The sequence below is a fragment of the Procambarus clarkii genome, chromosome 11 (assembly GCF_040958095.1).
Source record: "Procambarus clarkii isolate CNS0578487 chromosome 11, FALCON_Pclarkii_2.0, whole genome shotgun sequence".
Classification (NCBI taxonomy): domain Eukaryota; kingdom Metazoa; phylum Arthropoda; class Malacostraca; order Decapoda; family Cambaridae; genus Procambarus; species Procambarus clarkii.
This window is the reverse complement of record NC_091160.1, coordinates 16188423-16260511: the sequence shown is the minus strand read 5'-3', so window position 1 is coordinate 16260511 and position 72089 is coordinate 16188423. Positions and strand designations below refer to the sequence as shown.

General features: G+C 43.6%; 1 protein-coding gene across 1 annotated transcript; it reads left to right on the top strand.

Moving 5' to 3' along the window:
• Positions 1-42281: 42281 nt before the first annotated feature.
• On the top strand, positions 42282-44813 carry LOC138363565 (uncharacterized). Its single transcript, XM_069322919.1, has 3 exons — positions 42282-42760; positions 43871-44247; positions 44716-44813. Exons 1-3 carry the CDS (start codon positions 42282-42284, stop codon positions 44811-44813), a joined length of 954 nt encoding a protein of 317 aa, XP_069179020.1.
• Positions 44814-72089: the final 27276 nt, after the last annotated feature.

The window sequence follows — 72089 nt, the reverse complement described above, 5'->3', positions numbered from 1 at the left end:
TCGGGGAAGTGGCTCAAATAGCCTCGGCTATCACTTCCTTTTGACGGCCGTGATGGTCAAGCGGATTAAGGCGCCCTGTAGTTACCAGTTGCGTTGCTTCTGGGAGTATGGGTTCGAGTCACTTCTGGGGTGTGAGTTTTCATTCGCATATAGTCCTGGGGACCATTCAGGCTTGTTCGCATTTGTGTTCCTCACGTGTGCCCCAAAGAATGAGGTGATTTGGTGAAATGCTATGCCCAAGATTACCATCCGAGTTGCCGTCGGGGAAGTGGCTCAAATAGCCTCGGCTATCACTTCCTTTTGACGGCCGTGATGGTCAAGCGGATTAAGGCGCCCTGTAGTTACCAGTTGCGTTGCTTCTGGGAGTATGGGTTCGAGTCACTTCTGGGGTGTGAGTTTTCATTCGCATATAGTCCTGGGGACCATTCAGGCTTGTTCGCATTTGTGTTCCTCACGTGTGCCCCAAAGAATGAGGTGATTTGGTGAAATGCTATGCCCAAGATTACCATCCGAGTTGCCGTCGGGGAAGTGGCTCAAATAGCCTCGGCTATCACTTCCTTTTGACGGCCGTGATGGTCAAGCGGATTAAGGCGCCCTGTAGTTACCAGTTGCGTTGCTTCTGGGAGTATGGGTTCGAGTCACTTCTGGGGTGTGAGTTTTCATTCGCATATAGTCCTGGGGACCATTCAGGCTTGTTCGCATTTGTGTTCCTCACGTGTGCCCCAAAGAATGAGGTGATTTGGTGAAATGCTATGCCCAAGATTACCATCCGAGTTGCCGTCGGGGAAGTGGCTCAAATAGCCTCGGCTATCACTTCCTTTTGACGGCCGTGATGGTCAAGCGGATTAAGGCGCCCTGTAGTTACCAGTTGCGTTGCTTCTGGGAGTATGGGTTCGAGTCACTTCTGGGGTGTGAGTTTTCATTCATATATATATATATATATATATATATGTCGTACCTAGTAGCCAGAACTCACTTCTCAGCCTACTATTCAAGGCTCGATTTGCCTAATAAGCCAAGTTTTCCTGAATTAATATATTTACTATAATTTTTTTCTTATGAAATGATAAAGCAACCCTTTTCTCTATGTATGAGGTCAATTTTTTTTTATTGGAGTTAAAATTAACGTAGATATATGACCGAACCTAACCAACCCTACCTAACCTAACCTAACCTATATTTATAGGTAAGGTTAGGTTAGGTAGCCAAAAAAAGCTAGGTTAGGTTAGGTTAGGTAGGTTAGGTAGACGAAAAAACATTAATTCATGAAAACTTGGCTTATTAGGCAAATCGGGCCTTGAATAGTAGGCTGAGAAGTGCGTTCTGGCTATTAGGTACGACATATATATATATATATATATATATATATATATATATATATATATATATATATATATATATATATATATATATATATATATATATCGTACCTAGTAGCCAGAACGCACTTCTCAGCCTACTATGCAAGGCCCGATTTGCCTAATAAGCCAAGTTTTCATGAATTAATTGTTTTTCGACTACCTAACCTACCTAACCTAACCTAACCTAACATTTTCGGCTACCTAACCTAACCTAACCTATAAATATAGGTTAGGTTAGGTTAGGTAGGGTTGGTTAGGTTCGGTCATATATCTACGTTAATTTTAACTCCAATAAAAAAAAATTGACCTCATACATAATGAAATGGGTAGCTTTATCATTTCATAAGAAAAAAAGTAGAGAAAATATATTATTTCAGGAAAACTTGGCTTATTAGGCAAATCGGGCCTTGCATAGTAGGCTGAGAAGTGAGTTCTGGCTACTAGGTACGATATATATATATATATATATATATATATATATATATATATATATATATATATATATATATATATATATATATATATATATATATATGTCGTACCTAATAGCCAGAACGCACTTCTCTGCCTACTATGCAAGGCCCGATTTGCCTAATAAGCCAAGTTTTCATGAATTAATTGTTTTTCGACTACCTAACCTACCTAACCAAACCTAACCTAACTTTTTCGGCTACCTAACCTAACCTAACCTAAAAAGATAGGTTAGGTTAGGTTAGGTAGGGTTGGTTAGGTTTGGTCATATATCTACGTTAATTTTAACTCCAATAAAAATATATTGACCTCATACATAATGAAATGGGTAGCTTTATCATCTCATAAGAAAAAAAATTGAGAAAATATAATCATTCAGGAAAACTTGGCTTATTAGGCAAATCGGGCCTTGCATAGTAGGCCGAGAAGTGCGTTCTGGCTACTAGGTACGACATATATATATATATATATATTTATATATATGTCGTACCTAGTAGCCAGAACACACTTCTCAGCCCACTATGCAAGGCCCGGTTTGCCTAATAAGCCAAGTTTTCCTGAATTAATATATTTTCTCTAATTTTTTTCTTATGAAATGATAAAGCTACCCATTTCATTATGTAAGAGTCATTTTTTTTATTGGAGTTAAAATTAACGTAGATATATGTCCGAACCTAACCAACCCTACCTAACCTAACCAAACCTATCTTTATAGGTTAGGTTAGGCTAGATAGCCAAAAAAGTAAGGTTAGGTTAGGTTAGGTAGTCGAAAAAACATTATTTCATGAAAATTTAGCTTATTAGGCAAATCGGGCCATGCATAGTAGGCTGAGAAGTGCGTTCTGGCTACTAGGTACGACATATATATATATATATATATATATATATATATATATATATATATATATATATATATATATATATATATATATATATATATATATATATATATATATATATGTCGTACCTAGTAGCCAGAACGCACTTCTCAGCCTACTATGCAAGGCCCGATTTGCCTAATAAGCCAAGTTTTCATGAATTAATATATTTTCTCTAATTTTTTTCTTATGAGATGATATAGCTACCCATTTCATTATGTATGAGGGCAATTTTATTTTATTGGAGTTAAAATTAACGTAGATATATGACCGAACCTAACCAACCCTACCTAACCTAACCTAACCTATCTCTATAGGTTAGGTTAGGTTAGGTAGCAGAAAAAAGTTAAGTTAGGTTAGGTTAGGTAGGTTAGGTAGTCGAAAAACAATTAATTCACGAAAATTTGGCTTAATAGGCAAATTGGGCCTTGCATAGTAGGCTGAGAAGTGCGTTCTGGCTACTAGGTACGACATATATATATATATATATATATGTCGTACCTAGTAGCTAGAACGCACTTCTCAGCCTACTATGCAAGGCCCGATTTGCCTAATAAGCCAAGTTTTCATGAATTAATTGTTTTTCGACTACCTAACCTAACCTAACTTAGCTTTTTCGGCTACCTAACCTAACCTAACCCATAAAGATAGGTTAGGTTAGGTTAGGTAGGGTTGGTTAAGTTCGGTCATATATCTACGTTAATTTTAACTCCAATAAAAAATAATTGACCTCATACATAATGAAATGGGTAGCTTTATCATTTCATAAGAAAAAAAATTGAGAAAATATATTAATTCAGGAAAACTTGGCTTATTAGGCAAATCGGGCCCTGAATTGTAGGCTGAGAAGTGCGTTCTGGCTACTAGGTACGACATATATATATATATATATATATATATATATATATATATATATATATATATATATATATATATATATATATATATATATATATATATATATACAGAAAATATTTGTGAAATTGTGCTCCAAGTTTTTTTAATGTTGCTCTTTATTTGGGTAAATTTATCTTCATAGTATTTAGTTTTGGCTCGCCTAATTATTTTAGATAGCAATAACGAGTAATTCTTTGAGAATTCTTTGGGGACGGTTCCTAACCTATACTTCTTCTCAAGGTTGTGTTTTTTGTTAATGGATTTAAGTATTCCCTTTGTAAGCCAAGGATTGTTAAGCCTTTTGTTTGTGACTTGTTTTGTAAGCATAGGACAGTGGGTGTTATAAAAGCTAAGAGTTGTTTGAAGAAAAGATTGCACTGCTAGGTTGATGTCCCCTATGTTACCTAACTCAGTCTCCCAGTTGACATTATCAGCAGCAGTTATAAAATTGTTTATAGCAGTTTCATTGTGCAGCCTAAAGCTTAACTCCCTTGACTCAAGAGGTGGTTTGATAATGTTAGTTAAGAGAAATGTGGGGTAATGGTCTGTAGTGCTATCGGTGATTATACCTGAAGTAAGTGGAGAGGTTATGTTGGTTCAGATGTGATCTAGAGTCGTAGCAGTACTATCAGTGATTCTAGTAGGTCTAGTGATTAAGTGTATGAGGAAGCAGGAATTCTTTCAGTTGAGGAAGCTAACAGCAGTAGGGTGTTCAGGCTCGCAGAGGTCAATATTAAAGTCCCCTGCGATAATTAGATGGTTTTTGTTCAGTCTGTTATCTAGTATTAGATTTCTAAGGTTTGAATTGAATTCGGACATTGAATATATATATATATATATATATATATATATATATATATATATATATATATATTTGTTTATATATATATATATATATATATATATATATATATATATATATATATATATATATATATATATATGTTTATATATATATATATATATATATATATATATATATATATATATATATATATATATATATATATATATATATATATATATATATATATATGCAAACAAGCCTGAATGGTCCCCAGGACTATATACAACTGAAAACTCACACCCCAGAAGTGACTCGAACCCATACTCCCACAACTGGTATGTACAGGGACGCCTTAATCCGCTTGACCATCACGACCGGACAAAAGGAAGTGATAGCCGAGGCTATTTGAACCACTTCCCCGCCGGCACTCGGATGGTAATCTTGGGCATAGCATTTTATCAAATCACCTCATTCTTTGGGGCACACGTGAGGAACACAAATGCAAACAAGCCTGAATGGTCCCCAGGACTATATACAACTGAAAACTCACACCCCAGAAGTGACTCGAACCCATACTCCCACAACTGGTATGTACAGGGACGCCTTAATCCGCTTGACCATCACGACCGGACTTCCTTTTGTCCGGTCGTGATGGTCAAGCGGATTAAGGCGTCCCTGTACATACCAGTTGTGGGAGTATGGGTTCGAGTCACTTCTGGGGTGTGAGTTTTCAGTTGTATATAGTCCTGGGGACCATTCAGGCTTGTTTGCATTTGTGTTCCTCACGTGTGCCCCAAAGAATGAGGTGATTTGATAAAATGCTATGCCCAAGATTACCATCCGAGTGCCGGCGGGGAAGTGGTTCAAATAGCCTCGGCTATCACTTCCTTTTGTCCGGTCGTGATGGTCAAGCGGATTAAGGCGTCCCTGTACATACCAGTTGTGGGAGTATGGGTTCGAGTCACTTCTGGGGTGTGAGTTTTCAGTTATATATATATATATATATATATATATATATATATATATATATATATATATATATATATATATATATATATATATACATATGTCGTACCTAGTAGCCAGAACGTCGTACTCGGCCTGCTATGCAAGGCCCGATTTGCCTAATAAGCCAAGTTTTCCTGAATTATTATATTTTTTCTAATTTTTTTCTTATGAAATGATAAAGCTACCCATTTCATTATGTATGAGGTCAATTTTTTTTTATTGGATTTAAAATTAACGTAGATATATGGCCGAACCTAACCAACCCTACCTAACCTAACCTAACCTATCTTTATAGGTTAGGTTAGGTTAGGTAGCCGAAAAAGTTAGGTTAGGTTAGGTTAGGTAGGTTAGGTAGTCGAAAAACAATTAATTCATGAAAACTTGGCTTATTAGGCAAATCGGGACTTGCATAGTAGGCTGACAAGTGCGTTCTGGCTACTAGGTACGACATATATATATATATATATATATATATATATATATATATATATATATATATATATATATATATATATATATATATATATATACATATATATATATATATATATATATATATATATATATATATATATATATATATATATATATATATATATATATATATATATATATATATATATATATTTTATTAAATATGACCGAAAAAGTAAGATTAATAATTCTTACACGAATTTTCTCAATCTTTCGTACATTATGCTTCACTGTTGGAGGTAAATCAAAAATCACTTCTCCAAAATTCATTTTTATTTCTAGTCTGACGCGACACGGGCGCGTTTCGTAAAACTTATTACATTTTCAAAGACTTCACAAATACACAACTGATTAGAACTTGCATTTCCCTGATTTTATATCTACATTTGAGTGAGGTGGGAAGGGTGATGTGGCATTACATTTGAGTGAGGTGGGAAGGATGATGTGGCATTAGAGGATATTAATAGGGTATTAAAAGTATCAACACAAGACAGAACACGAAACAATGGATATTGAATAGAAGTGTTTGTAGAAAGCCTATTGGTCCATATTTCTTGATGCTTCTATATTGGAGCGGAGTCTTGAGGTGGGTAGAATATAGTTGTGCAATAATTGGCTGTTGATTGCTGGTGTTGACTTCTTGATGTGTAGTGCCTCGCAAACGTCAAGCCGCCTGCTATCGCTGTATCTATCGATGATTTCTGTGTTGTTTACTAGGATTTCTCTGGCGATGGTTTGGTTATGGGAAGAGATTATATGTTCCTTAATGGAGCCCTGTTGTTTATGCATCGTTAAACGCCTAGAAAGAGATGTTGTTGTCTTGCCTATATACTGGGTTTTTTGGAGCTTACAGTCCCCAAGTGGGCATTTGAAGGCATAGACGACGTTAGTCTCTTTTAAAGCGTTCTGTTTCGTGTCTGGAGAGTTTCTCATGAGTAGGCTGGCCGTTTTTCTGGTTTTATAGTAAATCGTCAGTTGTATCCTCTGATTTTTGTCTGTAGGGATAACGTTTCTATTAACAATATCTTTCAGGACCCTTTCCTCTGTTTTATGAGCTGTGGAAAAGAAGTTCCTGTAAAATAGTCTAATAGGGGGTATAGGTGTTGTGTTAGTTGTCTCTTCGGAGGTTGCATGGCTTTTCACTTTCCTTCTTATGATGTCTTCGATGAAACCATTGGAGAAGCCGTTATTGACTAGAACCTGCCTTACCCTACAGAGTTCTTCGTCGACTTGCTTCCATTCTGAGCTGTGGCTGAGAGCACGGTCGACGTATGCGTTAACAACACTCCTCTTGTACCTGTCAGGGCAGTCGCTGTTGGCATTTAGGCACATTCCTATGTTTGTTTCCTTTGTGTAGACTGCAGTGTGGAAACCTCCGCCCTTTTCCATGACTGTTACATCTAGAAAAGGCAGCTTCCCATCCTTTTCCGTCTCGTAAGTGAAACGCAGCACGGAACTCTGCTCAAATGCCTCCTTCAGCTCCTGCAGATGTCTGACATCAGGTACCTGTGTAAAAATGTCGTCAACATACCTGCAGTATATGGCCGGTTTCAAGTTCATGTCGACTAAGACTTTTTGCTCGATGGTACCCATGTAGAAGTTTGCAAACAGGACACCTAGGGGAGAACCCATAGCGACCCCATCTACTTGCTTATACATATGCCCATCCGGGCTCAAGAAGGGTGCCTCTTTAGTACAAGCTTGGAGTAGTTTCCTCAGAATACTTTCTGGCATGTCAAGAGGAGTACAGGCTGGATCACGATACACTCTGTCGGCTATCATTCCGATTGTCTCGTCCACAGGTACGTTGGTAAACAGCGATTCTACGTCCAACGAGGCTCTTATCCCTGTGGCCCGTGCGCCCCGCAGTAAGTCCACAAATTCCTTTGGAGACTTCAGGCTGAAGGTGCAAGGAACATAACGAGTCAGCAGGCCGTTGAGTCGCTTTGCCAATCTGTACGTGGGTGTGGGTATCTGGCTAATGATTGGCCGAAGTGGGTTTCCAGGCTTGTGCGTCTTGACATTTCCATACGCATATCCAGGTTTATATTCCCCAATGATCTTTGGCAGGTGGAGTCCGGATTTCTTGGCGTTCACAGTTTCGATCAGTTTGTTGACCTTTGCTTTTAATTCGGCTGTAGTGTCCTTCGTTACCCTTTGGAACTTAGTTTGGTCAGAGAGTATGATGTTCATTTTCGCCAGATATTCGTCTTTTTTAAGAATGACATATATTGGCGACTTGTCACCTCTCCTGACAACTATCTCCTTGTTCTCACGAAGGCTTTTAGCTGCCGCTCTAAGCTCGGGGGACAGTATGGTGCTTCACTTACGAGACGGAAAAGGATGGGAAGCTGCCTTTTCTAGATGTAACAGTCATGGAAAAGGGCGGAGGTTTCCACACTGCAGTCTACACAAAGGAAACAAACATAGGAATGTGCCTAAATGCCAACAGCGACTGCCCTGACAGGTACAAGAGGAGTGTTGTTAACGCATACGTCGACCGTGCTCTCAGCCACAGCTCAGAATGGAAGCAAGTCGACGAAGAACTCTGTAGGGTAAGGCAGGTTCTAGTCAATAACGGCTTCTCCAATGGTTTCATCGAAGACATCATAAGAAGGAAAGTGAAAAGCCATGCAACCTCCGAAGAGACAACTAACACAACACCTATACCCCCTATTAGACTATTTTACAGGAACTTCTTTTCCACAGCTCATAAAACAGAGGAAAGGGTCCTGAAAGATATTGTTAATAGAAACGTTATCCCTACAGACAAAAATCAGAGGATACAACTGACGATTTACTATAAAACCAGAAAAACGGCCAGCCTACTCATGAGAAACTCTCCAGACACGAAACAGAACGCTTTAAAAGAGACTAACGTCGTCTATGCCTTCAAATGCCCACTTGGGGACTGTAAGCTCCAAAAAACCCAGTATATAGGCAAGACAACAACATCTCTTTCTAGGCGTTTAACGATGCATAAACAACAGGGCTCCATTAAGGAACATATAATCTCTTCCCATAACCAAACCATCGCCAGAGAAATCCTAGTAAACAACACAGAAATCATCGATAGATACAGCGATAGCAGGCGGCTTGACGTTTGCGAGGCACTACACATCAAGAAGTCAACACCAGCAATCAACAGCCAATTATTGCACAACTATATTCTACCCACCTCAAGACTCCGCTCCAATATAGAAGCATCAAGAAATATGGACCAATAGGCTTTCTACAAACACTTCTATTCAATATCCATTGTTTCGTGTTCTGTCTTGTGTTGATACTTTTAATACCCTATTAATATCCTCTAATGCCACATCATCCTTCCCACCTCACTCAAATGTAATGCCACATCACCCTTCCCACCTCACTCAAATGTAGATATAAAATCAGGGAAATGCAAGTTCTAATCAGTTGTGTATTTGTGAAGTCTTTGAAAATGTAATAAGTTTTACGAAACGCGCCCGTGTCGCGTCAGACTAGAAATAAAAATGAATTTTGGAGAAGTGATTTTTGATTTACCTCCAACAGTGAAGCATAATGTACGAAAGATTGAGAAAATTCGTGTTAGAATTATTAATCTTACTTTTTCGGTCATATTTAATAAAATATGTCTACAGGAAAGACTGCTACCAAAATATACTAATATATATATATATATATATATGTCTTACCTAGTAGCCAGAACGCACTTCTCAGCCTACTATGCAAGACCCGATTTGCCTAATAAGCCAAGTTTTCATGAATTAATGTTTTTTCGACTACCTAACCTACCTAACCTAACCTAACTTAACTTTTTCGGCTACCTAACCTAACCTATAAAGATAGGTTAGGTTAGGTTAGGTAGGGTTGGTTAGGTTCGGTCATATATCTACGTTAATTTTAACTCCAATAAAAAAAAATTGACCTCATACATTATGAAATGGGTAGCTTTATCATTTCATAAGAAAAAAATTAGGGAAAATATATTAATTCAGTAAAACTTGGCTTATTAGGCAAATCGGGCCTTGCATAGTTGGCTGAGAAGTGCGTTCTGGCTACTAGGTACGACATATATATATATATATATATATATATATATATATATATATATATATATATATATATATATATATATATATATATATATATATATATGTGTCGTACCTAGTAGCCAGAACGCACTTCTCAGCCTACTATGCAAGGCCCGATTTGCCTAATAAGCCAAGTTTTACTGAATTAATATATTTTCCCTAATTTTTTTCTTATGAAATGATAAATTTCAAAGCCAAATTTTCATGAATTAATGATTTTTCGACTACCTAACCTAATCTAACCTAACTTTTTCAGCTACCTAACCTAACCTTTAAAGATAGGTTAGGTTCGGTCATATATCTACGTTAATTTTAACTACAATAAAAAAAATTGACCTCATACATAATGAAATGGGTAGCTTTATCATTTCATAAGAAAAAAATTAGAAAAAATATATTAATTCAGGAAAACTTGACTTATTAGGCAAATCGGGCCTTGCATAGTAGGCTGAGAAGTGCGTTCTGGCTACTAGGTACGACATATATATATATATATATATATATATATATATATATATATATATATATATATATATATATATATATATATATATATATATATATATATATATATATATATATATATATATATATATATATATATATATATATATATATATATATATATATATATATATGCAATTGACGATCACAAAACACTGATCATTTTATGCGGAAAATCCACAGAGAAATATGAAATGAGGTGAACGTTTTGGCTTGTTAAAGCCTTTGTCAACACCAGACTGACTAAGGAGAAGGGAGAAAGGGGAGGATATATAGGCCGACACCTGACCAACCCATCCCTAGGGTTGGTCAGGTGTAATTAACCAAAAACAGGTATAACTTAGCTTAGAATGGTCAAAGAGGATTAAGCGGTCAGAGAATAAGGATGAAAAATTCTTAAAAATTTTCATCCTTATTCTCTGACCGCTTAATCCTCTTTGACCATTCTAAGCTAAGTTATACCTGTTTTTGGTTAATTACACCTGACCAACCCTAGGGATGGGTTGGTCATATGTCGGCCTATATATCCTCCCCCTTCTCCCTTCTCCTTAGTCAGTCTGGTGTTGACAAAGGCTGTAACAAGCCTAAACGTTCACCTCATTTCATATTTCTCTGTGGATTTTCCGCATATATATATATATTATTAAATGTGACCGAAAAAGTAAGATTAATAATTCTAACACGAATTTTCTCGATCTTTCTTACGTTTCTTTTCACTGTTGATGGTAATTCAAAAATCAATTCGGCAAAATTCACTTTTATTTCGAGTCTGACGCGACACTTCAGCGCGTTTCGTAAAACTTATTACATTTTCAAAGACTTTAGTTTACACACACACACACACAACTTTAACTGAATAGAGCTTAAACATCTTCGAGTTTTTTATACCTACATTTGGGTGAGGTGACATGTTACAATAGTTTTGGATGAGGTGAAAATAAACTTTTAACACAAGACAGAACACTAAACAATGGGTATTAAAGGTAGGTAACTGCAGAAGACCTATTTTCATTAGCCCATATTTCTTGATGCTTCTATATTGGAGCGGAGTCTTGAAGTGGGTAGAATATAGTTGTGCATTAATTGGCTGTTGATTGCTGGTGTTGACTTCTTGATGTGTAGTGCCTCGCAGACGTCAAGCCTCCTGCTATCGCTGTATCTATCGATGATTTCTGTGTTGTTTGCTAAGATTTCTCTGGTGATGGTTTGGTTGTGGGAAGAGACTATATGTTCCTTAATGGAGACCTGTTGCTTATGCATCGTTAAACGCCTGGAAAGAGATGTTGTTGTCTTGCCTATATACTGAGTTTTTTGAGGCTTACAGTCCCCAAGAGGGCATTTGAAGGCATTGAAGACGTTGGTCTCTTTTAAAGCGTTCTGCTTTGTGTCTGGAGAGTTTCTCATGAGTAGGCTGACCGTTTTTTTGGTTGTATAGTGAATTGTCAGTTGTATCTTCTGATTTTTGTCTCTAGGGATAACGTTTCTACTAACAATATCTTTCAGGACCCTTTCCTCCGTTTTATGGGCTATGGAAAAGAAGTTCCTGTAAAATAGTCCAATAGGGGGTATAGGTGTTGTGTTGGTTGTCTCTTCAGAGGTTGCATGGCATTTCACTTTTCTTCTTATGATGTCTTCCACGAAACCATTGGAGAAGCCGTTGTTGACTAGGACCTGCCTTACCCTACAGAGTTCTTCGTCGACTTGCTGCCATTCTGAGCTGTGGCTGAGACCACGATCGACATAAGCGTTAACAACACTCCTCTTGTACCTGTCTGGGCAGTCACTGTTGGCCTTCAGGCACATTCCTATGTTTGTTTCCTTAGTGTAGACTGCAGTGTGGAACACTCCGCTCCTTTCCATGACTGTTACATCTAGAAAGGGCAGCTTCCCATCCTTCTCCATCTCATAAGTGAAACGCAACACAGAATTCTGCTCAAATGCCTCCTTCAGCTCCTGCAGATGTCTGACATCAGGTACCTGTGTAAAAATGTCGTCAACATACCTGCAGTATATGGCAGGTTTCAAGTTCATGTCGACTAAGACTTTTTGCTCGATGGTACCCATGTAGAAGTTTGCAAACAGGACACCTAGGGGAGAACCCATGGCGACCCCATCTACTTGCTTATACATGTGTCCAGCCGGGCTCAAGAAAGGTGCCTCTTTAGTACAAGCTTGGAGTAGTTTCCTTAGAATATTTTCTGGTATGTCAAGAGGAGTACAGGCTGGATCACGATACACTCTGTCGGCTATCATGCCGATTGTTTCATCCACAGGTACATTGGTAAACAGTGATTCTACGTCCAACGAGGCTCTTATCCCTGTGGCCCAAGTTTCCCCGCAGTAAGTCAACAAATTCCTTTGGAGACTTCAGGCTAAAGGCGCAAGGGACATAAGGAGTCAGCAAGCCGTTTAGTCGTTTCACCAGTCTGTACGTGGGTGTGGGTATCTGGCTGATGATTGGCCGAAGTGGATTTCCAGGCTTGTGTGTCTTGACATTTCCATACGCATATCCAGGTTTATATTCCCCAATAATCTTTGGCAGGCGGAGTCCGGATTTCTTGGCGTTCACAGTTTCAATAAATTTGTTGACCTTTGCTTTCAATTCGGCTGTAGTGTCCTTCGTTTCCCTTTGGAATTTAGTTTGGTCAGAGAGTATGAGGTTCATTTTCGCCAGATATTCGTCTTTTTTAAGAATGACGTATATTGGCGACTTGTCACCTCTCCTGACAACTATCTCCTTGTTCTCACAAAGGCTCTTAGCTGCCGCTTTGAGCTCGGGGGACAGTATGGTGCTTCTGTAGTTGCCTCGATTCTTTCCTCCTTCCGCAATAAGTTCTGCTTGTAAGGTATCTTTGGTGGTGACCTTCTTTTGTGTCTCGATGTCGAATATAACGGTCTGGGCATAACGTGACACGTTATGTCCAGACCGAGTGAGATGGCCCGGAAAGTGGAGTTGGAGATTCTGTTGGACCACATATTCGACCTCGAGACATCAACAGGTGAAGCTCCTCGAGGTAGCAGACTGATCTGTGATGCCATTTTTTGCTTCTCCTGTTTCCCCCTGAAAGTAGCACAGAGCTCAGTTTTTTCTTAGCAATATCATTGTAATGGGGATCTCTGGCTGTCCTAATTGCAAGCGTAGCATTCAGCTCCTGAATTCTGCTTTTAACACTGGGAAGGGACAACTCCTCTCGGTGATTAGACGTTTTGGCAGTTCTTGGAACTCCAAGAATGATTGTCATGGCTTCATTTTGAATGCTTTCAAGCCTTTTCATATCGCTTTGGAAGTAGGTGCACAGAACTGGTGCGGCATAGTCTATGACGGAGCGCACATAGGCTGTGTACATCATTTTATGCATGGCAAATAGAGGCTCCATGTCCATTCCATGTCATAGCTTTCAGTGCCCTGAGTCGACTTTTGCATGTTCCTATGAGTTGATTGAGCTCCTCTTTCTTTCCCTTGTTAGAGCCGACAGGGACGCCAAGATACCGATAGTGGTCAACCCATTCAAGTGTTACACCATTAATTTGCAGTTCTTCATTTGCTCTCCGCTTGTGATGGGAGTATGCCTCCGTCTTGTTTGTGGAGAGAATGAAACCGAGCTCAATACATTTCCTTCCAAGGAGTTCAATGGACTGTTCAATTTTTCCCAAGATGGGAGCTTGTATTAGAACATCATCTGCATATCCCACTTGTTGTGTTCCTTCCGGAAAATCAATATTTGCAATGGCGTTCATAAGTACATTGAATAGTGTAGGGCTTAAGAATCCGCCTTGGGGGGTCCCGAGTTCCATATTCATGAAAAGTTCCTTTCCAAGCATCTTGCAAGTGCAGTGCTGCATCATCTCCTTTGTGCTCTCGTTTGCAAACACTATCTCTAACACTGTCTTTTTTGAACCAGCCTAACCTGAAAACCTTCTCAATCCTATGCTCACCCCCTTCCAAGTCTAGTGCCTTCAGTATTTCATTCACTGCCGCTTTGTCCTTATCTTTCCACTCTTTCCTATTAGAGCCTTCCTGCTCTTTAATACCCACAGCTACCACTGATCTTTTCCTATCCAGCAGCTGGTTAGTGGAGCGTGCTGCTTCCTGTGAGGTGGCTGCTTTCATGGTTACCTCCATCACTGCAGACATTACTTCAGAGTTGTTGTTTTTGTAACATTTTGTAACAAAAGCAACATATCTGCAAATGTTACTTTTATTGTGGCATTCTCTTCCAAAATACTATTACCACCTTCTCCCTGGGTGGTTATCTGAGTCTCAGCATCGATACTGTTCTCTTTGAGGGTTCTAATCTCCTCCTTTGCTGCTGTCAGCTCTCATTTTAGGTTGCTTATTTCATTCTTCATTTCCTGCATCATTTCGTGCATCTCACTCTTGATGTCCTCCAGAAACTGGGTGAACATTTCCTTCATTTCGTCACCTGGACTTTTTCCTGTTCCCTTGTTGCCTCTGACTGTCATGCTTGACCCTGTTCCTAGTTGTGCCGTGATAGGATTTGTCAGAAGGACAGAGCGGGGTGGAAGGCAGAGAGAGAGAGAGATAGATAGATAGATAGAGAGAGAGAGAGAGAGAGAGAGAGAGAGAGAGAGAGAGAGAGAGAGAGAGAGAGAGAGAGAGAGAGAGAGAGAGAGAGAGAGAGAGAGAGAGAGAGAGAGAGAGAGAGAGAGAGAGAGAGAGAGAGAGAGAGAGAGAGAGAGAGAGAGAGAGAGAGTGGGAGAGAAGGAGAGAGGGGGAGAGTATGTGTTAGGGGGATGGGGGTGTGGGGGGGGGCGATGATGGCGACCAGGTTAGGTGAGGGGTAAGAGAGGGGGTGGAGTATAGTGGGGTCTTACCTCTTTCCACAAAAGGTGTTAATCTTTCTTCTCTGACTGAACGTTTGTATGTGAGTGTGTGTGTTTTTGCGTGTGCGTGCGTGTGAGTGTACATGCATGCGTATGTGTGCGTGCATGTGTGCGTGCGTGTGTCACGAGTTCCTGTAAGCGTTAACCTCTACCCAAAATGAGCCACTTTGAGATTTTAAATATATATGCTATCCTGAGCAAGAATTTGATAATATTTTACCTCACACTGTACACCTAATTAATTGACCAGACAGGCGTACATACCAGTCTGCCTTTCTACTCACACAACTAGATGAGTAATGACGATGTATGGTTGACAATGGTGCCCCGTCGTCGCCTTCCACGTCGTGATTCACTAAGTTCTAGTAGATGATGATGGCGGTTCTTCTCTATCTACATAAGGCTCTGGAGTCAGTCACTGTATCGTTGTGTTACAGTTCACTGATTTACTGTACCACTGATCACAGTCACCACCCAACAAACACAATCAGGCAGTTCCACGGCGGGTTGTCCCACCTGGCCGTCAGGTCAGGTCGCTCCACCAGTTCTCCTCACTGTATATGCACCGGTGATGCCACTAGCTCCACTTTGGTTTCTTTGCACAATCGCTAGTGATATGACTATGCTATGTTACACCCTGTGAGAGATCAAATACTATGATCTAGCCTCTATACTCCTTCAATGTCCCGAGAAATTTATGAATTTTTGCGGACCTCACTAATCGTGTGTCTCCCACCGGCGGCGGCCTACTATCTGGCCACACACACACTATATGTGTGTGTGTGTGAGTGTACTTCTGTGTGCGTGCATGTACGTGTGTGTGTTTTTTGTGTGTGCACGCATTTGTGTACTCACCAAGTTGTACTTACCTAGTTATGGGGGTTGAGCTTTGGCTCTTTGGTCCCGCCTCTCAACTGTCAATCAACCGGTGTACGGATTCCGGAGCCTACTGGGCTCTATCATATCTACATTTGAGACTGTGTATGGAGTCAGCCTCCACCACATCATTGCCTAATGCATTCCTCTTGTTAACTACTCTGACACTGAAAAAGTTCTTTCTAACGTCCCTGTGACTCATTTGGGTACTCAGTTTCCACCTGTGTCCTCTTGTTCGTATACTACCTATGTTAAACAATTTATCCGCATCAACCCTGTCAATTCCCCCTGAGAATTTTGTAGGTAGGGATCATGTCTCCCCTTACTCTTCTGTCTTCCAGTGTCGTGAGGTGCATTTCATGCAGCCTTTCCTCATAACTCATGCCTCTTAGTTCTGGGACTTGCCTAGTGCCATACCTCTGAACTTTTTCCAGCTTCATCTTGTGCTTGACAAGGTACAGGCTCCATGCTGGGGCCGCATAATCCAGGATTGGTCTTACATATGCGGTATACAAGGTTCTGAATGATTCCTTACACAGGGTCCTGAAGGATGCTCTGATGTTAGCCAGCCTCGCATATGCTGCAGATGTAATTCTCTTTATGTGGGCTTCAGGAGACAGGTTTGGTGTGATGTCAACTCCTAGATTTTTCTCTCGGTCCGTTTCATGAAGTACTTCATCTCCTATTCGGTATTCTGTGTCAGCCCTCCTGTTTGCACCACCTATTTTCATTACCTGGCATTTACTCGAGTTGAACTTTAGTAGCCCTTTGTCAGCCCAATCATTCAGTCTGTCTAGGTCATCTTGTAGCTTCCTATTAACTTCCTCTGTTTTAATCCTCCTCATAATTTTTGCATCATCAGCAAACAGTAAGAGGATCGATTCTATACCCTCTGGAAGATCATTCACATATATCAGAAACAGTATAGCTTCAAGGAGTGAACTCTGCGGGACTCCACTGGTGACGTTTCGCCAATCTGAGACCTCACCCCTCCCAGTGACCCATTATCTTCTGTTGTTTAGGTACTCCCTTATCCAAAGGAGTACCTTCTCTTTCATTCCTGCTTGCATCTCCAGCTTTTTCGCTAGCCTCTTGTGTGGTACTGTGTCAAAGGCTTTCTGGCAATTCAAAAATATGCAGTCTGCCCACCCCCTCTCTTTCTTGCCTGATTTTTGTTGCATGTTTGTTGAATTCAATTATTCCTGTGAGGCAGGACTTGCCATCCCTGAACCAATGTTGATGCTTTGTTACAAAGTTCTTTCGCTCCAGATGTTCCATTAGCTTTCTTCACACAATCTTCTTCATCAGCTTGCATGGTATGTAAGTTAGGGATACTGGTCTGTAGTTTAGTGCATCCTGTCTATCCCCCTTCTTGTATATTGGGACTACATTAGCCGACTTCCAAATTTTTGGCAGTTCCCCTGTTACCAGTGATTTGTTATACATCATGGAGAGTGGCAGGCACAGTGCTTCTGGGCCTTCCTTCAGTATGAAAGGGGATTCCATCTGGACCTATAGCCTTCGACACATCCAAATCTAGCAATACTTTCCTTACTTCCCCACTGGTATTCTCAAACTCGTCTAGTGGGTACTGCTTAACTATTCCTTCTCTTATCTCTGGAACTTCTCCTTGCTCTAATGTGAAAACCTCCTGGAATTTCTTATTCAGTTCCTCGCACACTTTCTTGTCATTTGTAGTGAATCTGTTTGCCCCAATTCTCCATTTCATTACCTGTTCCTCTAATGTTGTTTTTCTCCTGATGTGGCTGTGCAGCAATTTAGGCCTTTGCCTTGCTTGCGAAGTCATTTTCATATTGCCTTTCTGCCATTTTTCTCAACCTGACATATTCATTCCTGGTACTCTCGTATCTTTCTCTGCTCTCAAGTGTCTGTTATTTCTCTGTTATTTCTTTAGTTTCTCCACGCCCTTTTACTTTTCTGCTTAGCTAGCCTGCATCTCTGATTAAACCATGGGTTTCTCATCTTCATTTCTTTGTTTTCCTTTTGGACCAGGAAAAACTTGTCTGCGGCCTCCTTACACTTTTGCTTGATTTAGTCCATCATGTCTTGGGCCGTCTTTTCCCTTAGCTCTGTTTCCGTTAGGAATTTTCTAATCTCCTCATAGTTTCTCTTTTGGAATGCCAGCATTTTGTTTTTAGTACCCCTCCTCAAGTTTACTAACCCTTCTTCAACCAGATACTCAAACGTCAGTACACTGTGGTCGCTCATTCCTACTGGGGCCTCGAAACTGATTTCCCTTATGTCGGAGTCGTTTAGAGTGAAGTCTAGGTCGATTCTCACTGGTTCATCGTTTCCTCTCATCCTTGTGGGTTCCCTGACATGCTGGCTTAAAGCGTTTCTTGTCGCCATCTCCAATAGTTTAGCCCTCCATGTATCTTCACCTTCATATGGTTCCTTGTTCTCCCAGTCAATCCTTCCATGATTGAAGTCCTTCATGATGAGCAGACGGGATCTATTTCTATAGGCAGCAGAGGCTGCCCTTTCAATTATAGTGTTAACTGCCATGATGTTGCTGTCAAACTTGTGTCTGGGTCTTCCGTCATTTGGTGAAGGGTTATATATCACTGCTACCACTACTCTTCGTCCTCCCATTGGTATGGTGCCTGTTATGTAGTCTCTGAAACCCTCGCATCCCAGGATAACCATCTTCTTGAAACTCCATTCCTTTCTCATTAGAAAGAGAGCTTGAGGGGGTGGGGAAGAGAGGGAGGCTTGGTGAGGTGAGTGAGAGGGAAGGCTGGGGGCGGGATAAGAGGGGGGAGGCTTGGGGAAGTATGGGAGTAGGGGGGGCTTGGAGGGTATGGAAGGAGGGAGGGCTTGTGGTTGATGGGGGAGAAGGGGGGCTTGGGGGGCCGAAGAGGAGGGAGGGGAATGGAGGTGGGGGTGGTGTGGAAGGGAGGGCTGAGGGGGGTGAGGAAGAGGGGAGGGATTAGGGGAGTGGGGGAGTAGGGAGGGCTTAGGGTGGACGGGGGAGAAAGGAGGGATTAGGGTGGATGGGGGAGAAAAGAGGCATTAGGGGGTAGGGGGAGAATGGAGGGTTTGGGGTGAGGGGAGAAGGGAGGGCATGGGGGAGAAGGGGGGGGCTTGGGTGGGTAGGTGGGGCTTGGGTTGGTAGGGAACAAGGAAGGTCCTGGGGAGAAGGGGGGGGGGGGAGTGGGTGAGGGTGCCCTAGGTGGGCACCTAGTGGGGTGCTGGCAGGGGTTGGGGCAGGTAGGATGTCTATTGGGTGGAAGGTAGGGGTGGTGCTTTTCTCACTGTGGCTGTTGAACTGCTTGTGGAGGGCTCCCCACTCTCCTCTGAGATTGTAGGGCTCGGGGCTGTGGTTCCCTGGTTCCTTTCTTTCTTCCTGCGCTCCCTCCTCGTGTCTGCCACCCTCATTCTTTCATCCCTTGTCATATTCCTCTGCAGGAATACTTTTTGAACTTCAGTACTTATGTGCATCCCTTGTTACAAAGTTCTTTCGCTCTAGAATTTCCACTAGCTTATGTACTAATGTACTCACTTACTCTGCTCTTCCTTACCAACAATTCCTCTTTTGTGTTCTCGCTCATGAATACTACCTCTATCAGTCGGTCTCTGTCCTTGTTGTACTGTCCAAGCCTGAAAACCTTTTTAATATTCTGGCCAGCCCTCTCCATATTTACCTCTTTATGGATCGCATTAACTTTGTTATTGTCCTTGTTTCTCCTCTCTGCTGGACTGGACCCTGTTTGCTCCTAATGTCTACTATTATTACTGCTCTTTTTTGCTCTATCAGCGTGCTAGTATATTTAGCTGCTTCCTGAGAAGAAGCCACTTCCATGGCAATTTCCCTTACTGCGGACCTAACTTCAGGGTTCTTTTTAAACAATTTTACATATGAGGGTTGTTTTGTAAAAGTCCCCCCTAGAGGATAATTACCATCTCCCTAAGGAATAGCTTGTGTCTGATATTGGGGAGGATTCTCTTTCTGGCTTCTTATTTCCTCCTTTACTGTCTTCAGCTCATCCTGCAGGTTGATTATTGTCTCCCTCATTACCCTCAGTCCATCCCTAATTTCCCTCCACATTTCTTCAAATGCTTCCCTAATCCAGTCATCCTGTCCCTTCCCTTCCTGTTAGTTTGCTCCTGCCATGTTAGTCTCCCTGTGTTTGTCTTCCTGTTATCTTTTTTACCTATGAGAGAAAGAGATAGATAGATAGATAGAGAGAGAGAGAGAGAGAGAGAGAGAGAGAGAGAGAGAGAGAGAGAGAGAGAGAGAGAGAGAGAGAGAGAGAGAGAGAGAGAGAGAGAGAGAGAGAGAGAGAGAGAGACAGAGAGACAGAGAGACAGAGACAGAGAGAGAGAGAAGTGTTTGTGTGTGTGAGTATTTATTGTGAGAGGGGTGGCACGGCGTTAAGAGGGGGTTAACCAGTGGAGGGATTGTGTGGGAGAGAGGGAGGGAGTGAGGGAGTGGTGGAGGGAGGGAGAGTGAGGGAGAGCGAGGGCGAGCGGTGGATAGATAGGGGGGTGTAATGATAAGGGGACACGGATGGATAGAGGACTAGGGAGGGAGGGAGAGAGGAGAGCGACGGAGGGAGAAGTTGGAAGGTGAGAGGAAAAGAAGAACTGAAAGAGTGTGTGTGTGTGTGTGTGTGTGTGTGTGTGTGTGTGTGTGTGTGTGTGTGTGTGTGTGTGTGTGTGTGTGTGTGTGTGTGTGTGTGTGTGCGTGCGTGCGTGCGTGTGTGTGTGTGTGTGTGTGTGTGTGTGTGTGTGTGTGTGTGTGTGTGTGTGTGTGTGTGTGTGTGTGTGTGTGTGCGTGCGTGCGTGCGTGCGTGTGTGCGTGCGTGCGTGCGCGTGCCTGCGTGCGTGCGCGTGCGTGCGTGCGTGCGTGTGTGTGTGTGTGTGTGTGTGTGTGTGTGTGTGTGTGTGTGTGTGTGTGTGTGTGTGTGTGTGTGTGTGTGTGTGTGTGTACTCACCTAGTTGTACTCACCCAGTTGTGCTTGCGGGGGTTGAGCTCTGGCTCTTTGGTCCCGCCTCTCAACTGTCAATCAACAGGTGTACAGGTTCCTGAGCCTATTGGGCTCTGTCATATCTACACTTGAAACTGTGTATGGAGTCAGCCTCCACCACATCACTTCCTAATGCATTCCATTTGTCAACCACTCTGACACTAAAAAAGTTCTTTCTAATATCTCTGTGGCTCATTTGGGCACTCAGTTTCCACCTGTGTCCCCTTGTGCGTGTTCCCCTTGTGTTAAATAGACTGTCTTTATCTACCCTATCAATTCCCTTCAGAATCTTGAATGTGGTGATCATGTCCCCCCTAACTCTTCTGTCTTCCAGCGAAGTGAGGTTTAATTCCCGTAGTCTCTCCTCGTAACTCATACCTCTCAGCTCGGGTACTAGTCTGGTGGCAAACCTTTGAACCTTTTCCAGTTTAGTCTTATCCTTGACTAGATATGGACTCCATGCTGGGGCTGCATACTCCAGGATTGGCCTGACATATGTGGTATACAAAGTTCTGAATGATTCTTTACACAAGTTTCTGAATGCCGTTCGTATGCTGGCCAGCCTGGCATATGCCGCTGATGTTATCCGCTTGATATGTGCTGCAGGAGACAGGTCTGGCGTGATATCAACCCCCAAGTCTTTTTCCTTCTCTGACTCCTGAAGAATTTCCTCTCCCAGATGATACCTTGTATCTGGCCTCCTGCTCCCTACACCTATCTTCATTACATTACATTTGGTTGGGTTAAACTCTAACAACCATTTGTTCGACCATTCCTTCAGCTTGTCTAGGTCTTCTTGAAGCCTCAAACAGTCCTCTTCTGTTTTAATCCTTCTCATAATTTTAGCATCGTCCGCAAACATTGAGAGAAATGAATCGATACCCTCCGGTAGATCATTTACATATATCAGAAACAAGATAGGACCGAGTACAGAGCCCTGTGTGTGTGTGCGCGTGCGTGCGTGCGCGTGCGTGCGTGCGTGCGTGTGTGTGTGTGTGTGTGTGTGTGTGTGTGTGTGTGTGTGTGTGTGTGTGTGTGTGTGTTTGTGTACTCACCTAGTTGTACTCACCCAGTTGTGCTTGCGGGGGTTGAGCTCTGGCTCTTTGGTCCCGACTCTCAACCGTCAATCAACAGGTGTACAGGTTCTTGAGCCTATTGGGCACTAATATTTGATGAATTTAATTAATCTAATATTTGATTGAATTTAATTGCCCTTTGTGTTAAATAGCCTATCTTTATCTACCCTATCAATTCCCTTCAGAATCTTGAATGTGGTGATCATGTCCCCCCTAACTCTTCTGTCTTCCAGCGAAGTGAGGTTTAATTCCCGTAGCCTCTCCTAGTAGTTCATACCTCGTTTTCAACGTTGAAAAATGCAAGAAACACAATTCGGGGTTCTTCTCCTCAAAAGTCCATTACTGTGACTACTACTACAACTTCCCTTATAACTCTCCTACACACTTAAACCTCTCTAACTCAACTTGCTTTAGCTGAAGTTCTAATTCCTTTAATTAATTAATAAGACACTTTCTACAAAAATTATTTATTACCAAAATGAGAATATACTAGAATCGCATGCCCCACACTGCACAAAACATAGAGCACTTTCCACTGTTGTGCAGCATTGCAAGTGCAGTAATAACTTGAATCACATAGGACTGCAAGCTGAATCATACACAGAGACACAAGTCATCAAACAAATGATACAGGAACATTCACTTCAAATAGGTACAAACATCTAGAAAATAATCATGGATCAGTCTAACCATAACTCAAGAATTAATCCTGAACACTAGGATTTACAACCATACTTGTCCTGAACACAGGAGATGCATCATAATGATCCTGAACAACTGGAAAACATAGCCTGGCCAAATATCAATCAGTGTCTAGGGAAGTGAAAGAAGTGAAAGTGAACAAAAAATATTCCAGTTTTTACTGGGCATTAAAATAAATCAATATAACATTGAAAAAAATACAGTCTCTAAACTCACACACTATTACTTATCCAGCTTCTCAACAGCTCGGCATGATCACCAAACTTGTCTTAAAACTGCAGACAATCAGCACAAGCTGATACCAAGCTCTATCCTGGTGCAGTGGGACACTAGCACCAATTATGCTGCTAATACCAATACAGGGAGGTGGTGTCACACCCAGTAACAAATGAGATATGAGGAATCAATATCAAATACAGCACAATGACATCATTTAAGTTATTCAGATACCCACCTCACTAAGACATAAAAGCACCAACCACCTGGTATAAATGATGCACAACGGTTGAAATGCTCCATAGTATACATTACTGCAACATGACACATATCCTAGCAGTTAAATGACACAAATAAGGTCCCAATACCTAGAAAGTAATGCCAACACATGCGCTCGACTGAATAAATTAAAGAGAGTGACCACCAAGATCCAAGCTGGCCGGGGGCAACACCGTATCCAAGTCCAAGCGTCAACTGACTATCATCTTTCAAATATCTCAAATTCATATACAGCCATATCTTGATCAAGTACTTCCAAGTACTTATAAAACTAAAAAAAAGATTATTACACAACCTCTCATAATAATACATTTCAATAATTCAATACATAAAATATTATATAATGATATAAAAGTATGTGAACAAAGAATTCATACCAGCACAACATGGTAACACTCGCACAAGTCAGTACTCAATGGGGGGGGGGAGAGGGGAGAAAGGATTAAGGGAGCATTTCAAGATGTCTGCCAGCTGTTATACATGAGTATACAAGAATACAAAATAAAGTATAAATATATACTACATGTGTATCCACAAATACATATCAAGTACAGAAATATAACAAACATAGATATAGGAGCCATACATTGGCAATACATATTTATTTCTAATGTATTGTCGAAAAGTGATTAGCTAGTTTATTTAGTACTAGCAGTACCCGGCCACGCGTTGCTGAGCCACAGCAACTTTCCTTGTCTCCCAGTCATCACCATCAATCCCCCGTCACCCGTCGTCTCCTCGGCCTCCCAACCATTCCCCACTCCCCCGTCCGCTAGTCCTTCCCAACCATTACCCCCTCCCTTGTCCCCCTTGTCCTCCCCACCATCTCTCACTTCCGTCCCCTCGTCATCCCCACCATTCCCCACTCCCTCGTCCAATGACTTCCCAAATGGTCTGATGTTCCCATCGGAAAATTGGGAACATCAAGTGATCTGATGTTCCAATCAATGAAATATAAGAAAAACCGTTAAAAAATGAAATGAAAATATGAAAAAATATAAAAATAAACTATACTAACAAAAAGAATGGTATGGTAAACAACACAGCTCAATTCCAACGCAATTCACACAAAATAATTAAATGAAAATGAAAATAAATCAAAATCTATGAAAATTCCATTTATCAATGCAATCAGAAACACTGAAATGGAATTGTATATCTAGTATAGCATGTGTGTTGCTTTAACATGCAACAGATGGTGCTGTTTTTCAAGAAAAGCATAGTTTTACCTGTCACAGGTATGGCATCTATGCTCATACTTACGAAATGAACGGTATGGTAAACAACACAGCTCAATTCGAACACAATGTCACACAAAAAAATTCACTAAAAAATGAAATAAATCGAAATCTATGAAAATAAAATTCATCAATGGAATTGGAAACATTGAAATGGAATTCGTGACATACTTAGTATAGGGTGCATGTTGCTATTATGTGCAACAGGTTGCGCTGTTTTTCAAAAACACATATTTTTACCTGTCACAGGGGTGGCATCTATATAATAGTATATTAAAAGATGCGCCTATTCGAATGCAACATTGTGTCAAAATTTCAAAGCAATCGGTGAAGAACTTTCGGAGATTACAACATTTGTTGCTCTTACATCCAAGAGATAACGATGTTTAAAAAAAATATATGTTTTTTCCTATCACAGGTGACATATGTATATAGTAGATATATAAAATGACGCTCCTATTCGAATGCAACGTTGGGTTAAAATTTGAAAGCAATCGGTAAAGAAGTTTCGAAGATTTCCCTCACATGAAAAACACATTTTTTTCAGAAAAAAACATGTTTTTTTTTTTACCGTCACTGACGTGACGTCTATATAATATGTATATAAAAACCTGCTCGGATGCGAATGGAACATTGTGTGAAAATTTCAAAGCAATCGGTGAAGAACTTTCGGAGATTAGCAATTTTGAACAAACGAACATTTCAATTTTTATTTATATAGACAGATAACATGTGTGTTCCTCTTACATGCAATAGATGGCGTTGTTTTCAAGAAATGCATAGTTCTACCTGTAACAGGTGTGGCATCTATACTTATACTTATGAAATGAACGGTATGGTACACAACATAATTCCAAAGGACTCCTGGTTCAACCTTGAAGGACGTCTGGACACCTCCTCCGCCTGGGTGCCGCCTGTTCACGTCTTGTTTTCGCGTTTTGGCTTTGCTGCTGCCGTTTGGCATCCCTTTTCAGCGGTCCGATTGTTCGACGCCTGGCGCACATATCGTCTTGGGTCACGGGATTGTTGATAGATTTTTTTTTTGACGTGTTCTGGCTGGTTCTCCCGGCGGGGTGACGGTGTTCGGGGGCCGGCTTGGCCGAGAGGTGCCGGGGGTTGGCGGGTCTTGGTGGGCTCCTGGTATGCCCTCAGACGTGGTGGGCGGCCGGCTTCTGCTCTGCCAGGGGACACCGAATGACTTTTTGCGTTTTAGTTGGGGGCAGAGTTTTGCTTTTGCTACCTGGTGTTCTCTGAGTGGAGCGGGGCCGGTGCTTGTCACCCTGAGGGACTCCTGGGATTTCCCTATCATCTGCCTGACTGCGTTTATTTGCCGTATGGCATATTAGTTTCTAGTGATTGGCATCACTCGTTTTGCGATTAGGCTTGGCGTTCCACCTTTCCAGGCTTCGCGATTCACCCTTAACGGGTACGCCGGGGCGCATCCGATCCCACGATCGTCGTCGCCCCTAAATCAACAACAACAACATAATTCCAACACAATGTCACACAAAATAATTTAATAACAAATAAAATAAATTAAAATCTATGAAAATAAAATTTATCAATGCAATCGGAAACATTCAAATGGAATTTGACATATTTAGTATAGCGTGCATGTTGCCATTATAGGCAACAGATGACGCTGTTTTTCAGAAATGCATCTTTTTACCTGTCCCAGAGGTGGCATCTGTATAGTAGGTATATAAAAAACATGCATGTTCAAATGGAACGTTGTGTCTGAATTTCAAAGCAATTGGTGAAGAACTTATTCTTTATAAGAAGAAGGAGATTGCAGTGTGTGTTGCTCTTACATCCAACAGATGGCGTTGTTTTAAAAATAAAAAATGTTTTCTCCAGTCACAGGTAAGGCATGTATAAAGTAGGTAATAAAAACACGCGCCTATTCGAATGTAACGTAGTGTCCAAATTTCAAAGCAATCGGTAAAGAGGTTTCGAAGATTTCTCTGATATGAAAAACAGTTTAAAAAAAAATAGATTTTTTTTACATCACAGACGTGACATCAATATAATATATATATATATATATATATATATATATATATATATATATATATATATATATATATATATATATATATATATATATAAATGTCGTACCTAGTAGCCAGAACGCAGTTTTTGGCCTACTATGCAAGGCCCGATTTGCCTAATAAGCCAAGTTTTCCTGAATTAACATATTTTCTAATTTTTTTCTTATGAAATGATAAAGCTACCCATTTCATTATGTATGAGGTCAATTTTTTTTTTATTGGAGTTCAAATTAACGTAGATATATGACCGAACCTAACCAACCCTACCTAACCTAACCTAACCTATCTTTATTGGTTAGGTTAGGTTAGGTAGCCGAAAAAGGTAAGGTAGGTTAGGTTAGGTTAGGTAGGTTAGGTAGTCGAAAAACAATTATTTCATGAAAACTTGGCTTATTAGGCAAATCGGGCCTTGCATAGTAGGATGAGAAGTGCGTTCTGGCTACTAGGTACGACATTATATATATATATATATATATATATATATGAATGAAAACTCCCACCCCAGAAGTGACTCGAACCCATACTCCCAGAAGCAACGCAACTGGTAACTACAGGGCGCCTTAATCCGCTTGACCATCACGGCCGTCAAAAGGAAGTGATAGCCGAGGCTATTTGAGCCACTTCCCCGACGGCAACTCGGATGGTAATCTTGGGCATAGCATTTCACCAAATCACCTCATTCTTTGGGGCACACGTGAGGAACACAAATGCGAACAAGCCTGAATGGTCCCCAGGACTATATGCGAATGAAAACTCACACCCCAGAAGTGACTCGAACCCATACTCCCAGAAGCAACGCAACTGGTAACTACAGGGCGCCTTAATCCGCTTGACCATCACGGCCGTCAAAAGGAAGTGATAGCCGAGGCTATTTGAGCCACTTCCCCGACGGCAACTCGGATGGTAATCTTGGGCATAGCATTTCACCAAATCACCTCATTCTTTGGGGCACACGTGAGGAACACAAATGCGAACAAGCCTGAATGGTCCCCAGGACTATATGCGAATGAAAACTCACACCCCAGAAGTGACTCGAACCCATACTCCCAGAAGCAACGCAACTGGTAACTACAGGGCGCCTTAATCCGCTTGACCATCACGGCCGTCAAAAGGAAGTGATAGCCGAGGCTATTTGAGCCACTTCCCCGACGGCAACTCGGATGGTAATCTTGGGCATAGCATTTCACCAAATCACCTCATTCTTTGGGGCACACGTGAGGAACACAAATGCGAACAAGCCTGAATGGTCCCCAGGACTATATGCGAATGAAAACTCACACCCCAGAAGTGACTCGAACCCATACTCCCAGAAGCAACGCAACTGGTAACTACAGGGCGCCTTAATCCGCTTGACCATCACGGCCGTCAAAAGGAAGTGATAGCCGAGGCTATTTGAGCCACTTCCCCGACGGCAACTCGGATGGTAATCTTGGGCATAGCATTTCACCAAATGTTCCTCACGTGTGCCCCAAAGAATGAGGTGATTTGGTGAAATGCTATGCCCAAGATTACCATCCGAGTTGCCGTCGGGGAAGTGGCTCAAATAGCCTCGGCTATCACTTCCTTTTGACGGCCGTGATGGTCAAGCGGATTAAGGCGCCCTGTAGTTACCAGTTGCGTTGCTTCTGGGAGTATGGGTTCGAGTCACTTCTGGGGTGTGAGTTTTCATTCGCATATAGTCCTGGGGACCATTCAGGCTTGTTCGCATTTGTGTTCCTCACGTGTGCCCCAAAGAATGAGGTGATTTGGTGAAATGCTATGCCCAAGATTACCATCCGAGTTGCCGTCGGGGAAGTGGCTCAAATAGCCTCGGCTATCACTTCCTTTTGACGGCCGTGATGGTCAAGCGGATTAAGGCGCCCTGTAGTTACCAGTTGCGTTGCTTCTGGGAGTATGGGTTCGAGTCACTTCTGGGGTGTGAGTTTTCATTCGCATATAGTCCTGGGGACCATTCAGGCTTGTTCGCATTTGTGTTCCTCACGTGTGCCCCAAAGAATGAGGTGATTTGGTGAAATGCTATGCCCAAGATTACCATCCGAGTTGCCGTCGGGGAAGTGGCTCAAATAGCCTCGGCTATCACTTCCTTTTGACGGCCGTGATGGTCAAGCGGATTAAGGCGCCCTGTAGTTACCAGTTGCGTTGCTTCTGGGAGTATGGGTTCGAGTCACTTCTGGGGTGTGAGTTTTCATTCGCATATAGTCCTGGGGACCATTCAGGCTTGTTCGCATTTGTGTTCCTCACGTGTGCCCCAAAGAATGAGGTGATTTGGTGAAATGCTATGCCCAAGATTACCATCCGAGTTGCCGTCGGGGAAGTGGCTCAAATAGCCTCGGCTATCACTTCCTTTTGACGGCCGTGATGGTCAAGCGGATTAAGGCGCCCTGTAGTTACCAGTTGCGTTGCTTCTGGGAGTATGGGTTCGAGTCACTTCTGGGGTGTGAGTTTTCATTCGCATATAGTCCTGGGGACCATTCAGGCTTGTTCGCATATATATATATATATATATATATATATATATATATATATTATATATATATATATATATATATATATATATATATATATATATATTATATATATATATATATATATATTGTGACGGTAACGCGTTGGTGTTCGGCTGTTTAAGGCTAGGGGTATGGCCTCGTCACATGTTATAAAAAAAAATAGAAAAACTGGAACTTCGTCTGTGGTAAGGTAAGGAGAAGACACACAAAACACAAGTAAATTTTAACAATGAAATTTTAATTACGTTAAATAAATCAAAACATGAAAAAATGGACAAACAAATTCTTATAATAAAATCAATCAATCAAAATAATAAGAATATTTAAATGACACAATGAAAAGTTACGTTAAGGCAAAATAACAAGAAGTGCAACACAAAATTAAATGGGAGGTGCTGGAATATTGGCTTTAAGCTATCACCTCTCTCAGTACACACTAACGTCTAGCTGGGAGGAGTGATAACTACGAAAGCACTGAACATTCTGAGGTCTGAGGTCGTGGCGACCCCAGACATCAAGTAGTATGGGGGGGCGAGTGCAGGTGCAGCCAGACCGGCGACCAATCAGCGGGGCCGGTAGCGATCAACGAGTAGTTTGGCGGTTTGAGTCTGAACAGGTGTCTCTGGCTGCAACGTTTTGCGCTCTGGCAAGCCTTGCTGGTGTTGTTGTCGTTGTTGGACATTTCTTCTATAGTAGTTTTATATAATTCCAACGACGTAATTATGGAGGGAAGAGCAGGCTCAATCTCTTGAAGGAGATTATCGTCACAACTCTCCCCCGAAGCCTGCGGTTCTGGAAGAAGTACGTCGTTATGTGGTGGAGTAATGGATGAAGTTGCTTCTACTTCATAAACTCTGGAGAGATCATGGGCTAAGATGTTGTCAGACTCTTGGTATAGCGTGTCTCCAGGTTGAATTTCTGCAGGTAGCAAGCCCATAGTAGAAGACGTTGAGATGGGAAGTGGGCGTGCTGCAGGAGGTGTAGGGTGGTGTGGTCCGTGTTGATGGTGGACCGAGCACTTTTCAGGTGTGGAGTGAAGTGCTGAAGCTTCAGGATGAGGAAGAGTAGCTCCTTGCCAATTGTTCCGTAGATCCTTGTAGCAGTAGTCGCTGACAGGTGTATTCTTCTCGCCTCGTTGTTGCATCACGACACCACCAACGTCGGTACCCCTAGCGTCGACATGGAGGATGAAGGGTTTATCTGACGAGGTGAGAGTGGAATTAGAAGAGGGCAAAGGAGCACGATTATTATCCTGAAAGCATTTGGGAAGATCATTAAGGATTTCGGAATTAGAAAGCGCTGACTCCTTGTCGGTGCTTTCGGGAGGAGAAGCTGGGAAGGTCTCACTGTGGATGTAGGGTTCTGTGAAGGTAGAACAATTAGTCAAGACAGTGGGAGGAGTACCATTATATTGCTTCAGGAGGTTGACGTGGCACAGCTGGGTCTTCCGCCGCCTATCTGGAGTCTCTATGACGTAGTTGTTGTTGCTTCTGCACTCTTTGACGCAGTAGGGTCCTGAAAATCTGTTTTGTAAAGTTGAACCTGGGATAGGGAAATAGGCAAGGACGAAGTCTCCCGGCTTGAATTTTCTTACTTTGCTGGTCTGGTCGTAATGAGTCTTCATTCTCACCTGGGCTTTCAATAGATTATCATGGGCAAAGCGGTGGACTCTCTCTAGAATGTGTTGAAGGTTTTGAAGAAACTGGGGCACATTCTGATGCTCACTGAAGGTGGCATCTCTGAGAGAGTCTTTGAAAGCCTTAAGGGGAGTACGGCACTTACGGCCGTAGAGCATCTCATAAGGAGATACTCCTAGGGACTCATTGGGGAGACTTCTGGAAATACACATTATAAGGTCAATCTGCTTATCCCAATCCTTCGAGGTTTCACTACAAAACTTTTTCAAGAGTGCTTTGATGGTCTGATGACTACGTTCAAGAGAACCCTGTGAAGCAGGATGATAGGGGCTGGACAATACCTGTTTGATGTTGAACTCCTCCAGTGTCCTTTTGAAGAGATCACTGGTGAAGTTGGTACCACAGTCACTTTGAATCTCCCTGGGAAATCCGTATTGAGTGAAGATCTTCAATAGATGTTTTATAACCGTAGCAGCCGTGATGTTCTTCACTGGAACTGCTATGGGAAATCTGGTGGTAGGACACAGGATGGTTAGGATGTAGGCGTTACCTGAACTGGTCCGAGGTAAAGGACCAACACAGTCTATTATGAGTCTGTGGAAAGGTTCCGCAGGCACCTGTATGGGAATCAGTGGTGCTCTGGGAATGGAGACGTTCGGCTTGCCTGCCATCTGACATGTATGACACTGTTTTACGTACTGGTTGACGTTATTTACCATACCTGGCCAGTAGTAGTCTTGACGAATCCCATGGTAAGTCTTGTTGAAGCCGTAGTGGGAGAATGCTCCGTGGGCCAGGTGTAGAATAGTGGGCCGCAGGCTGGTGGGAATTACAAGTTGTTCGATGTTGGCCCAATCGTCCTCCTCCTTCAGTTTACTGGGTCTATATCTGCGGTAGAGTAAGTCGTTCTCTAGGAAGAACCCAGGAATACTGTCGGGTTGAGTCTCAGCCTGGAAAAACAATGGTGTTAAAGTAAGATCTTCCCTCTGTAACTTACGGAACTCCAACTTGGTCAGATGCGGGGGTAGTTTCTGAGGGTCTTGAGGGACAGCGGTAGCAGTAGAGTCAGCTGGCTGTGGACGTGCGGCTTGTGCACGGGTGGTCACGAGAACCGGAGGAGAAACTTCATCACTCTCTTGAACCTCTGCTGGAACATACTCTAGAATAGGGTTTATTGGCACAGAGTTACACACCTGGGGTTTGTCCATGACGATCAGGTTGGTCGGTTGCAGGTCTTCTGCCAAGTCGTTGCCTAGGAGAAGTTGCACTCCAGGCATGGGAAAAGGCTTTTCCCTGACGGCGACTTGGACTTCCCCGTTCACGTAGGGACAATCCAGGTGGACTCTGGCGAGAGGGTATGGAGTGGTAGCAGTGAGGTCAGTGATGAAGACGGTTTCTCCGGTGTAGACGATGTTGGGCACAGCCGACTTCAAGATGATCGATTGTAGAGCCGCTGTGTCCCTCAAGATCTTCAATTTGAAACGTCCCTCCGGATTTGAACCGTTGGCAGAGACAGTTCCAGTATACAGGTGGTTACTGAAAAGAGAAAGATCATTAACATCAACACCAACATTCATCACAGGCTTACCGGACTTAGGAGGAGTTGGTTTGGGTCTTTGTTGGTCAGTGGTTCCCTTGTATTGAGACTTACCACACTTGTCTATGGTATGTCCATAGAGTCTACAATACTTGCAGTACAGTTGTGAACCAGCTTGATCGGGGCTCACCTTCTCGTAACTGTACCACGACTTCTTACTGGAGGATGGTTCGGGTGTCAGCCAGTGGATGAGGCTGTAAGTGTCAGCCGACTTAGCACACTTCAGGTAGTCGGTTTCTTCTTTATCTGCTAAGTAGAGGCGGACAGGAGGTGGCACACGTCTCAAGAATTCTTCAACAAGCATCAGGTTGACGAGTTCTGTAAAAGTAGAGACATGTGCTGCTTCCAGCCATTTCACGAAATACCTCCGTTTCGTGTTAGCAAACTCGAGGAAGGTAGTGGTACTTGCCTTCAGGTGGTCACGGAATTTCCTTCTATAACTTTCAGTAGAGAGGAGGTAGGCGTCCAACACTGCTTGTTTCAGAGTGTAGTAGTCATTCTCAGACGCCAAAGTACTGAGTGTGACTGCAGCTCTACCTGTAAGATGGACTCTGAGAAGTGTGGCCCATTGGTCGACAGGCCAACTGAGTTGATTAGCAAGGGTTTCAAAGGTGGTGAAAAACACATCAACTTCTGCTTCTACAAAGGATGGCATTAACTTACTTGCATGTGATATATTAAAACTGACGGGAAGATTGGCAGTAGCTTGCTGGCGTTGAGTGAAGTGTGAAGTTTCCAAGGCGATTTCACGTTGACGACACTCTAGAGCCAGAGTTGCTTGTTGCTTGTCATGTTCGCGTTGCATCTCCAACTCGCGTTGTTTGGTTTCAAGCCGTACGCGTTCCCGCTCCTGGAGTAAGGCAATCTCACGTTCTTGTTCTTCCCTTCGTATGGCAGCTGCTTCCCTTTGCTGTTCGCGGGCTTCCCTTTGCTGCTCACGTTCAATCTTGGCCAGTTCCAATTGGAGTTTCATCGTTGCCAAATCAGTTTTTCCTGCAATATAGTAAGTTTCATGAGTTTCAGAGTCTATCTTACCTTGCTCTAAATAGTAATCCAGCAACAGGTTGTGTAGGTCATTTTTGTTGGCTTGGTAGGGAACTTCTAGTTGATACTCATGTGCAAGAGTTTGTAATTCAGTCCTCTTGGCACGACTTAAAGTCCCTATTTCACCTGCTGGATTTGTACGGAAAGCTTGGAGACGAAACATGGTGAAATTAGCAAATAAAGGTACACGAATATTCAATAGTGAATGTCAGAAACAGGACAACGTGGCAACTGGTACCTATCCTGTGAGATCTTTAACAATTAAAGTTAAGTAAAAGATGTTAAATGATTAAATTAAATCAAGGGCGCAGGAAATCTTGTACCCGGTACTCATGTAAGAGGATAAGGGCAAGAAAATTCTACTAACAAATGAAACAGAGTTTCGAAAACAAATGAAACAATTAAATGCTTCAAAAGTAAAATTGGTAGTCCAAGGATGTAGGCATACCTTGCCGAGTCTCTATAGGACATAAAGCAAGTTTTTCCTACTGAATTTAATATGATACTTACAGAATTAGCGAACTTTTGTGCTCTGAAAAAATAAGCTAATTCCCTACCGTTGTATGTATCATCATCTCTGACTGACGTGTAGGGGTGCGAGGTGTCAACTGGTGACGAGAACTGCTGCTGAGGTCCCAATTCAGCAACTAAAGTTCGAGCTAGAGGAACTATGGCCCTCTTTGTCCTCCTACAGTCATATTGCAGAAGATTGGGTACTCTTGACCCGGGGCAGACCACAGTACCAGGGTACCAATATGATGATCTGTCAGAATGAGAAATATTCAAGGGACATAGATGGTAAACACGAGTAATAACACGGAGGGAGAGATGACCAATTAAGAGTATGACTGAGGCCTACAGTCACCACGTAATCCAAAGTTGTCTCACCTTCACTATATGTTACTCTCGTAATGCACAATACACCGCACCTTATAAAAAATGAAATTGAATATGAAAAATAGTAAAGCTACGTTAACAAAGTTAAATACGCTTACCATAAATTACCACTTGGCACCAGTACCTGAGTGAAGCTCCTAGGACAGGCCCCCATATAACTTGTGACGGTAACGCGTTGGTGTTCGGCTGTTTAAGGCTAGGGGTATGGCCTCGTCACATAGTTATAAAAAAAAAAGAAAAAACTGGAACTTCGTCTGTGGTAAGGTAAGGAGAAGACACACAAAACACAAGTAAATTTTAACAATGAAATTTTAATTACGTTAAATAAATCAAAACATGAAAAAATGGACAAACAAATTCTTATAATAAAATCAATCAATCAAAATAATAAGAATATTTAAATGACACAATGAAAAGTTACGTTAAGGCAAAATAACAAGAAGTGCAACACAAAATTAAATGGGAGGTGCTGGAATATTGGCTTTAAGCTATCACCTCTCTCAGTACACGCTAACGTCTAGCTGGGAGGAGTGATAACTACGAAAGCACTGAACATTCTGAGGTCTGAGGTCGTGGCGACCCCAGACATCAAGTAGTATGGGGGGGCGAGTGCAGGTGCAGCCAGACCGGCGACCAATCAGCGGGGCCGGTAGCGATCAACGAGTAGTTTGGCAGTTTGAGTCTGAACAGGTGTCTCTGGCTGCAACGTTTTGCGCTCTGGCAAGCCTTGCTGGTGTTGTTGTCGTTGTTGGACATTTCTTCCATAGTAGTTTTATATAATTCCAACGACGTAATTATGGAGGGAAGAGCAGGCTCAATCTCTTGAAGGAGATTATCGTCACAATATATATATATTTATATATATATATATATATATATATATATATATATATATATATATATATATATATATATATATATATATATATATATATATATATATATATATATATATATATATGACAATGTCAGACCACGAAGGAAAAATGAAACAGGAAATTTCCTTAAGTACTTTCGTATATTAAATACATCTTCAGAAGGTCCATAATATAAGAAAGTACTTAAGGAAATTTCCTGTTTCATTTTCCTTCGTGGTCTGACATTGTCACATTCTTAATCACGTGTTTATTTTCGTGATATACACACACACATATATATATATATATATATATATATATATATATATATATATATATATATATATATATATATGTATATATATATATATATATATATATATATATATATATATATATATACATATATATATATATATATATATATATATATATATATATATATATATATATATATATATATATATATATATATATATATTTATATATATATGTATATATATATATATATATATATATATATATATATATATTTATATATATATATATATATATATATATATATATATATATATATATATATATATATATATATATATATATATATATATATATAATCCTGCTTGGATTCGAATGGAACATTGTGTGAAAATTTCAAAGCAATCGGTAAAGTACTTTCAGAGATTAGCGATTTTGAACAAATGAACATTTCCATTTTTTTATATAGATTTATGATGCAAGACTAATCAGCCCAGATATCACTATACATCCCGTTCTCGCACTTGCTTATAGTTAATATTGGTTTATTTTATATGTGCATATGTGGCATACTAATTGATTGTAAATATTTTAGTTTACCTTGAAAATCTTCATAGAAAACACCAACCTCACCTAATCTTCTTAGTATGTTAAGATAAGCATCTTATTGCTTCTTAATTACAATTATTACTTTACCTATACCATTGATAGGTTAGGTAATAATTGTTAATAAGAAGCAATAAGATGCTTATCTTAACATACTAAGAAGGTTAGGTGAGGTCGGTGTTTTCTATGAAGATTTTCAAGGTAAACTAAAATATTCACAATCACTTAGTATGTCTGTCACATATGCACTTATTAAATAAGCCAATATTGACTGTATGCAAGTGCGAGAACGGGTTGCACTATACAGTTTGAGAACATCATACACTAACAACAGTATGATCATACTTGTGTCTGCCTTGTTATAACACAGCCTCCCTCCTGTGTTATAACAACGGGAGGGAGGCATGCTGCTTCCCTCTGTCTTTTCATCCATTGCTTGCTGCCTCCCTCAGCATCTTCCTCCATTGCTTGCTGACTCCATCTGTCTCTTACTCCATTCCTTGCCGACTCTCTCTGTCTCTTCCTCCATTGTTTGCTACCTCCCTCTGTCTCTTCCTCCATTGTTTGCTGCCTCCCTTTGTCTCTTCCTCCATTTATTGCTGACTCCCTCTGTCTTTCACTCGATTCCTAGCCGAATCGCTTTGTCGCTTCCTCCATTGCTTGCTAGCCACCTCTGTCTCTTCCCCTCATTGCTTGAAGCCCCCCTCTGTCTCTTCCTCCATTGCTTGCAGCTTCCATCTGTCTCATCCTCCATTTCATGCGGCTGTGAGATTTTTCTCTACGCCTACCTCCCTTAGGAGGTGGACTATAAGTTTAAATTCTGCTCACGGCAGTTAAGCATGAGTCCAATAGAAAACGGAAAAGCGGGAGCAAACCGCCAGGCCTCCACCACCAAGGGTGAAAACCTGTCCACAATAGGCCGCTGGCTCCTCCTAGTTAAACAGGACGTTAAAACTAATAAAGGGTAACCGACGGGTTCTCACAATCAAATATTTATATTTGATGTGGCGCTATGAATTGGAATTGGAATTCCCAAGAACAGCCGTCATATCAAGATCACATCAACATTTAATAATATGCAGAAATATGGTGGAATAATATGGTTGAAGGTTTGACATCAAAGACCGTTTTCTATAACATAACAATTTATTAATAACAAGAGACTAACTACTACATTACCGAGTTTACGTTACATTAGTGTCCATCCAGTGGCACGATAACAAACAGCTAAATAGCAACCCTTGCTGTGAGGCTGCATACTGAACTAACCTGAACACAGGTGTGCCCACTGATGACGCAAAATTGCAAATCAAAGAAAAATATCACAGACTAAGTTACACCACAGCGAATGGTTACGTTATTGTACATCAAGTGGCATTTGCAACACAGCTATTCAACAGCCCCTCGAGAAGTGACAGCAGGCTCCATCTTGCTGACACTTCGGGCTGACAACATGAACTAACTGAACAAATGAAGGATATCCACTGAAGACAAAGACACAAGCAGGCAATCAATAGTGTCTCGGTTTCCCTGACAGCTACTATAATCACAAACTTAGGGGTCCTCCCGCCCACCAGGAGAGACCCACGTAACTAGGCGGGAGTCCAACAGTGACTCCACCCTATCACAACCCAGAGTGAACACTCTTTGCAACTCCCTACAAGAAGTTGCCCTGTTGTAAACAGTAACAAAGACAGCCAAGGCGGAATTCTGGGACACAGCTCCACAAATCCCTAGATGACTCTACTCTCGTCACCAGACGACAACCAAAAGAAATTGCCTTAAGTGATTAATTACGTTAATTGACTGATCGCAGCAGTCAGCAACAAAGTACTACGGTAATCACAAACAATTGTCTCACACTAGACAACAACATGATGATACTCTACGTTAATCTTTAACACTTGTCTCTCTCTTGTTAACAATAACTCAAACATATATTACATCACACTTGACTCCTTGCAAGTATTCAGTGAGTAATTCTCAATTAAGGTCAAACGGACCACTAATTACATCCCCATTGAGTTACGTTAACTAAGCCTACCCTAACTTGGTAGCTTCTCAACAGTCTGTGTCAAAAAATTACTAGTGAGAGTTAATTACCCTAATTAAGTCCCTAATTACTTCTGAGCAATTAATTAACTGTCACCAGGACCGATAATTAATCATCCATAAATACGTCTCACTCCGCACTGCCTAAGCAGGTCTCATCAAACACTGTGAATTCATGGGAAAGGAGTTAATTACCCTAATTAACAAGATGTGCCACTAATCCACTGTCCTCAGACAGGATATGATTAATACAACGATTTATGCTAGCTCCATGACCTCGCTTTACCGAGTCATCGGAGCTCTCCAATGTTAATTACTCCACTAATTAACCTGAGCCCCTAATTGCTATACCCCAGAAAGGTAATTAGTCTCGAGCATATTACGTTAACACAAATACTGACAGATCCTCTCCCACTACATGAATTCATGATGAGAAGGCTAATTACATAATTAGCTAGAGTGGTCAATTAGTTGTCACATGGACAAATAATTGCTCCCGAGACGTATCTCATTCAAGCTCAACACTGTTCTCTCTTAACAGCCCTCACTCACTCCACAATACTAAGTGTGCACCCCTTATCCAGTTAATTACCCCTTACTTAATTAACTCACTGAATCCTTAAGTCCTCAACACAACTTAAAGAAACAAAGTAACCCCAGCGTTACATAGGTCACACTACAATGGCATGCAACATCATAAAAGCACTGCCCACATATGGTTGCGGCTACTGCAACTCGCTAATTACTGTGCCCACACAATAATGATACACAGTTGTGCAACAACAAGAGTATACCATTATTACTGCCCCCCTTATCTTGCACCCGTTGCAAAGGACTACTGTGAACACACACTTACCTCAGCAAGGCAATTAACCCATCAATTGCCTGCTCTCATTAAGTACTGTGAATTCCCCTGAATAATCCTAGAGGTCCCTTAAACCCTCAACACAGTTCCTGGGGCAATAATATCATATAAACTGATAACAACACTGCACAAACCTGCAACATAATGATGCCGTCAGCATACCCCACATGCTAATGACATCATTAGGCAATCAGTCAGCAATCACATCTACTGACTCACCACACAACACAGTACATAAACATGCAAATGAACACATAGAAATGGCATTCACATAATCAATGAAAATTATATCATCAAGTAAATGTAACTATCTACCTCTAATGATTATAATTTTACGGTACTCTATGGCATTAATCCAGTCTGAACGATTATATAGAATTGACAGGGTGGATCACTTATATGGTAAATCTCTACACTGACCGGTTACATACTCTAGCCAGTCTACTATATATATATACATTACTACAGTGTGGTCCCGTGTATAATATCCATCTCCAGATACCGCCCTATCAAACACCTGGACCCTACTGCCAGCTGCCACTCAGCTGCTTCTCTAGCCTAGCGAGGCTCTGAGAAGCAGCTGAGAAACAACTCTTTCCGTGAATTTCCACCGGTACCCATCACGCTGTAATAGTACTCATTTCTACTGCCCTCTTTCCCTTATTTTTTCCTCATTTCCCAAGTCACTACCACACTAGCTGACAACTCTTAGCTTGCTTGCTCCTCATGCGTCGACAAGATGTGGCCCTAGGCTGTCCCGGGAAAGTGGCCAAGGCATGTGGCCACCGCATGGCCCACAGCGCCCCTCCCGAGCTGAGAGGGGGGGGGGGGGTTTGGCCAGCGCGCGGGCAGGCGGGTGGGGTGGCCGGCGTGCGGGCAATGTGGCCAGGCCATGTGGCCGGACCATGCGGCGGGTGGCCACGGGTAGCGCATCACGTCATAGCACCCCACCGGCTGAGCTGGTGGGCGGGGTGGGGTGGGGTTTGGCCGAGCGGGTGGCCTGGGTGGGTGGCCACGGGTGGCCACGGGCGGGCGCACACATGGGTGCCTCAGGCTGGCAGGCTGCCGCCCACAGGAGTACCCTCACGGCTGGGGAATTACAACCTTGCTCTACACTGGGGTGACAATGGGCGGCGGCGTCCCCACACTGACACAGCCTGGCGGAATGTAAAGTCGAACATGGGCCTGTAATATCACACACACTTACACTGCCCAACACCAATCGTCCATTGCCACTAGACAGGATACTCGACCCACCTGTTACACCATGAGGCTCTGCCAGCCTGCCTCATGGGTTAACACAGTCAACTGTCTCTTTAGCTTTTTACTGTTTCTTCTGTAAATCCTTGGCCCCAATTCACCTAACTGGGCCTTGACACAACCCCTGATGGCAGGAGTGCCATATTCGATGAGTGATTTGGACGAGAGAAGCGATTAACGTGGGGTGGAGGTGGCCGGCGTGCCACCTCCACCAAACACTTCTTCCTCCCCTGGCCGCCCAATTCAAACTGACTCCCTGGCGGGCAGGAAAACTCAAATACCCCTACCTCCTCCCTACCTTGTCTTGACCAATCAGCTTGGAGCCGGCACAGCTCCTCGTGCCGCATCCAACCATAGCTCTTCGCGCCAAAACTAGGCTTGGAGCACACATGCCTAACCCAATCACCTCTCTCCGTCACCCTCGGGCGTCCTGTGACGTCACAAGGAGGGTGAGGCCTAAGGAGAGTGGCGTGATGTCTCCCATGTGGGGGGAAAGGCAACGTTCACTCCACTCTTCCCCCACCTCTAACGGTTTTAGTCCAGTACCTCACATCCTATTTCACAGAAACAGGAAAATCTCTGTAATTCTCTCTACAGAGCAATCACAGACATCTAACTACTCACAAATGATAGTCCATAACATAAGCTTTCATTCAACACCCAACTAGCATATGTTATTTCGAAAGCTTCAGTTTCTAGAGTGACTAGCCTAATCTAGAAACTAGGAAAACTAGCTGAGGGATCTAGATCCCTCACAGCGGCCTCGCTCTGTTTCTTCCTCCAATGCTTACTGCCTCTCTTAGTCTCTTCCTCCATTGCTTGCGGCTTTTTTCTTTCTCTTCCTTCAATGCTTGCTGACTCCCTCTGTCTCTTCTCCCATTGCTTGCAGCCTACCTGTCTCTTCCTCCTTTGCTTGTGGCTTCCATCTGTCTCTTCCTCAATGGAGCAATGGAGGAAGTAAGTAAAGTAAAAGTAGTAAGTAAGTAAAGTAAAAGTAGTAAGTAAGTAATGTAAAAGTAGTAAGTAAGTAAAGTGAAAGTAAAGTCAACCATTGGTTCAATAAGCGATGCAGTGAAGCTAAGGAAATCCAAGAAAGATAAATGGAAACAGAGAATTATAGAGAGGCCTTAAAAAGAACAAGGAATGAATGCACCCAAATTAGGACAAAAATTACAAGGTAATGATAATGAGAATGATAAGGAGGTATTAGAGGAATTCTACAAAAGATTTCATTAGGTCTTAACATTAGAACTGTTTAATACAGTTCTAATTAGGTTCCAAGGGTTGTCATAGCCGGGGGAAAGGGTTGTAGAGATAAGCTCCACAGCCTGTAAGGTGCCCCTGATGACGTGAGTCTCAAATAGCTTCTGACCACCAAGTCCAGCTCCTGGCCTGCACGTGTGGCTTAGCCTCTGGGCCCGGCGGAACTGCTTCTACCAACAGAAGGGCCGAAGACGGGCCTCTGGCGCCTTATGTACAGCTACATTCTGGCATCTCCTGTGACGACACTGGTGCCAAACGTATCGGCACCTGCTCTTCCCATGGATCACATCAGTGATCCATGAAGTGGAGAGGGGTGGATCTGCTGCATGGGCAACAGCCGGTTCTCCTTAATTACTGCCCAAGCCTGTGTCCTGGAGAGGACACTCCAGCATCGCCTTGGCGATGGCTCAACACGGAAGGGACAGTTAGTGGTGATAAGCCTACCACTCAATTGGCATAGAGTGAGGTGCCAGGGGTTGCTTCCGTCGATGGGAGAAATAATCCGATTTCGTTGGACAGCTACCGCCTGCCTCAAGCTGGGCAGCCCCCAGCCAATAAGGTGCTGTCCTGCCACAGTCCGCCTGCTCCACAGGGTGCGTGGGGCTTAGACCACAATCGAATAAGCGGATTATCAACCATGCACCAGGCAAAAGAATACAAACACAGAGCCACCCAGCTCTCAACCTGGGTACGTGGAATGTAAGGACCATGACACCGGGTCTCTCGGAAGATCTACTGGAAGTGAACGACGCCCGCAAGACAGCTGTGATCAACAATGAACTATGCAGGCTCCAGATGAACATAGCCGCCCTGCAGGAGATACGTCTGCCCGCGACCGGCAGCATACGGGAGAAGAACTTTACCTTCTGCTGGCAGGGCAACCCACCAGAAGAGGTAAGGGAGCATGGCGTTAGCTTTGCCATCAGGAACAGGTTGTTAGGGTCCATAGTACCGCCCACGGAGGAGTCTGCAAGGATCATCAAACTTCAGCTTCATACAGCAGCAGAAATGGTGAGCCTCATCAGCATCTACGCACCAACACTGACCTCCTCTACCGAAGGGAAGGACGAGTTCTTTGATGATCTTGGTCTAACTCTGAGACATACCTCAGCAAGAGCCACTGTCATGGGAGATTTTAATGCAAGAGTTGGTTCTGATCACAGCTCTTGGCCTTCCTGCCTGGGCCAGTTTGGATTTGGGAAGATGAATGAGAGTGGGCAGTGCCTCCTGGAGTTCTGCTGTCGTCATGATCTCTGCATCACCAATTCCTTCTTCGATACCAAGACTCAGCACAAGGTTTCCTGGAGATACCACAGGTCTAAGCATTGGCACCAACTCGACCTTGTGCTTACGGGGCGTAGCAATCTGAGAAGCGCCAAACTGACCTGCAGCTTCCAGAGCGCAGATTGTGACACCGACCACCCACTCGTCGTTAGTTGAGTAAAGTTCCAGCCTCTGAAAATCCACAGAGCAAAGAAGGAGGGAAGACCATGCATTAACGCAAACATGACCCATGATCTTCACAGGGTGGAGGAATTCACTGCGGCACTGGTAAATGTCTTTCCTGTACCACCCTGCGATAGCGCAAGTGAGTACACATCTCAGGGGCACTATTTTCAACACCACCATGTCCACCTTTGGAAAGAGGCAGAACAGATCAGCAGATTGGTTCAAGGCCAGTGTAGAGGAACTGTTACCCCTCATAGAGGAAAAGAAACGAGCTCTCTCATTCTTCAAGAACCTGCCCTCTGGAAGGCAACCCGTCCTCTTAAAAATAACGTCACTTTTCGCTTGTATGCGCGCTATGGCCAAATTTGGACGTAATTTAAAATGAAATCGACTCATAAAAGTGACGTATTGTTCCGTTTTCTGTTTGAGTCGTCCGGCCTATGCGGACATGTTAGAAAAGGTAACTTTCCATTAACGTTTTTCATGACGTTTTGAAACTTTATAAGAATTTCCTGCCCACCTAACCTATCAGAGGACCCTTAACTACTGTTGTTGAAAAAAAAAATCCCAAATTTATTTGCATTTTTTTTTTCATTTTCAAATTACGTCCACTTTCGGCCATACGGGCAAACGGACCAAAAGCGACGTTATTTTTAAGAGGACAGGTTGAGGAAGCCCTCCCTACAGGCCCTCCGTACTGCCTGTAGTTGAGTTCAACAAACAGCGAGGCGCTGTGCTAACGACTACTGGCTCCGACTCAGTTCCAGCATCCAGACTGCGGCCACTGTCGGCAACATAAGATGCATGTACGAAGGGATCAAAAACGCAACAGGCCCTACACAAAACAGGACGGCTCCTCTGAAGTCAGCCACTGGAGAGATCATTAAAGACCGTGATGAACAGATGAATCGCTGGATGGAACATTACTCCGAATTCTACTCCAGTGAGAACTTGGTCAGCGTAGAAGCCTTGGATGCAATCGAGTGCCTGCCCATCATGGAAGAACTTGACCTTGAACCGACTGTGGAAGAAGTTGAGAAAACACTGGATTTACTATCCTTAGGGAAGGCCCCAGGAGACGACAGGATTCCGACTGATGTTCTCAAGTGCGCTCGTGGAACACTTAAAACTGAGCTTCATGAACTTCTGTGCCAGTGCTGGAGGGAAGGCTCGGTGACACAAGACAAGAGAGATGCAAACATCATCACTCTCTACAAAAATAACGGTGACAGAAGCGATGTCAACAACTATCGCGGCATCTCCCTCCTCAGCGTCGTCAGCAAACCCTTCGCCAGGGTCGTCATGGTCAGGCTTCAGATTCTTGCTGAAAGAGTGTACCCTGAGTCACAGTGTGGTTTCCGAGCAGAGAGGTCGACCACTGACATGTTTTCTCCCTGAGACAGCTTCAAGAAAAGTGCAGGAAGCAGAGGCCTTCGACCTCGTGAGTAGGGACGAACTCTTCAATATCTTGGCTAAAATTGGCTGCCCACCCACAATACTCAGCATGATACAATCGTTCAACAAGGACATGAAGGAACAGTTGTGAACGACGGCTCAACTTTTGAACCATTCAACATCAATAGTGGTGTTAAACAGGGGTGCGTTCTTGCTCCAACCCTGTTCGGCATTTTCTTCGCGATCCTAGTCAAGCACGCCTTTAGAACAACCGCAGAGGGCATCAATCTCCATACAGGATCTGATGGAAATCTCTATAATCTATACAGACTCCGAGCAAAGACGAAAGTACAGATGCAAGTCCTCAGGGTGTTCCCCTTCGCCGACGATGCATAGATCACCACACACACACACAGCAGAAAGCCTGTAGCAGCTACTCAATCACTTTGTCGAAGCCTGTTCCGCATTCGGCCTGACAATCAGCCTGAAGAAGACACAGGTGATGGGACAAGACGTCAATGAGCTACCCTGTATAAATATCGCAGACTAAGTGCTGGAAGCAGTTCACGAGTTTGTGTACCTGGGCTCCACAATCTCAGACACCTTTCCCTGGACACTGAGCTCAACAGGCGCATCGGGAAGGCCGCAACAACACTGGCCAGGCTCACAAAGCACGTTTGGGAAAATGCCAAACTGACAGTGCAAACCAATTCACATGTCTACATAGCATGTGTGGTGAGCACGCTTCTCTACAGCTCGGAATCCTAGACCCTGCACTCTCGCCAGGAGAGACGGCTCAATACCTTTCACATGCGGAACCTGAGACTCATCCTTGACATTACGTGGAAAGACCATGTCATCAACAACACAGTACTCGAAAGAACAGGAGTCCCATTAATGTTCATGTTACGATTCCATATATTTGATTCTAACGATTATCATGATAAATATGTATGTCCATTATTTCTTTCCTCAGTTATTTAAATAAAACATTGTATCCAGTTGTGTTCCAGTATATATATGTTTGATTTAAATGTAGCATGCTGTAGTGTGCCTGTATTTAATATTTTGTTAATGCTATTGGATGTTCATTCCTTTGGGGGGGGGGGAGACCGTGGCATCTCATGGGGGGTATGACCATATTTGGGATGTTCCAGTATGCGTGCAGTGTATCAAGCAAGCGTCACTGATTCACCCCCGTAATTATTCCTATTTATTGATTGTACTTAATTTCTTTTACACCTTAGCAGTGTTATAGGCATCTAAGTTAGTTATAATTATGCTCTGTAGTATTACTTTCTGATAGGAGAGTATCTAGAGGTTTCATGTGGGTTTTAGTTGGTACCTTGTAGACGCCATGTGTCAGAATTCACCCCCTAACCTACCTGTGGTTGGGGTCGTCAGACGGGTCTTAGCCCCTCAGTACTGGGCGCCACTGCTCGCCCTTGGGCTCCCCCAGTCAACTAAGGGCTGGCCTTATACACCCCTAGCGAGTGGGGAGGTTCAAGCTTCTTATAACTCACTTAAACCTGCCTGCCCTGACACTGGAATGCTTTCTTCTTCTTTATCTGGTCTACTCAGGTCGCCAGCTGGGTGTTTATGCTCGTGTCCCAGCAACACGTCAGTGGTCTTAATGGTTATCTTAATCAAGGATGCAATATCATGTGCAGTACAAGGTGTCACTAATGGTCTCATAAATATATATATATATATATAGCCCTAGAGAATGGAGGCTCACTTAAACTCCCCAGTCAGTTTAAAAGTTTACTGAAGAAAAACATATATACACATACAAGTTGTATAAATAAATGTCAAAAGGGGGAAATTGTCCACTGGTGGCAACATTTCTCGGTGACACGTCTCTGGCAACACGGTCAGCTGACTGGGTTCACTCCTCGAGCCACAAGCACACACCTCGCGCCTCTAGCAGCACGATCCGTTGACTGCTCCAGCTGTCAGAACGTTGTGACTTTTCTACGCCTCCAGCGATGCGATCAGCTGTGTGTTTCAGAGTACGTTGCTGGCTCCTTGCACACCAACTACCCTTCCAGGATCACTAACATCCCCACCTTAATGCTCACACACACCAACCCATGCCTAAATGAGTTTTTGGCTCCTAGCATAACGTCCTGTCACTTAGACAATAAAATGATGAGTGGAAATATTCACAACATATGAAATACTCTAACTCGCCTAGCTCAAAAGGGGTAAGGGAGGGACAATTATCTACCTTATTTCACTCCAACCACGAAGCTGACTCGTCCTCTGTTGAGGGATGGTGAGGTTCCTGGTTCTGGCATCTGCTCTGCCGACGACTAGTTCCCACCACACACACAGGTTCCTCCGTCGTCTTCGCCGTGCTGACTCCCAACAGGTACTGCCTTCCTACTCCTCTTCTCTGGGATACTGGAGACAGGTACCTCCGTCGTCGTCCTCCACTCTCACTGGCACTGCCAACACCTCGCAGTCCTGCACAGCTTCCCCTCGCCTCACTGCCAGTAGATTTGGCCCGGCCGTAGCTACTTGCTTGATTTAGGATACGTCGTCCTCTAGGCGTCCCCAACGTCACCAGCCCAACGTTCCCTCTGCAGCAGACTCTTGATAGAGCTCTTGGCTCTCTAACCTGGTACGTCCTTGCCTCTGGGCACTCAACGGAAGTTGGATGACTTCTCAGACTGTGTACAGAATCGAAGCGGAGCTTAAATCTACTGGTAAGGACTCTAGGTCCGGAGCTCACTCGAGCGCGTCTTCCCTCTCTGACGGCTCGTGACGTACTCTCTTCCCACCCAGGCGCCAGCCACCCTGGGCCCTCTGCCTCCTGAGGTCACACCGCCCGAGGGCTCTCGTCATTCGTCACTTCTAGCACGTGACCTCACCTGGCCAATCAGGTGCCGGGAAGCGTCAGGACGTCTTGGCGGGAAACAGGATGGCTCGACACCGTCCTGTGCCTCAAAAGGCGTAAGCCCCTTGCATTATCAAACCTAGCTGGCCATTTTACAGCTAGCTTAATCACGCTCCACGCTTTCCCACACATGAAAATGTTCCCTGAACGATCAACGTGTCCTCTTAAAAAGAACGTCGCTTTTGGCCGTTTACCGGTATGGCCGAATTTGGACGTAATTTGAAAATTAAAAAAAAATTAAAATAAATTTGGGATTTTTTTTTTCAACAACAGTAAGTTAAGGGTCCTCTGATAGGTTAGGTAGAGAGGAAATTCTCATAAAGTTTGAAAACGTTATGATAAACGTTAATTTAAAGTGTCCTCTCATAACCTCTGCGCGTACGCCGGACGACTCAAATAGAAAACGGAACAGAACGTCACTTTTGTGAGTCGATTTCATTTCAAATTACGTCCAAATTTAGCCATATCGCGCATACGAGCCAAAAGTGACGTTATTTTTAAGAGGATGGGTTGGAACATCAGAGAACACTTAGGCTACGGAGATATGACTCTTCTAAGCTGAGAAGGAAGAAATATAGGGGGGTGGGACACCGTCACTTACCCCTCACCTTAAAATAAGAGTCATATCTGATGAGCAGCATTGGAGAGGGCAATTATGCTCTTGCTCCCTCCTTTCCTGAAGTGTTACTCCTCCAGTTTGTGTCGTGGCTCGTACCACCTCGCCAGTCACTTGTGTTTCTACAATTCCACCTCGAACCGGACCGGGTGGAGTGGATGTTCCTTGAACACTTATAAGGGATCCTCGTTCCGTGTCTACGAGTGCGTTCCAACGACTCGTTACCACTGCACGGTCCGGTGCATGTACAGCCTCCACTGCGTCGTGCACTCTGAGGTACCCTTGCACTTCCACCACGTCCTACAGGTACTCCATGCTTCCTCTCAGGATCTCCTCTTCGCCATTCTTCTCTCTTCTCGGTTCGTCTTCTCCCGTAAGTGCGCTGTCTTCTCACAACGACACCTGTTACCTGTCTTCCATCCAGCAACTTCATCTTTTCTACACTAGGCTTTTGCGATGGCCCAATGCCCCTCTTGGCTAGGCCGGTGCCTACCCTTGGTATACCTGTCCCCTGCTTTCTTCCAATTACCTTTCCTATACCATTCGTTCCCGACGAACATCTTCACTTTTTCAAGAGATTCTCTTCCCTGTAGACGTCTTATTTGGTTCGCGGTTGGGCTCGTCCACCTCCCTGTGGCTCACCTCACCACGGTGGTTCATCTTGCACCTACCACTATTCATCCAGCGGCTGGCATAGGGTGCACTGCGTCGTGGCTCCTCCACTCTGCCCCTCACTGCCGTTCACTCATGCACTGAGCTCACCTTTTTTGGTGGAGGGAGTGCGGTCTGCAGCAAATTCACCGCCGCAGGCGCTTGTACAGCTACTTCTCGCCACTCCTCCACATGCATCATTAGGCTTAACCGCAGGTCCTCGTCAGGGTTATCCATGACCTCCGATGACCTCTCTGTCTTTTCGCCTTCGTCGTTGTCGTCCCTGACGACGTTACCATTGGTGCGGTTGGCAACCTCACCACTGCCTGGGTCAACCAACACCTCACCTGGCAGGGTCGCACCACTGCCTGGGTCAACCAACACCTCACCTGGAAGGGTCGCACCACTGCCTGGGTCAACCAACACCTCACCTGGCAGGGTCGCACCACTGCCTGGGTCAACCAACACCTCACCTGGAAGGGTCGCACCACTGCCTGGGTCAACCAACACCTCACCTGGCAGGGTCGCACCACTGCCTGGGTCAACCAACACCTCGCCTCGCAGGGTCGCACCACTGCCTGACACATAGGCACTCCTGGCCTAATCGGGTTGTATCCTTCCTCCACCGAGGTCGTTACCCAGCACCATCTGCACGTGCTCTAAGGGTAACTTAGGGGCTACAGCTATGACAGCCTTCTCAACTCCATAGCCGGCAATCAGCTGTACCTCGTGAAGTGGTAACCTGTACTCTTCTCCCACACTCCGCATTCTCACCACTCCCACAGGTGATTCATTAGATTTGCTGGGAAGAATACTCCTGGTTATCATGCTTATGTCAACACCTGTATCACGAAGAACTGCAATCTCCACTGGGTCTGACTTCCCAAACTTCACTGTAGACCCGAAAACGAAGGGGTGTTCACCCAACTTCATTTCCAAACCATTAACATTGGGTCCACTATGATATGGAGTATGAACAAATACTCTCTCCTTTTCCAACATCAGTCCCATATTCCTCCGGTTCTCGTCGCACTCACGGGCGAAATGTCCTCTTACAACACAGTTATAGCATCGGCCGCCTCCCCTAGGCAACCAGTCGCCAGTCACTCTGGCTATGCTAACAGCAGACGTTCCTACTTGGACTCCCCATCGTTGTCCCCCTGGCAGCGTTCCTCGCTCCAGCACCAGTCCCGGTGTTTCCCCTTTGGGGTCTCCTCACCGGTTCCCCTGAACTCTTGGACCGACTCACCTCACTATGTGGACTATCCTTGGGAGAGTCTCCACCCGTCCTCGCCCCTCCTGAACTCTTGACGTTCCTCCCAAACCTTGGGTAAGGCGAGTGCGTAGGCGGTCCCTCCTTCCCGAGATGTAGTGCTTCTTCCATTATGTCGGCTCTGTCAGCAGCAGCCTTAAGTTCTCTAATACCTGCCTCCTTGATCCTGACCCTTAGTTCTGGATGGAGCATTGACATGAAGCTTTCCATCACCATCAATTGCTTCAGCTCCTCCATCGTCTCCACCTCTTCAGCCTTCAGCCATCGCAGGAACCTGCGCTCCATGTCCCGAGCAGTTTCAGCATACAACCTTCCGGAAGCTCTTGTGCACTCACGGAAGCGTTTCCTGTAAACCTCCGGAGTTAGTCGATACGATTGGAGCACACCCAGCAAACACAAATCATCTAGAAAACGTTCGTCTATCTCTTCCCATTGGCGTAGGAATGATTTGCATTGAGAATGGTGCAGGAGAGCCTTTGAGAAACTTTTAATAAAAAAATCCAAACACAAAGGTTTTTTAATAAATTGTTTTTCTACAACTATTTTGTTCCTAATGTATTACAAATAGTTTTTACATGTTTAAATATAAAATTTATGGTGTTTTTTTGTAAAATTCATTAATAAATTGTGAATGATATTTATTGGCTCAGTGAAACGTTCAAAATCCATTTTTCAGAAAAAAGTAGTTTTCCAAATTTTCTAAAAATTGTTCTTTTTAACACAATTTGACTCCTTATGCATTCCACTAAACACTAATATCATGTTTAAATATATAATTTTTGTATTATTCCCTTAGATAATTTATATAAATTATAAAAGTTGCTGGAAAGTGGTGTGAAAGAATCTGAAAACGTTTTGTTGTCTTTTATTGGCGTGTTCTTATTAACTAGAGTGAGTAAGAGTGAGCGAGAGTGGGTAAGAGTGAGTAAGAGTGACTGAAGGTGAGTGAGAGTGCCAGAGAGTGTGTAAGTGTGAGTAAGAGTGAGTGAGAGTGAGTAAAAGTAAGAGTGACTGAGAGTGAGTAAGAGTGACAGAGTGAGTAAGAGTGATTGAGAGTAAGGGTGACAGAGTGAGAGTAAAAGTGATTGAGAGTAAGGGTGAGTATGAGAGTAAGAGTGATTGAGAGTTAGAGTGAGAGTAAGAGTGATTGAGAGTAAGAGTGATTGAGAGTAAGAGTGATTGGGAGTAGGAGTGAGAGTAAGAGTGATTGAGAGTAAGAGTGATTGGGAGTAGGAGTGAGAGTAAGAGTGATTGAGAGTAAGAGTGAGATTAAGAGTGATTGAGAGTAAGAGTGATTGAGAGTAAGAGTGATTGGGAGTAGGAGTGAGAGTAAGAGTGATTGAGAGTAAGAGTGAGATTAAGAGTGAGTAAGAGTAAGAATGAGAGTAAGAGTGATTGAGAGTAAGAGTGATTGGGAGTAGGAGTGAGAGTAAGAGTGATTGAGAGTATGAGTGAGATTAAGAGTGAGTAAGAGTAAGAATAAGAGTAAGAGTGATTGGGAGTAAGAGTAAGAGTGAGAGTAAGAGTGAGAATAAGAGTGAATGAGAGTAAGAGTGATTGGAAGTAAGAGTAAGAGTGAGAGTAAGAGTGAGTAAGAGTAAAAATGAGAGTAAGAGTGATTGAGAGTAGGAGTGATTGGGAGTAGGAGTGATTGGGAGTAAGAGTGATTGAGACTAAGAGTGATTGGGAGTAAGAGTGAGAGTAAGAGTGATTGAGAGTAAGAGTGATTGAGAGTAAGAGTATGAGAGTAAGAGTGAGAGAGTGAGTATGAATGGGTAAGGGTGACTGAGAGTGAGTATGAATGGGTAAGGGTGACTGAGACTGAGTAAGAGTGACAGAGTAAGAGTGACAGAGAGTAAGAGTGACAGAGAGTAAGAGTGACAGAGTAAGAGTGACAGAGTAAGAGTGACAGAGAGTAAGAGTGACAGAGAGTAAGAGTGACAGAGTAAGAGTGACAGAGAGTAAGAGTGACAGAGAGTACGAGTGACAGAGAGTAAGAGTGAGTAAGAGTGAGTAAGGATGACTGAGAGTAAGAGTGAGTAATAGTGCGTAAGAGTGATTGAGAGTAAGAGTGAGTAATAGTGTGTAAGAGTGATTGAGAGTAAGAGTGATTATGAGAGTGAGTTAAGAGTGTGAGGTGTGAGAGGGTAACTGGCAAGGGAAGCAGGATGTGGGGTCACAGATAGGCCTAGGCCTAGGCCTCGTGATCTCTAATGTTGGTTTTTATATAAATGTTGGATTTTTTGTCCTGTTTCAAATTATAATTATTTAGCAGGAATGTAATAAGATATTGCACAGTATTAATGTGACAATAATATATGCATTATTTCCTTGATAATCAAACTTGTTGTTCAAACATAATATACAATCTTTGAAGGAAACATTTTGAGAGGGCGAGCTGGCAACACTGGGCTGGTGGTGAGAGACACATGGTTAGTTGTGCTCAGACCTTCAGTGGTGAAGGGTGTGTCCCAGGTGGCCGCCACCCACCGCCACCATCACCCGCCACCCGCCGTTACTACCCACCACCACCAGCCACCACCCACCACCAGCCGCCACCCGCCGCCACTACCCACCACCACCAGCCACCACCCACCACCAGCCGCCACCCGCCGCCACCCGCCGCCACCCGCCGCCACTACCCACCACCACCAGCCGCCACCCACCACCAGCTGCCACCACCCACCACCGCCACCACCCACCACCGCCGCCACCACCAGCCGCCACAAGCCGCCACCAGCCGCCACCGCCCGCCACCAGCCGCCATCACCGCCACCACCACAACCAGCCGCCATCACCGCCACCACCACCACCAGCCGCCATCACCACCACCACCAGCCACCATCAGCTGCCACCGCCACCAGCCGCCACCGCCCGCCACCAGCTGCCATCACCACCAGCCGCCACCACTGCCAGCCATCAGCCACCACCACCAGCCGCCACCACCGCCACCACCTGCCACCAGCCGCCACCACCGCCCGCTATCAGCCGTCACCGCCCGTTGCCACAGTCGCCACCGCAAGCCGCCACCGCCAGCCGCCACCACCCACCACAGCCGCCACCACCCATCACAGCCGCCGCCGCCCGCCACCGCCCGCCACCGCCCACCACCACCGCCACCGCCGCCACTGTCCGCCACCGCCAGACACAGCCGCCAGTGTCCGCCACCGCCGCCACTGTCCGCCCGCTGCCACTGTCCACCCGCCGCCACTGTCCGCCCGCCGCCACTGTCCGCCACCACCGCCACTGTCCGCCACCGCCACCACTGTCTGCCACCGCCACCACTGTCCGCCACCGCCACCACTGTCCGCCACCACCACCACTGTCCGCCACCGCCACCACTGTCCGCCACCGCCACCACTGTCCGCCACCGCCACCACTGTCCACCCGCCGCCACCACTGTCCGCCACCACCAGACACAGCCGCCAGTGTCCGCCACCGCCGCCAGTGTCCGCCCGCTGCCACTGTCCACCCGCCGCCACTGTCCGCCCGCCGCCACTGTCCGCCACCACTGTCTGCCACCGCCACCACTGTCCGCCACCGCCACCACTGTCCGCCACCGCCACCACTGCCCGCCACCGCCACCACTGTCCGCCACCGCCACCACTGTCCGCCACCGCCACCACTGTCCGCCACCGCCATCACTGTCCGCCCGCCGCCGCCACTGTCCGCATGCCGCCACTGTCCACCACCGCCGCCACTGTCCACCACCGCCGCCACTGTCCGCCCGCCTCCACTATCCGCCACCACCACCACTATCCGCCCGCCGCCACTGTCCGCCCGCCGCCACTGTCCACCACCGCCGCCACAGCCGCCACTGTCCGCCCGCTGCCACTGTCCGCCTGCCGCCACTGTCCGCATGCCGCCACTGTCCACCACCGCTGCCACTGTCCGCCCGCCGCCACTAAACGCCACCGCCACCACTATCCGCCACCGCCACCACTATCCGCCACCACTATCCGCCACCGCTGCCACTGTCCACCACCGCCGCCACTGTCCGCCACCGCCGCCACTGTCCGCCACAGCCGCCACTCTCCGCCGTACAGCCTCCCCTCTCTCCGTTAGTAAATAATTATAATTGTTAGTAAGTAATAAAAGAAATATAAATTATTAGATTTTTTTTACCCTTAAATTGGTTTTAATATTTAAATTGAAAATAATAATATAATATAAAATAAAATATAATAAAAATAATAATATAAAATAATATAATTTAATTTCAAGAAATTTAACTTTAAACAGAAAGATGTGAAAAGGGTTCAAATTATAGGCTCAAACCTTTCATATGAGATTCATATTGGTATATGAATGGATTATGAATGACTCATGTTAGGATTGTAAAGTTGCCACAACATCTCAAGTTAGTGTTAGATACGTAGGTTTTGGTTATAAGTTTTGGAAACCTATTTAAGTCCACACACTAATTCGTATCTGATACGCTAAAACAAACGTTTCCAATCCTTTCAAATACTTTCCAGATATGTTGTGGCAACCTAAAATTGTTTGCTGGGCAGCTTTCTTGATCATGTCGTAAACGGCGCATTCCTCAAGGTCCGACATGTTATAAGCTTCCCTGGCCTCGCCAGTCAACCTACTCTGCACTAACGCAGCCCAATCCTCTTCCGGCCATTCCTTCAATGTTGCTGTCCTCTCAAAATGGTCGAAGAAAGCTTCGGCGGCCTCTAGAGGGTCAAAGGTTGGTAAGTTGCGTTCCCTGACCTTGGGGTCATCCCGCCGAGCCGACACTGAGGTCAGCCCGCGCTTCGCCTGATGCATCTCAACCTCCTTCTTCGCTTTTATTTCTTCCCGTCGCAGTTGTCTCTCTCCTTCTTCTCGTTGCAGTTGGGCTTCGCACTCCTCACGCTTCAGCTGAGCCTCGCACTCCTTCCGCTTCAGCTGAGCTTCGCACTCCTCCCGCCTCAGCTGGGCTTCACGCTCACACTCCCCTCGCTCCAGTTGGGCTTCATGCTCATCTCGCTTCAGCTGGGCTTCGCGCTCACGCTCCTCTCGCTTCAGCTGGGCTTCGCGCTCACGCTCCTTTCGCTTCAGCTGGGCTTCGTGCTCACGATCCTCTCGCTCCAGCTGAGCTTTGCGCTCCTCACGCTTCAGCTGAGCTTCGCGCTCCTCCCGCTTCAGCTGAGCTTCAAGCTGCATTTTCATTATCTCTAGCTTCGTGCTTCTCCGGCTACTACCGCTGTATCCCCTACTGCTACCTTCGTCGCTCCGGTTCCCACCAACACTGGCAGGTACCTGGTGCGGTCATTCCTTGGAAGCCTCTTCTCGGGCCTTGAGCTGAGCCATGATCTCAATCCGATCCTCCGAGGACCTCAATCTCAACCCAAAATGGTCCGCCACTAGCTGCAGCTGAGCCTTGGTGCACTCTTCCAACTCCTGCCCGTCCCTCGACTCAATAAACTTCTTTACTCTGTCATCCTCCATCTCTAGCCTATTCAGTAACTGTATACAGGAAATACACTAGCGAGCAGTGTAAACCGAGACCAATATCGACCTTAATACACTTGCCCTGCACTTGCAATCCTTTGTCCACTGTTGTTCAATGTATCCTGGCGAGGTCGCGACTGTCAGAGTTCACCCCCTAACGTACCTGTGGTTGGGGTCGTCCCACGGGTCTTAGCCCCTCAGTACTGGGCGCCACTGCTCGCCCTTGGGCTCCCCCAGTCAACTAAGGGCTGGCCTTATACACCCCTAGCGAGTGGGGAGGTTCAAGCTTCTTATAACTCACTTAAACCTGCCTGTCCTGTCAGTGGAAGGCTTTCTTCTTTATCTGGTCTACTCAGGTCGCCAGCTGGGTGTTTATGCTCGTGTCCCAGCAACACGTCAGTGGTCTTAATGGTTATCTTAATCAAGGATGCAATATCATGTGCAGTACAAGGTGTCACTAATGGTCTCATAAATATATATATATATATATATATATATATATATATATATATATATATATATATATATATATATATATATATATATATATATATATATATATACACACATATATATATATATATATATATATATATATATATATATATATATATATATATACATATATATATATATATATATATATATATATATATATATATATATATATATATACATATATATATATATATATATATATATATATATATATATATATATATATATATGTATATATATATATATATATATATATATATATATATATATATATATATATATATATATATATATGTATATATATATATATATATATATATATATATATATATATATATATATATATATAGCCCTAGAATGGAGGCTCACTTAAACTCCTCAGTTAGTTTAAAAGTTTACTGAAGAAAAACATATATACACATAGTAGTTGTATAAATAAATGTCAAAAAGGGGAAATCGTCCGCTGGTGGCAACATTTCTCGGTGACACGTCTCTGGCAACACGGTCAGCTGACTGGGTCCACTCCTCGAACCGCAGGCACACATCGCGCCTCTGGCAGCACGATCCACTGACTGCTCCAGCTGTCAGAATGTCATGACTTTCCCACGCCTCCAGCAATGTGATCAGCTGTGCGTTTCAGAGTACGCTGCTGGCTCCTTGCACACCAACTACCCTGCCAGGATCACTAACATCCCCATCTTAATGCTCACACACACCAACCCATGCCTAAATGAGTTTTTGGCTCCTACCCTAATGTCCTGTCACTTAGACAATAAAATGATGAGTGGAAATATTCACAACATATAAAATACTCTAACTCACCTAGCTCAAAAAGGGTAAGGGAGGGACAATTATTTACCTTATTTCACTCCAACCTCGAAGCTGACTCGTCCTCTGTTGAGGTTCCTGGTTCTGGCGTCTGCTCTGCCGACGACTAGTTCCCACCACACACACAGGTTCCTCCGTCGCCTTTGTGGTAACGCGTCTTCGCTGTGCTGACTCCCAACAGGTACTGCTTTCCTCCTCCTCTTCTCTGGGATACTGGAGACAGGTACTGTGGTGTTTGTGTGTTACTGAGGAAGTCTTGGTTGTAGGGTTGATGTAAAGTCATGACTTGGTTACTGACTTTAATACTTAATATGATTACATGACTAGTAGCCACCAAGCTTGGCGGGCGTCCTGTACGCTCTATTGTTTACCTTCTCTCTCTGGCGTCTCAGCCGCCGCACATAGAAAACGGATGGTACCATTTTCTGTGAACATGACATCCCTCCTTTTCTTTAAAAAGAATGAATACAGGATGTCTACCATGCTTGTAGCACAAAGCAAAGTTAATGACACAAAGTAAGTTATTACCATATCAAGAGATACTGCATACATTTAACATTAATTAAGCACACAAAGAATTTAAACAACTTAATCTTTTCCACAAAGGATTTCAATGTTAAAAATACATATGCAATGTTAAACAAACATGAAAGAAACTGTAATACAAAGTTACAAAATATTGAATGAGATATCTGCATTATTCAAACAATATTAAATTTAGTTCAGCATGACAAGTAAATATTTTGCATTACATAGGAACACAATTAATCATCAAATCGTGAAGGGCGTTTAACATGACGTTTAGGACGAGAGTCCTTAAATGCAATAACATCCCTTGATGAATTGTTTGTCGGGTTATAACTATTTTTTTCTTTTTCTTTTGCACGACTTTGCACTTCATCATTTTCTACACTAGTTGGAATCACTTTGAAATAGGCCATATTACGTGTTATACTATGATCTCTATTACTAGCTGTTACCATAGTTCCTTTTACACTAATCACTTTATATGGTTTTGTATCATACGGCATATCTAACTTTCCCTCTTTTTTCTTTTTAACGAGAACAGTATCTCCAACTTTTATGAATTGTTCCTTTGCATGTTGATCATGAGCAATTTTCATTTTGCCCTTGGCTAGTGCATCCTTCTGAGCGAGACGTTTATCCGTTACCTCGGCTGGCATGACGGGTAGTGCGATTCTCATAGGACGTCCAAATAAAAGTTCGCCAGGCGACTTGCCCAGTGTTCCATGTGGTGTTGCACGGTAGTTCCTGAGAAAAGCATACATAGCTTGTTTCCAGGATCGTCCTTCGGCATGAGCACAGCGTACCGCTTTCATGAGAGGTTGCATGAATCTCTCAGCTTCTCCATTTGCTTGAGGATGTAGTGGCATCACACGGCGGTGTTTGAATCCAATATGCTCAGAGAAGTTGACGAAGTCTTGTCCATTGAATGGCGGTCCATTGTCTGTCTTGACAACTTCAGGAATGCCAAAGTTTGAAAAGATCTTGTCGAGTTTCGGGATGACGGCCTTTGCAGATGTGGAATTGATGATTTCTACTTCTGGATAACGTGAGTGATCATCAATGACTACCATCAAGTACTCTCCAGTTGGTAGTGGTCCGCAGAAGTCCATGGATACTTCCGTCCATGGTGCAGCAGGTAGTGGTGAAGGTTGTAGAGGTGTTGGTCTTGAAGTATCCACTGCAGCTTGGCAAGGGACACAGGCATCATGCATATCCTTTGCTTGACGATCAATGCCAGGAAACCACACCTTTTCTCGTAGCAGCTGTTTCGTCCTAACAAGACCTTGGTGTCCTTGATGTGCAAGCTTCAGAGCACGTTGCTGGAGAACAGCTGGAATCACGATACGAGTACCTCGCAGCACAGTGTCGCGTTGTTGCGTAACACTTAATTCTGTCTGGATGCGTTCAAGTGCTTTGAATGCATCTTGGTCAACTCCTGAGGGTGGGATGCGTGGAAACTTTTTCTTAGTCAATGCATCCACTGTTGCTTGCAGAGTTGGGTCCTCTAGGGTTGCAGTACGGATTTCATCAAGAGTAAGAGCCTTAGGGACTGCATCACAGGTTACAGAGTGTACATATTCCTCGGCAACTTGCTGATGCTTGGTGATGGTGAAACTGTTTGCAGGATGTCGACTGATGTAATCAGCGGGATTGCCTGCACCCGGCTTGTATTTCACCGTAAAGTTGTATGGTTGCAGACGAAGAGCCCATCTCTCAATGCGAGCTGGTGGTTTGGACTTTGGATTATTGAAGATGGTCTCCAACGGTTTGTGGTCAGTGACTATCGTGGTGAAGGGTGCACCAAGCAGATACACATTGAAGTGTTCACAGCCCCATACAAGAGCAAGAGCTTCCTTCTCTGTCTGACTGTATCGTTGCTCAACATCTGTGAGAGAACGGCTGGCGTAGGCAATTATTACTCTGGAATCTGGTTGACCAGGTTTGTGTTGGGCTAAAACAGCACCTAATCCAACAGGACTAGCATCCACCGTTAACTCAGTGTCCATTGATGGATCAAAGTATGCAGCAGTCGCATTCTCTACTAGTGCATCTTTCACAGCATCAAATGCATTTTGCTCGATATCGCTCCAGTACCATGATGCATTTTGCTTCAGGATCTCACGTAGAGGCTTTGTAATGGTAGCAAAATCTGGAATGAAGCGAGAACAGTAGTTTGCCATTCCCAGAAAACTATGTACTTCAGTGGACGTTGAAGGAGGTGCAGCATTCTTGATATATGCAACTTTCTTAGGATCTGGAGACAGACCTTTGTCACTAAGTACATGTCCAAAGAATTCAATTTTATGTTGATTGAACTCACACTTTGCTCGGCTTAGCGTCAAATTCTTTTCTCGTAAGCGTTGCAATGTTGCACGAAGAGCTTTGTCGTGTTCAGCTTGGGTACGGCCATAAACAATGATGTCATCAGACATGTTGTCAGCATTAGGTATGTCTTGCAATACCTGGCTGATGATGTGCTGGAATACCTCGGCAGCACTGTTAATACCAAAACTCAGGCGCTTGTACCTATACAGACCTCGATGTGTCGTAAACGTTGTGATGAATCGACTCTCCTCATCAAGTTCAAGCTGATGATAGCCCTTGTTTAAATCTAACTTGCTGAATACAGTTGCACCATTCAAGCGGTAGATCATATCATCTACAGTCGGTGTAGGATGGCGTTCACGCATTATTGCCTTGTTGGGAACACGCATGTCCACACAAATGCGTATCGCATCTGGATTCTTCGGCTTTGGTGGAGTGACAATTGGGCTTACCCATGGTGTTGGGCCTGTTACTGGTTCAATGATATCTAGTTCTATCAGCCTATCCAGTTCGGCATCGACTTTCTTGCGAGTATGGAATGGTTGTCGGCGATGTGGCTGGGCAACTGGAATTACATCTGGGTTGATATGCAGATGTACTTTGCTATCAGTATAACAACCTATGGATTTAAATCGATCAGAAAATTCAGCAACAATAGCATCAACATTGTTTGCAGATTCCACTGCTACAGCATTAGAAAGCTGAAGTAGCCCCAATTTGGTTGAAGTCTTGTAACTGACTAAAGACTCCTTTGCATTCCTAACAACATGGAATGTAGTAATGAGCATTGCATTCTTTGACTTAATCTCTGCAGTGAAAGTTCCAATCACTGGCAAGGCTACCTTTGAAGCATAGGCAGTGGCTTTGCCATTATAGTTCTCAAGCTTTGGGAACTGTTTTTTAATTTTTTCATAGTGGCACTCAGCAATGGTGTCAATGTTTGATCCAGTGTCAATGAGAACCTTGAGACAAATACCAGCAATGTATACACATGTCTCTGGGTTGTTTGGAAGATCATTCCATTCTGTGATTGCTTGTACTCCATAAGTATAATCACATTCACTGTCATCTGAGACTGGTTGTAATGAAATGTTGTCTTGTACATTATTAACATTCTGGATATGAGGTGCAATATTGTGTTTACCACCTCGACCCCTATGACCTGATCCTCGTACAGTGCTTTTATTCATTGACTGTGGTTTCTTTAGTGCGGAACGACACATAGCACCAAAATGACCTAGTTTTCCACACTCATAGCACTTCTTACCTTGAGCAGGACAAACATTATCTTGGTGTGGGTAGTCTCCTCCACAATTGTAACATTTATTGTTGACACCCTCTGATGTGGGTCGTTGTGACTGCTTGAGCCTTGTTCCTTGACCCCAGTTGTGACGTGGTTCTCGGCTAAATTTACTGTTAGGTTTGCCATGATATCTTCTTTGATCACGGTGTCCTCCCTGAACCTTACGTACCTCATCACTGTTAGTAACAGTGGCAGAACCGTTATTAGCACTGCACTCCATGACACGAGCATCACGTGCAGCATCTTCCATTCGACGAGCCATATCCAGTAACTTGGTAAGAGAACTGTCATCATCAACAAGTTCTAGAGCTCTTCGACGAAGACGTGTAGATGTGCATGATTCAATTATTTGCTGTTTGATTTCTTTGTCAACATCAGCAAACTCACAATGGGCTGCTAAACCCTGCAGACGTGTGTGGTATTGATCCACAGTTTCATTAGAGAGTTGTTTTGCTCTCCTGAAATGCATAATTTCCATTGCAGTATTTTGCCTTGGTTTGAAATGCTCTGTTAGTTTGGCTTTGGCAGTGTCATAATCTTTGGCACCACCAGTGTCTTTCAGTGTGTCAAAGATGTCACAAACTCTATCACCTGCATAATGAAGTAGAAAGGCACGCTTTCTTTCAGCACTTTTGATGTCAGAAACTATCAACAAATTTTCAAACCTTTTAAGCCATTTGACCCACCTCTGTGACAGGTTTGTCTGGTCACAGTCAGGATCAAATGCAGGAAACTGAGGTATATTTGCCATTTTTACTGAATAAATGTAAACTTATCACTTAAATGTTCCTCAGAATATTAAACACTTACTGCACTGTATATGTTAGTCAAGAATTCACTGTAATTACTTTAATTTTGCAAAGCACACAAGCATTTTAATGCAAAAGTTCACAACAGTGCACAATATAGCAGCAACTGACTTCTTACCTAACCCTTGTGTACATGTGTTGTTCCTACTCACAGCAGCACAGCAGTTGTCAGCAGTTGGTACAGCAGTTGGTACAGCAGTTGGTACAGCAGTTGGTACAGCAGTTGGTACAGCAGTTGGTGCAGCAGTTGGTGCAGCAGTTGGTACAGCAGTCAGTTCAGTGTGATGAATTTTGTAGCACGAAGCGTCGTTTCGTAACCAAAACATCAGGTTTTGTACACATCAAAGCGTCGTTTCGTACACAACGTCGGCAGATTCCTCAGTACACAGTTTCTTCAGCACAGCTTGGGTAGCACACAGCTTGGGTAGCACACAGCATCGGTTAGCACACAGCATCGTTTAGCACACAGCATCGGTTAGCATACAGCATCAGGTATGGCGCTCACAGCTTCTCTTCCTCCTCCAGGCAGCATGCTTCTCCCTTGTGTTTGAAACTGAACAAATACCTGCGTTCACAGTTCATCCTCGTCGCCAATGTGGTGTTTGTGTGTTACTGAGGAAGTCTTGGTTGTAGGGTTGATGTAAAGTCATGACTTGGTTACTGACTTTAATACTTAATATGATTACATGACTAGTAGCCACCAAGCTTGGCTGGCGTCCTGTACGCTCTATTGTTTACCTTCTCTCTCTGGCGTCTCAGCCGCCGCACATAGAAAACGGATGGTACCATTTTCTGTGAACATGACAGGTACCTCCGTCGTCGTCCTCCTCCACTCTCACTGGCACTGCCAACACCTCGCAGTCCTGCACCGCTTCCCCTCGCCTCACTGCCAGTAGACTTGGCCCCGCCGTAGCTACTCGCTTGATATAGGATACGTGGTCCTCTGGGCGTCCCAGACGTCACCAGCGCAACGTTCCCTCTGCTGCAGACTCTTGATAGAGCTCTTGGCTCTCCAATCCGGTCCGTCCTTGCCTCTAGGCACTCCACGGAAGTTGGATGGCTTCTCAGACTGTCTGCAGAATCGAAGCGGAGCTTAAATCTACTGGTAAGGGCTCTCTAGGTCCGGAGCTCACTCGAGTGCGTCTTCCCTCTCTGACAGCTCGTGACGTACTCTCTTACTGCCCAGGCGCCAGCCGCCCCAGGCCCTCTGCCTCCTGAGGTCACCCCGCCCGAGGGCTCTCGTCATTGGTCACTTCTAGCACGTGACCTCACCTGGCCAATCAGGTGCCGGGAAGCGTCAGGACGTCTTGGCGGGAAACACAATGGCTCGACACCGCCCTGTGCCTCAAAAGACGTAAGCCCCTTCCATTATCAAACCTAGCTGGCCATTTTACAGCCAGCTTAATCACGCTCCACGCTTTCCCGCACATGAAAATGTTCCCTGAACATCAGAGAACACTTTGGATACGGAAATATGACCCTTCTAAGCTGGGAAGGAAGAAATATAGGGGTGGGACACCGTCACACATGCCGTGCATGCTCGAGCAACGCCAGTCGCGTGGGTGGAGCTGGCTGTCGTGGACATGTTGTGGAGTTAAGTCTGTGGTATTAGTTTATTGTTTAGTAACATAGCTGATTTCCTGGTTTGACCATTATGTGCATACGCATCTATTCATTTAAGTTGTAAAGTAGTGATCGGTGCTTATATAATGATATTGTTTTATTGTTTTCTGGTGCATTAATATTTCTGGCAGTCTGTATTTCCATTTATATATTTGTATGTTCTTTGTTGCCCTTACTTTAAGTATATTGCTTTTTTGAATAAGCAGTTGAATTATTTACCCTAGACACTTTAGTAGGCAAGGCCGTATTATTATTATATATTGTTTAACAACTTCAACAGAGGAACCATACCCAGAGTTCAAGGGTCGTAACAAAATGAGGGCCTATGTCTGGGAGAACTAATTCCCATAATTTAATGTACAAAATAGGGGTTGCATGATATTAATTGTTAATGCCTTCCTAGGTACTGTGTGGTTAACTAGTGATACCTAACCAAGCCTGAGTACCATTTCTCTGTTCATACTGAGCTGGTTGTGGAAGTTTTCTCAACATTTCACGATTGAAGTAAGTGTACAGCTTGGTGCCAGGGGCCAAGCAAACCTTCAGTGTTGTTGTAATTGCTAGTTGTGTTAATTAAGCTGGCAATGGAGAAACAAGTTGTTGTGTTGGTGGAGCATCCAAATTTTGGTGAAATTAAAGACTTGAAGAAGTCTTGGATGTTGTACATGGCTGAAAAATTAAAGCTGACAGTTTCCAGGAGAATGTTAAAGGCTCAGCTAGTAAGAGTCATTGTCACACACTTGGTGGAGGAGGAGAAACTTGACGAGGAGTGGTTAGAGGAATTAGAAGAAGTCAAGTGACCAGGTGACAATTCTAAAGTTAGAGATGGAATCTAAGCTAGAGATGGCTCAGTTAGAAGCAGAGAAACAGAGGTTGGAGATGCAGAACCGCCAAAAGCAATTTGAATTGGAGACTCAGCAACAGATGCTTGAGGCATCAGAACGTTCAAGAGGCTCAGAACCAGCAAAAACAACTTGAATTGGAGAGTCAGCAGCAGATGCTTGAAGCTCAAAACCAACAAAAACAAGTGGAACTAGAAGTACAGAGCAGAAGAATTGAAGCTCAGTTGCAACTAGAGGAAGTTAGACGGCAGCAATTGGAAATTCAACAGAGAATAGCACTAAATAATAACAGACCAAAGGAACAGAGCATTGCTGCAGGGCATGGTGGCATAAGTAATCATACATATAGTACTGATAGCTCTTTAAAGTGTAGGAAAAAATGTAGATTTACCTCAATTCAATGAGTAGGACCCAGAAATATTCTTTCTACATTTCCAGAAGTTAGCAGTCAGTATGAATTGGCCTGTGGATCAATGGGTTGCCATTATACAAGGACAATTTAAGGGGAAAGCCCAGGAAATTTTTGCATCTCTTCCTGCCACTGATTCTCTTGACTTTAAATTTGTGCAACAGAGCATCTTAAATGCATACCAGCAGGTCCCAGAGGCCCATAGACAGAAATTTCGAGGTATAAAGAGAGCACATGATCAGACCGTTTCTGATTTTGCAAGAGTTAAAATTAATCATTTTGACAGATGGGTAAAAGCACTTTCCATAAAAAATTTTGAGACTTTGAGAAACCTCATAGTGACAGAGGAGATTTTAGGTTGTCTACCAGAGAAATTAGCCTTGTTTATAGCTGAACATAAACAGACCAATGACATTATGAACTAGCCAAGCTAGCAGACGAACACGAATTACTCACTAAGGTGCTTTTTCGAGCACTATGAAATACTTATAATTCTAAGAGTAATTATCATGTTCCTAAATCTCATGTTTTCCAGGCCAGAACAGCTATCTCACCTACTCCCCTGTACTCTTCTCCTGTAAAGCCAAAGATTGAGAAACAGCAAACAGGGTTGTCACCCTCAAATAATGTAGTGTCTAAACCTGCAGTTGTTTCGGTTGTTTCGACCACTGGCAGATATTGCACGCATTGCAGGAGAAGAGGTCATGTGGTTATTTCCTGTTATTCGTTGCACGCTGAGTTGAGACCTACCGGTCTGATTATGAGACGGGGGTTGCAAGCAATTAATTTCAATGTTGTTCCAGTCATGCCCAATTGGATGACTAACTTTAAATCGCACCTATATTCTGGTGCCTTACTTTGTACCAGTGGAAGCTGGAAGTCAGTGCAGTTATTGAGGGACACTGATGCTTCCCAATCTTTAATCTCTCACCGTGCTTTTGCTGATGTTAGCACAGAAGACACTGGTGATGTAGTATTAGTGCAAGGTATTGGAGGTCATGTCCAGCGTGTACCATTAGTTAAAATTCACCTGAAGTCAACTATTACACCAGGTTGGTGCACTGTAGCAGTTACTGAGCAGTTGCCCATCCCTGGGGTTGATGTTATTGTGGGTAATGATTTTGACAAGTGTTAAGTAAAACCAAATACAAAAGAATTTTCCATTTTGTGTATGTTATTTTCATGTTATTATTGTGTGTTATTAGTATCATCTTAACTCTTGTGGGTTGTGATGAGATCTGCCATATATGTGTATTTTAGTTTGTATTTGATAGAGAATTAGGTATGCTTAGGGGTGCCTTCTCGCCATGCCCTGTGGTTTGGGGGATTGGTGCCCTGAAGCTACATAAACACCCTATTCCTCCCCGAAGTGGCAAGGGGAGTTAAGGGACAACAATAGTGAGGCAGATTGTCCTATTTTGTTTACTAACCCTAGTTGTGTGCTGGCTCCACCAGATGAGGATGATGGTGTCATCTATCCAGCCTGTGTTGTGACCAGATCCATGGGTAAGCAGGGTGAGGTAAATCCTGCGACTTCCGAGGTGGAGGTTTTCGAGGCCAGGACCCCTTCAGACAGGGAGGTGGATGTGGTCCTTGAAGATACATTATTAGCTCACGCGGATGTCGAGAGTGAGGCTGGTGCCAAAGCTCTAATTTATTCTAACCCGGAGGATGGTCTGGAAGAGGTGACCCAGGTACCAGCTCCTTGCCCACTTGCTCCAGCTATTGAGTCCCAGACCTTGAGGGAGTTGCAGAGTACTGATCCCAGTCTAGCTAAATGTTATATAGAAGCAGCTGACACTATTGATACCTTGGATGAGAGCACGGGTTGCTGCTTCAGTGATCGATGTTTGATGAGACGATGGAGGCCACCAGGAACTCCCTTATCAGATGATTGTGAGTCTAGGACCCAGCTCGTCGTACCCAAGGAGTATAGGGAGCAGGTATTGCAAGCTGCCCATGATGACCGTATGGGAGGTCACCGAGGGATTTCTAATATGTATCCTAAAATATGTAAGTTTTTCTATTGGCAAAAACTCAAAATGGATGTGGTCAGATATTGTCACAATTCTGTTGTATGTTAAGCTGTTGGTAAATCTAACCAGACTGTTCCACGAGCACCCTTACACCCTATTGTAATGCCAGAGGAACCTTTTACACATGTGGTGTTGGATTGTGTCGGCCCCTTACCCCGAACTAAATCAGGAAATTTGTTTATGTTTACTATCCTATGTATGACTACCAGGTTCCCCGAAGCATATGCCTTGCGTAACATTAGGGCTTCTACACTCATAAAGCACTTGGAACGATTTTTTTTCAATATTTGTTATGTCCCGTATCATTCAAAGTGTTAATGGGAGCAATTTTTGTTCCACAACCTTTAAAACTTTTTGTAGTTCTTTTGGAATTCAACATATTTTCTCTAGTCATTACCATCCTGAGAGTCAAGTGGGGATCGAGCGGTTCCATCAAACCCTCAAACAGATGTTAAAAATAATCGGGGAAGATTCACCCAGACATTGGGATGACAATTTACCATTTGTACTATTTGCTGCCAGGGACGGGTTGCACACTGCCCTAGGCTGCTCCCCATTTGATCTTGTATTTGGACATCAGGTGAGGGGACCCTTAAAAATGTTACAGGAAAAAATGTTGGGAGATGTAACAGCTTGGCAGAGTGAAAGACACCTGAAGGATGTGAAGAGCAAGCTGTCTCGAACGAAGGAGTAGGCGTTACAACATCTGGCCGAGACACAACAGGTAATGAAGGAGCGGCATGATAAGCGGTTCAAGGCCAAACTCAGAGTTTTTGAAACAGGAGATTTAGAAATTGTCTTGAAGCCTCTTATGGGAACTTCTATGACAAACAAATTTGTAGGACCTTATCGAGTGGTAAAACGTCTCGGTGAACTTACCTATAAAGTCTGTAGCCCCAAACATACCCGTCAGTCAATGATTGTGCATGTGAATCGTTTGAAGGCTTATTGTGGGTCCAGTATTGTGGCTTGTTGTGTTAATGAGGAGGTAAACCCTGAGGAGATAACTTTTGTAGGGGGAAGATGGTAATCCTTTTTTATTTAATTCCAGTTCCGGGGAAGAATTGTTGTGTCAATTGCAGGATGAACAGAGAGCAGAGTTCCAGGACCTTTTGAAGACGTTCTCCAACTTGTTTGGGGAGGTCCCCACACAGACACTTCTCATTACTCATGATGCTCAACTAACAGAGGTAACTCCAATTCGGCTACACCCTTATCGAGTGACCGCCCCGAGAAATGACGTATCATCAAGGAGGAAGTATCATCGTATCAAACGTATCATCCAGGAGAAAGTTGATTATCTTCTTCACCATGGTTTCATTCGACTCAGCCCGAGCTCTTGGAGTTCACCGTGTTTAGTGATACCAAAACCAGATGAAAAATGGCAGTTAGTAGTGGACTATAGGAACTTAAACAAGGTAACAGTAGTTGATGTATACCCACTACCTTTGCTAGAAGACTGCATTGATCAGATTGGTCATGATAAATGTGTATCAGAACTAGACTTATCTAAAGGGTATCACCAGATACCACTTACTAACTTTGCTAGGGAAGTGACAATTTTTATCACCCCTGATGGAGTATTTGAATTAATGTGATGCCATTTGGACTAAGAAATGCCCCAGCAACTTTTCAAAAGTTGATGAATTCTTTGCTAAAAGATGTGCCAGATTGTAGAGCATACTTAGATGATATTGTGATTTTTAGTAAGTGTTGGAAAGATCATATTTCGAGTTTGAAACAATTGTTTGCAGTGTTACGACATGCTGATCTAACTGTAAATGTAAATAAATGAAGCTGGGCTAAGGGAACAATAATTTACTCAGAACATGAGGTCGGACAAGGTAAGATAGTCCCGTTGCAAGACAAGATCCAGGCAATCGTGGATTACCCAGTACTAACGAGCAAGAAATCCGTGCAGAGGTTTATTGGGATGTGTACATATTATAGAAGATATTGTAAGAATTTTTCCATTGTGGCTGCACCTATAACTAATCTCCTTAGAAAGCAGGTAAAGTTCAAGTGGACACAGGAGTGTGAGAACTCTTTTCAGAAGTTGAAAGGAATTCTCTCAACGTCACCTGTATTAGCCAGTCCACAATTTGATAAGACATTTATAATGCACATAGACGCTTCGGATCTTGTAGAAGGTGCGGTTCTTTTCCAGATTGGACCAGATGATTTAGAGCACCCTGTATACTATTTTTCTCGTAAATTTGATAAGGCACAAACTAATTATTCTGTGGTAGAGAAGGAAGCCCTTTGTTTGATTTTGGCAGTTCAGAAGTTTGAAACATACCTAACAGGTAATCAAGTTGGCCGGGGGAGCCGGTTAGGCTGAGCGGACAGCAAGCTGGACTTGTGATCCTGTGGTCCCGGGGTCGATCCCGGGCGCTGGCGAGAAACAATGGGCAGAGTTTCTTTCACCCTATGCCCCTGTTACCTAGCAGTAAAATAGGTACCTGGGTGTTAGTCAGCTGTCACGGGCTGCTTCCTGGGGGTGGAGGCCTGGTCAAGGACCGGGCCGTGGGGACACTAAAGCCCCGAAATCATCTCAAGATAATCTCAAGAAGATAATCTTATGTACACAGATCATAATCCCCTGACATTCATTAACTCCATGAAATGTAAGAACCAAATAATTCTTAGGTGGTCTTTGATTTTACAAGAGATGAACATAGTAATTAGACATATCCCTAGAAGGCAAAATGGAATTGCTGATGCCTTATCCAGGGGATTCCCCATTGCAGTGCTCTAATGTGAATTGTTCTATACATGAGGATGTCTTTACCTTTTGGTTATTTCATATGTTTAATTTAACTGATTTTTTTTATACATTGATTTTGCAACCCGTTCTTGCACTTTCGTATAGTCAATATTGACTTATTAAATATGTGCATATGTGACATACTAAACATACTAGTTTACCTTGAAAAGCTTCATAGAAAACACTGACCTTACCTAACCTTCTTAGTATGTTAAGAAAAGCATCTTATTGCTTCGCAATTAAATTATTACTTAACCTATACCTATAATAGGTTAAGTAATAATTATTATTAAGTAATAATAACCTATTATAGGTATAGGTTAAGTAATAATTGTAATTACGAAGCAATAAGATGCTTATCTTAACATACTAAGAATGTTAGGTAAGGTCGGTGTTTTCTATGAAGCTTTTCAAGGTAAACTAGTATGTTTAGTATGTCACATATGCACGTATTTAATAAGTGAATACTGACTGTAAGAAAGTGCGAGAATGGGTTGGATTTTGTGTTGTTAGAGTATTCAATGCTATACTCTCATGTAGTCAAAAAATGAAATTAACCTTCTGATAATTTAATTTTTCTTTAAGGACAGGGAGGGATGTTACGAATCCATATATTTGATTCTAACGATTATCATGATAAATATGTATGTCCAGTATTTCTTTCCTCAGTTATTTAAATAAAACATTGTATCCAGTTGTGTTCCAGTATATATTTGTTGGATTTAAATGTATCCAGTTGTGTTCCAGTATATATTTGTTGGATTTAAATGTAGTATGCTGTAGTGTGCCTGTATTTAATATTTTGTTAATGCTATTGCATGTTCATTTCTGTGGGGGGAGACCGTGGCGTCTCATGGGGGGGATGACTATATTTGGGATGTTCCAGTATGCGTGCAGTGTATCAAGCAAGCGTCACTGATTCACCCCGTTAATTATTCCTATTTATTGATTGTACATAATTTCTTTTACACTTTAGCAGTGTTATAGGCATATAAGTTAGTTATAATTATGTTCTGTAGTATTACTCTCTGATAGAAGAGTATCTAGAAATTTCATGTGGGTTTTAGTTGGTACTTTGTAGACGCCATGCCATGCATGCTCGAGCAACGCCAGTCGCGTGGGTGGAGCTGGCTGGCGTGGACATGTTGTGGAGTTAAGTCTGTGGCACTTGTTTTTTGTTTAGTAACATAGCTGATTTCCTGGTTAGACCATTATGTGCATACGCATCTATCCATTTAAATTGTAAAGTAGTGATCGGTGCTTATATAATGATATTGTTTTATTGTTTTCTGGTGCATTAATATTTCTGGCAGCCTGTATTTCCATTTATATATTTGTATGTTCTTTGTTGCCCTTACTTTTAGTATATTGCTTCGTGGAATAAGCAGTTGAGTTATTTACCCTAGGCACTTTAGTTGACCAGTCCGTATTATTATATATTGTTAAACAACTGCAACAGAGGAACCATACCCAGAGGTAAAGGGTCGTAACAGTTCACTCTCCTGAAGCAGAGACGCAGGTGATGGCTGGGACATGTCACACGCATGGAAGATGGCCGCATACCGAAGGACCTCATGTATGGAGAACTGGCATCAGGAAGGAGACCCACCGGAAGACCTCAGCTGCGTTTCAAAGACGACTGCAAACGTGACCTCAAGCAGATGAATATCGACATCAACACTTGGGAGGCAGCAGCTGTGGACAAATCTGCCTGGAGATGCAAAATGCAGAAGGACTCCAGCAATTCGAGGATGAACTGAAGAGGCAGGTGGAGGAAAACAGACATCAGAGGAGGTCTCAACCACTGTCAGACGCACCCGCTTCGGTGTTTATCTGCTCTCGCTGCAGTTGAGACTGTTATTCTGGGGTTGGCCTTCACAGTCACAGCAGGCGTTGCATCCAACTAGACTACAACAACAAGACCCCCAGGGCACAACTCCATAACCCTACGGGATTGACGGATGCCTGCTAATGTAGTTCTAATGTCTCATCCTGTCTCTTCCTCCATTCATTTTGCCTCCTTCGATCTCTAGATCCCTTCCTTGTGGTCTCTCTCCGTCACTTCCACCATTCCTTGCAGCCTCCCTCCGTCTCTTCCTACATTGCTTGCTGCCTCTCACTGTACTTTCCTCCATTCTTTGCCGCCTCCCTCTGTCTCTTACCTCCATTGATTGGTGCCTCCCTCTGTCTCTTCTCCATACCTTGCTGCCTTCCTCTGTCTCTTCCTCCATTGCTTGCTGCCTCCCTCTGTCTCTTCCTCCAAACCTTGCTGCCTCCTTCTGACTCTTCCTCCATTCTTTGCAGCATACCTCTGTTTCTTCCTCCATTGCTTGCAGCCTACCTCTGTCTCTTTCTCCATTGCTTGATTTCTCTTTCTGTCTCTTCTTCAATTGCTTGCATCCTCCCTCTGTATCTTCCTCCATTCTTAGCGACCTTCCTCTGTCTTTTCCTCCATTACTTGCGGCCTACCTCTGTTTCTTCCTTCATTGCTTGCGGCCTCCCTCTGTCTCTTCCTCCATTGCTTGCTGCCTCCCTCTGTCTCTTCATCCATTGCTTGATGCCTCCCTTTATCTCTCCTCCATTGCTTGCAGCCTTCCTCTTTCTCTTCATACATTGCTTGCTGCCTACCTCTTTCTCTTCCTCAATTGCTTGCAGCTTCCCTCTGTCTTTTCCTCCATTGCTCTCTGCCTCCCTCTCCTCTACTATTCATCTGACCTGATCCTGTCCTCCTCCCCCACGTCCCACTACCATCATAACTCAGGTTACTGTAAACATATGAAGGTCGGAAGCACAGTCAGAACTCGGCCCCTTTGTAGTGTG

Coding starts and splice junctions, on each gene's coding strand:
- LOC138363565 (XM_069322919.1), top strand. CDS start 42,282: ATGACACCGGGTCTCTCGGAAGATCTACTGGAAGTGAACGACGCCCGC. Junction 42,761..43,870: donor TGGCCTTCCTGCCTGGGCCA/GTTTGGATTTGG, acceptor TACACAAAACAG/GACGGCTCCTCTGAAGTCAG. Junction 44,248..44,715: donor CACTCTCTACAAAAATAACG/GTGACAGAAGCG, acceptor ATCTCCATACAG/GATCTGATGGAAATCTCTAT.